The sequence below is a fragment of the Podarcis vaucheri genome (assembly GCF_965113315.1).
Source record: "Podarcis vaucheri genome assembly, chromosome: 1".
Classification (NCBI taxonomy): Eukaryota; Metazoa; Chordata; class Lepidosauria; order Squamata; family Lacertidae; genus Podarcis; species Podarcis vaucheri.
The window spans coordinates 12,208,312-12,280,400 of record NC_138759.1 but is presented as its reverse complement, the minus strand read 5'-3'; the positions used below and the strand labels follow the sequence as shown (position 1 = coordinate 12,280,400).

Below are 72,089 nucleotides of genomic sequence, written 5' to 3'. Positions count from 1 at the left end.
AAAATAAAAAACCCCCGACGCAGCCCTACCTGGGGGGCAGCCTCCGCCTCCGCCGCTCCGCCTCCGCGGGGATCCCCGGGCTCCATCCTGCCGCCCGATCTCCGCAGGGGCGCAGGCAGGCTGCGCGGGGTCTGCGTGGAAGAGCCCCTGCCCGCCCGGCCGCCGCCGCTGCGCTCATTCCATGGCCGGGAGAAGAGCGCTTCAAACAAAACGCCCGGCCCGCCAGGCCACGCTGGGAAACGTAGTTTGCGCACCCCGCGCGGGCGCGGAGCCCAAGGGCGAGGGGACTACGGATCCCGGCAGCCCCCGCGCCGGGGACGGAGGGGGGGAGGCCGGGTGCAGGGATGGAGGGACGGGTGGGCGAGCGAGTGAGTGAGTGGCAGCCGCCAAGCCTTGGCCGAGAGCCAGGAAGGGCCTCCCCGGAGGAGGAGGAGGGAGGCGCAGAGCGGGAGGGAGGGAGGGAACCCCAGGGGTCATCTAGTGACGGCGCCCCAATCGAAAATTTGACTTTAAAAAAAAATCTTTCGAATTTTTTAATTTTTCCCGCGGCACACCAGGCAACATCTCGCGGCACACTAGTGTGCCGCGGAACAGTTGTTGGGAAACACTGTTCTAAAAGTCAGATGGTTGTTTATTTCCTTGACCTCTGATGGGAGGGTGTTCCATAGGGCGGGCGCCACCATCGAGAAGGTCCTCTGCCTGGTTCCCTATAAGGTGGAGTTTAAAAAGAAAATCTAGTAGATATGTTCCGAGAAGCATCTTTTCTACAAAAGGGAGTTGTAATAGGAACTAAAGTGTTACCTGAATTGGGGCATGGAGGGAACAAGTACCAGGGAACACCGGTAGATAATCAAAAACTAGTCAGCAGCCATTTTGAGATCAGCCTTCTATTTCCCATGACATAGATTTATAATGTTTTAGTAATAAAGTGAATGTCACCAGCGGCGTAGCATGGGTTGTCAGCACCCGGGGCAAGGCAAGTAATTTGCGCCCCCTAACCCCTAACCTGCCGTCGCTGCCAGCTTCTTCTTGCTGCTGCCTGGTCTGGTCTGGTGTGGTTCTCTCCCGTGCTCAGCGCTTCGCTTGGCGGCCGCTGCACTGTCCCTCCACCAGATAGTCCCTCGCTCTCTCTCCGCACCGCACGCCTGGCACCCACCCCCTCCACAGTGGGCAGCGACCCAGCGGCTCGGATCGGATTCGCACAGCCAGCACTGCAGTGAGAGAGAGTGAGTGAGCCAGGTAGGGGCAGAGAGCTGCGAGTGCGAGTGCACCCCCCCAGATGTTGCGCCCGGTGCGGCTGGCCCCCCCTGCACCCCCACGCTACGCCACTGAATGTCACTGCCGTGACTTCTCATTTAAGGCCGTTACTGAAACCGTGCACGACCACAGCACAAAAAGACGAAAGATAAGCCTAGGTGAAAACTAAAACAAATACATATCGTGTATTTAAAAAGTAGGCGTGGAAGTCTGTGTCCTCTCCTGCTTATCTGTCCCTCGTTAACTTTCATCAACAAAGAACCTTTACTGTTTCCAGAGATGGGTGCCGCATTGGAAGACGGACATTGACAAACTGGAATCTGTCCAGAGGAGGGAAACCAGGGTGATGTAAGGGATATATTAAAGCAAAATGCTTCATTGAGAAAGAGGAGGATTAGTTTGAGAAGATATTGAATGATTTGGGTAGGTTTGAACAATTTGGGGCAATTAAAATGTTAAAAGTTAAATAAACCTTGTATATGGAGGAGTGTTAACGTATATAAAATTGTACATATGGTTGATTTTAATATGTTATTATTGATTATGTATACCCAATGTATCAGCCACCTGGGGGGTTTCACTGTTTGTGCTTTGGTTATTGGTAAAAAATAAAATTTTAAACATTAAAAAAAAATTAAAGCAAAATGCTGGCACTGTAAATGCAAATGAATGCCACAGACAAGAATGCAAACATTGCACCATCTCAACAGATCCTCTCTTTCATATTTCCTCTGAGACGCTTGAAACCTATCCATGTTCTCTTTCCCCCCTGGGATATCCTTTCCCCAGAAAGAGAGAACACCCCACCCGTTTACTTTTCCTACCCCTCTGAGCCACGCAGAGCTCCCATCTCCATCTGAACATGCTTTCCCTCTGCAATGCGCGCGGAAACAATCCTGAAAGCCCCACCACTTCGAGGTTCAATTTATGTTCTTTCCTCCTCCTCGGTTTGTTGTTGTTGTTTAGTCGTTTAGTCGTGTCCGACTCTTCATGACATCATCCCAACACCCCATGGACCAGAGCACGCCAGGCACTCCTGTCTTCCACTGCCTCCCACAGTTTGGTCAGACTCATGCTGGTAGCTTCGAGAACACTGTCCAACCATCTCGTCCTCTGTCGTCCCCTTCTCCTTGTGCCCTCCATCTTTCCCAACATCAGGGTCTTTTCCAGGGAGTCTTCTCTTCTCATGAGGTGGCCAAAGTAATGGAGCCTCAGCTTTAGGATCTGTCCTTCCAGTAAGCACTCAGGGCTTATTTCCTTAAGAATGGATCATTTTGATCTTCTTGCAGTCCATGGGACTCTCGAGTCTCCTCCAGCACCATAATTCAAAAGCATCAATTCTTTGGCGATCAGCCTCCTCGGTTAGACACCCCCAAAATAAATCACATCACTAGCAGCAAGCAGGTGTTCCCAGACTCCTGCACTATAAGTGTGTCCTTCTTCTGGTAAATCTAAGAAAGTAAAAAAGCTTCTGGGAAATGATATACAATGAGATGAAAAAGATGTTGAAATATACATTTATTTAAAAAAACCCAGAAGCATTTTTACTTGGCATTGTAGGGGAGGATATTAATAGATAGGATTGTAAATTGTTTTTATATGCAACAACGGCAGCAAGAATAGTATTGTCACAAAAATGGAAACAAGAAGAATTACCGATGAAAGAAGAGTGGCAAATGAAATTAACGGACTATGCAGAATTAGACAAACTGACAGGAAGGATTTGAAACCTGCGGGACCAGAGATTCTTAGAGGACTGGAGTAAATATTTGAACTATTTGAAAAGCAATTGTAATAAACAGAGTACACTAGTAGGACTGCAATAAGTTTTGTAAGGAGGATTATGTGAAATATTTCAACTAAGACTATGAAGAGAATTATTAGTTAAGGGCAATTAAAAGTAATAGAGAAATTAAGAAATGCAGATTAAGTGATAAAGAATGGAAAATCTTCAGAGGTAGTTGACGGAAGTCTAAAATATTAATGTATGTTAAATGATTGTTGGAAATGATATGTTAAAAAAATCATAAAAATGTATAATAATAATAAAAAGTGTCCTTCTTCTGAATAAAGGGGAAACAAAAACTCCAAGAACCAGTCAGGCTCCAGACAGGAAGAAAAGTTGAGTCATTTGGACAAAGGTTTATTAGGTACAACTGCAGGTCTTCCGGCGTAATGATATTTTAGATCAGTCTTCTATATTCTATATTCAGATCGTGGGACACGGGTGGCGCTGTGGGTTAAACCCCAGAGCCTAGGACTTGCCAATCAGATGGTCGGCGGTTCGAATCCCCGCGATGGGGTGAGCTCCCGTTGCTTGGTCCCTGCTCCTGCCAACCTAGCAGTTCGAAAGCACGTCAGAGTGCAAGTAGATAAATAGGTATCACTCCGGCGGGAAGGCAAACAGCGTTTCTGTGCGCTGCTCTGGTTCACCAGAAGCGGCTTAGTCATGCTGGCCACATGACCCGGAAGCTGCACGCCGGCTCCCTAGGGCTATAGAGCGAGATGAGCTCCGCAACCCCAGAGTCGGTCACGACTGGACTTAATGGTCAGTAGTCCCTTTACCTTTACCTTTATATTCAGCTCCTAAACCTTACTGTATTCGACGTTTGGCTGTGGTTACTTGGCTGTGTGTGCAACCGGTCAGAATTATACAGCCTCACAAAAGCAGAGAAGGCACAGCTGCTGGATGAGACCTGGGAGGAGTTTTAGTATATTTGATTAGGAAGTTTCAGTTACAGTGAGGGTGTTGCATGCTGCTGTGGTTATATAAAACTAGAGTTGGACATCTGGCTGATCTCTTTATGTTTTTGACCCTTTCTTCTTCCTTGATATATGGGGGAGATTTATTGCTTGTGAATTGGGATACGATGACTCACTCTGACAGAATGAGCTCGCCTGAGGGCACCGAAACCCTTTGTAAACATCCTTTTGTCAGGGACGCCCAGAGGTTTGCTGAGGCCTGGGGCAAAAAACACACGAAGATTGCCTATTTATTACATTTGCATTCTATTCGTACTCTAAGTAACTTGGGGCGGTGTGGATAGAATTGCTTCATTTTAACTTGACACCAGCCCTGTGAGGTGGGCCAGGCCAAGCGACAGGGATTCACCCAAGGTTATCCAGAGAGGTGGGTTTTTTTTTTTTGTTTTACTAACTCAGCAGGGAGTTGAGTCTCAGAGTGCAGAACAGCCTTACACTCTACTATTGATATGTGCAATGACCCAGAATGCAAACCCTGTGCAAACAGGGAGTTGACAGTACTTATCTACAGCTTTTCCATCAGGAGCTGTGCCCAAAGCGGCTTAGAACAAACATTCAAAGTATCAAAATAGAGAACGCTGGAAATTCAAATGTACAAAATACAGAACATGTCAGTAAATTCAAAATAATTTAGCAAACAGACTGAATTCAATACTACAGAAGAAAGAAAACCCAGTCTAGGCTTAAGTACAAAAGTCTCTTTCTCGGCCCAGAGGCGTAGGAAGGTCAGGTGGTACTCGGTGTGGAAAATTTCTTGTCACCCCCCCCATTGATTTTAATTTTTTTTGCCTGCAAAAATAGTTTTACATTATTTCATATTTTCTTACAAAGGAATAATAATATGTAATAATAATAATAATAATTTATTTCCCGCCTATTATTATTATTATTATTATTCCTGAGCTTCCTGGAAATACCAACTGGAAGTAGCTGCTGTTGTGCATCTGACTCACTCGGCTCACTTCGCTATATGGGCAGGATCCTATCGGTGGCAGATCAAGCCTCAGTCTTGCCTGAAGCTGCCTTTGCAGCCCCGGCACAGACCTCACAAGCTCTTCTCCATCTTTGAATTTGCATGAGTAAGACGATGTACCACGAGTCTGTTGCTTGAAGATCTCCTGGTCTGCCCTCCCTACAGCGATTCAGGCAGACTCCTGAAACAGGAAGACGAACCTCAAGGAAGCGTCGGAGAATGCCAGTCTTCAGCTATCTCCAAAGCTTGTCTCGTCTTGCCTCTCTCTTTACTTTGGGAATGGAAGATTCCAAACTCTTCTCCATGGTGGGCCAGGTAGAAAGTTATTTGAGGTCACCATGCCTGTAGAAACCCCTGTTGTTGTTTTCACCAGTTTCGGACACCTTTCCTGTGGTTGGCAGCTACTGAAGTTAGAGGTGATTGAAGAACAAACAAACAAACAAACAAACTGTAAACAGATAAGAACATTGGCAGGATTATTGTAATAACCTGCAGTTTTATAAGAGTATATATTTAAAGCAGATGAATAAAGGAGTAAATTAAGTTAATTTGGATATGCAGAAAATATTAAGAAAGTAAATTTAACGAATTGCAGAAAGGGGGGGAGAAGGAAGTCAAGTTTTGAAATGTTAAAATGACTGTAAAATTATTGAAATGCATAAAATTGAAAATCACAAAAAAGAAGGACTTTCTTTTTATAAAAGGCAACCCTCATTCTATTATCGATATGGGATTGTAAGGAGGCAGCTATTTCCATCAACGCCGTACCCTTTCCTCTGCAGTTCAGTTTCCACTAAAACCTATGTTTTTTGTATCAGTGCCCGCTATGACCAAAGCAAATGTAATTAATTATGTAATTATTCACACAATCAATTTCAGTGTCTTTCAATGCGAGGGGAAACAATAAAAAACAATGCAAAAAACTGAATTATTTGCATAACCTTTGCAGACAAGACGGCAAAAGCTGCCCGTACTCACTTGCATAATTTTCATTCCTGACCTCGGACAAACATGCAAATGGTTGATCTTTCCACTCCTATTTCTGTTTGCAATGGCCCATCCAGCCCAGCGTCCTGTTATCACAGTGGCCAACCAGATGTCTGTGTGAAACCCTCTAGCAAGACCTGAACACAAAAGCCCCCACCTGCCCCGGCAGATGAAGATGATGCACTTTTCGGAGCTAGCTGACCTGACTGGAAGAATCCGCGACCAGAAAGAAGAGGGGTTTCAAGAGGACTGGAGGAAATTTAAGGATTATTTGAATAAATATTGTAATATAAAAAATTAGAAATTACTTGAAAGAAACAAATAGGCCTAGGATTAAACTAAGTTATAATTAAATAAATGGGATTTAGAATGTTAAGAAAAGTGAATAAGATGGACTATAATTGGAAATTGTTTTAGTTTAATAATGATACTGGAAAGCTGTTACTTTTAATTACAAGGAAACTCAGAAGGGAGGGACTTGAGGAAGTCAACCAAGATTTTTAAAAAGTTGGATTTGTGAAGAATTAAGTTTGTTGTTATTATTTAGCTGTTTATTGTTCCCTTTCCCCCCTCCCTTTTTTTCTCTCCTCCCCCCTATGTTTTTGTGTATCATTTTGCTTTGTGGTTTGTGTTATCATTGTGGAATATCTAATAAAAAAAATATTTTAAAAAAGAGCTCCCACCTGCCCCACCCCCATTGGGTTCCAACAGCTGGTATTCAGATGTGTGGCTGCTTCTGACAGCCTTATCCTCCATGAAGTTCTCCAATCCTGAGCCAGCCTGGATAGCGCAGTTGGTTAGAGCATGGTGCTGATAATGTCAAGGTTGCGGGTTCGATCCCCACATGGGACAGCTGCATATTACTTGTACATTGGTACCCTTACATTACATACCCTGCAGGTTACATACGCTTCAGGTTACAGACTCCGCTAACCCAGAAATAGTGCTTCAGGTTAAGAACTTTGCTTCAGGATGAGAACAGAAATTGTGCTCCGGTGGTGCAGCGGCAGCAGGAGGCCCCATTAGCTAAAGTGGTGCTTCAGGTTAAGAACAGTGTCAGGTTAAGAACGGACCTCCAGAACGAATTAAGTACTTAACCTGAGGTACCACTATATTGCAGAGAGGTGATCCTCAGGGTCCCTTCCAACTCTACATATCCATTACTTTATTATTTTATTCTATTTTATTATTATTTTTCAATATTTTTTATTAGCAATTTCAACATAACAAAGTATCAAAACATATCCGATTCATTATTTTTTCACCTCCCCCCCTCCCCATCAAACCCTTCTCCCCCCAGAGACTTCCCTCAGCTCCTCTCTCTGATTTCTCCACATGTATTATTCTCTGCGTATTGTAAAATTGTAGAAATCTTTATATTCTCTGTCTACTATGTTAACAATCAATACATTTGTGTATGTTTCTTCGAAACCTGCCAAAGAGTCCAGTTCATTTTGTTGTCTTTTAAAGTAATTTGTAAAAAGTTCCTGTTCTTCTTTGAAATCACAGTTGTCCTTCTCTCCCGCAGTTTGTATGTCAGTTTAGCCATCATCAATTTCTCTTGCCACTCTTCAGGACAAAAGACTTTATTATTCTATTTTAAATCCATCCAAGTTGTCTCCTGTGGGAGCATGTCCCCTACTTTAACTAGGCACGATGTGAAGAAGGACTTTCTTTTACCTGCCGTGAATCTCTCAACATCCAGCTTCATTGAATGTTCACAAGTTGGCTGGATGCTGAACTAAATGGACCTTCCATCTGATAACTCTTCACATGTTCTTACATATGGACTGTTGTATATATATACCAGTAAACCACGCTTTGCTTCCTCTGTACATCAAACCCACCTCATTTAAACATTTTTGGAGAATATGGTCTCTCGACCCTTTAAATAGCTCTCTCTCCCCCCTCACCACAACCAGTCAGCTGTCCTCCTCATTCCTGCAGGTCAGACCTGTGGCTCTTCCTGATGAGACACATGCAACCCGACCCCCACCTTCCCCCTCTCCCCACCCAGCTGTTCCTCCTTCGTTTCCCTTCCCTGGATCTAGTCAAAGTCACTCTGGCGAATTCTTTACGCCTCTCAACATACAAGAGGAAGGGCAGCGGGGTTAGAGGGCAGGGTATTTTAAACAAGTCTCGGGCGGAGGGAGGGAAAGAAAGAATCTTCTGACACAAAAGAAACGTGGGATTTATTGGGACAGATTGTAAAATGGAATTAATAATTGGTGGATGGTCATCCGGACTGATAAGTGTACAGTTAAGACTTTTGGATAGACAGGCTGGATTTCTAGTCTTACCTGGGTGCTGCCCGCTTAGCACCAAAATCAATATCCATGCAGGGCCAGTTTGGTTTTTGCTTCGTTTTGTTTTGCTTGTTAGCCTTTGGGCGAAAGACTCCCTGCACCTCCTCCAATTTCAGCTGTCTTCATAGGTAAAGGTCCATTAGGTCCAGTCGTGGCCGACTCTCATCTTGCTTTATTGACCGAGGGAGCCGGCGTACAGCTTCTGGCTCATGTATCCAGCATGACTAAGCCACTTCTGGCGAACCAAAGCAGCGCACGGAAACGCCGTTTACCTTCCCGCTGGAGCAGTACCTATTGCACTTTGACGTGCTTTTGAACTGCTAGGTTGGCAGGAGCAGGGACCGAGCAATGGGAGCTCACCCCGTCTCAGGGATTCGAACCGCCGACCTTCTGATCGGCAAGCCCTAGGCTCTGTGGTTTAACCCACAGCGCCAGAAGGACTGAAGCTGAAAGGGAGAGAGCATGGGATGATGTCAGGGAACTGACATCAGAGGAAAGGGAGTTGGTAGGGCTCCCAGAGACTGGGAGAGAGTCAGCAGCTAAAGCAGGGACAAGGAGGGGGAGCGAGGGGTCTCTGGAGGAGGATCTCAGTAATGCTGAGAGAGACGCAGCAGCCCAGGCAGGAAACAGCAGGGGAGAGAAAGGGGTGAGAGACACATCCAGCGAAAATAGCGGGGAGGTGTCAGAAGCAACTGCAGGGAGACCCATGCTTCGCCGGAAGCTGCCACGTCGTGAGTCCAGGAGACGCATTTCCGTTAAGGAACTTCTTTGCTGGAAGCGCTTCCGCAGGCAGCCACTGTCAGACTCTACTAGTGACTAGAGCAGACATGTCTGAGGAGCTCTGTCACACACAGAGGTTTGTGGGGCCGCACAAACTCTGAAGGGGCACAATTTTAAGCACAAGCAGCTAATCATCCCCTGACAGCAGTCTGACAGTCTCTGTACGCTGCCTGTGCAGGAGAAAGCATCATGAGCAACCCAGCCGGAACCGGAGAGGCAGGGGTTGGAGCTGGTCCAAGCTTGGAAGAAAGGTATCAAGCTCTGGAGGTCCAACTTGCGCTGCAGACGGCGAGGCTCGAGGAGAGAAGGGCTCAGGATGCTGACAAGAAGGGGAGAACCACTCAGTTCCCCAGAAAGGTACCAGGATTGGTGCAGAAGTTTGGGGGGGACCCCAAGGATTACCATGCCTTTAGGACAGAGATGCAATATGCCCTGAATGTGCAGTTTGATGAGTTCCCTGATGAGGAATCGCGAGTTGCTTTCGTAATTGGGCATCTTGAGAAGGGGGCGCGGGACTGGGTTCGACCCCTGATGGCAACGCACAACGATATCCTAAAGGACACTATGAAATTCTTTCGTGCAATGGATATCATGTTTTCCAGCGATATTGAGGAAGGGGTGGTGCGCAGACAGCTAATGGCTTGCAAGCAGGGAAGCAGATCTGTCCGTGAGTACTGGACTGAATTTACCATGCTGATTCACAGATTGGGGTGGGATTTATCGGCAGCACCCATTCAGATGCTATTTGAAGAAGGTCTTTCTTCGGCTGTGAAAGACGAGCTGTCCAGGAGCCCCAGGGCGGTGTCTATGGATCAGCTGACCAAATCTGCGCTGACCATTGGAGCGCGCCAGGAGGCAAGAGCCTTGGAGAGGCGGGAAGGGAGAGGGGAACGTTGGAAGGAGTTACGCATTCCAGACATTCCTGAGCCAGCTTTCCCGCCGGCAGAGCCGATGGAAATCGGAACAGCCCGCGCGCGCGCAGTTTCAAAGCCCAGTGAGGGGGCGAAGAAGGAGGGAAAGGGAGCCCGGAAATGCTATCTCTGCCAACAGCCAGGCCACTTTGCCAGAGTCTGCCCCCAGAGGAAGGAATGGCAAGGGATGGTGGGAGCAGTTGAGGGGGGAGAGCAGGGAGAAACGGAGCAGGTAAAAGCCAACGCCTGGTTGCCAACGTCAGGGCACTGCAGCCAGGCCAAAGAGCAGTGAAAGTGCCCGTGCCAGAAGCTCCTCGACCTGCTCTAGTGATTGAAGTGTCGCTAGAGCTGCAAAATGGACACCCCCTAAAAATAAAGGCGCTGTTGGACTCAGGCAGCTCCTGCAATTTTATGAGCAAGGAGTTTGCTGCTGAACATCAGATACAGACTATCCCTTTAAGCAACCCCCTGCAGGTGACCACGATCGATGGCAGGGAACTGTTGGGAGGAGGAGTTAGCTTGCAGACCGTCCCAATGATAATGAGGGTGGCAAGGCACACAGAACTGATAGCGTTTAATGTGGCCACCTTGGGAGGCGCTCCCATTATTTTGGGAATGAGCTGGCTAGCCTTACATGATCCGCTGGTGGGCTGGCATCAAAGAGTGGTTTCCTTCGGTTCAGCACATTGCTTAGAACACTGCAGGGGGGAAAAGGGGTCAGCAGGGGCCCAAGCCACCCTGGCAGGGACTGAAGTAATGGGGAAGGGGAAGGTGCCACCACAGTATGCTGATCTCAGCGACGTGTTCAGCGAGAAGGAAGCTGACCAACTACCCCCGCATAGGCCCTTTGATTGCTAGATCAATTTACTCCCTGGAGCACAGCTTCCTGTAGGCAAGTTGTATGCCATGTCAGACAGGGAAATGCAGGAGTTGCGAGCGTTCATTGACAAGAACCTGAAGAGAGGCTTCATCAGAGAGTCCAAGGCAGCGGGGGGTAGCCCAGTGTTTTTTGTGGATAAAAAAAACACGGACAAGCCGAGGCTGGTATGTGACTTTCGGCGGTTAAATGCAGTGACAGAGCCGGCGGCTTTTCCTATGCCCAGGATTGATGATATTTTGACCAGGGTGCGAAAAGGAAAGATTTTTACAAAGCTGGACCTAAGGGGGGCGTACAACCTGATACGTATAAGGAAAGGGGATGAATGGAAGACCACCATGTTCACCCCTTTGGGGGCATTTGAATACCTCGTTATGCCTTTTGGATTACAAACAGGCTCCGCGTGTTTTCAAGCCTTCATGAACCACGTACTGGGGCCTTTGCTCTACAAGAATTGCGTGGCCTTCTTAGATGACGTGTTGGTGTATTCGGAGAATGAGGAGCAACATGTGAGAGATGTCAGAGAAGTGTTGAGCAGGCTGCAAGCCAACAGACTGTGGGTGAAACTGGAGAAGTGTCAGTTTCATACCAAGGAGGTGGAATTCCTGGGGTACCGCTTGTCAGACAAGGGGTTGGCCATGGACCCCGGCAAGGTTCAAGCGGTGCTGGAATGGAAAACACCCAAGACCAAGAAGGATGTGCAGAGGTTCCTAGGGTTTGGAAACTTTTATCGTAAGTTCATCCGAAACTTCGCCCACCTGACGGCGCCCATCACGGACTGTCTCAGCAGTAAAAAGAAGTTTGTTTGGACGGGGGAGGCGGAGCGAGCGTTTGAGGAACTGAAAAGGGCCTTCGCCTCTGATGAACAACTTCTACATGTGGATTTACAAAAAAAGCTGAGGGTCGAAACAGACGCTTCTGACAGAGCCATAGGGGCGGTGCTTCTTCTGCAGCCGGGGAAGGAGGGGTCAGAGTGGCGACCGTGTGCCTTCTTTTCGCGAAAGCTGAACAAATCTGAGAGGAACTACACGGTGTACGACCGGGAACTTCTTGCGATTCATGAGGCCTTCCGGAGATGGAGGCACCTGCTAATTGGTGCACAACAGAAGGTGCAAGTGTGCACGGACCATAAGAATCTAGAGTATTGGAGAACTGCGCGAGTGCTCAACCAACGGCAGTTGAGATGGGCCCAGGAGTTCTCCAAATTTAACTTTGAGATTTGTTACGTACCAGGCCCGGAGAACGTTAGGGCGGACGCTCTCTCACGCAAACCTGAATATTTGGAGGGAGAGGGTGCACCCGAAGAGACCCATGTCATTCCCGAGGACCGCTGGGTGTGTGGGGCGGCATTGGTGGGGCAAAGGGAACTGGTAGAGGGAACGGTGCAGGATGAATACGCCCAGGACAAACTCAGGGGTCTCAGGAGGGAGGGAGACAAACCCGGGGGTTTTGAGGAGAGAAACGGGGCGTTGTACTACAAGGGAGCGTTATACATACCTGAGGGGGAATTGAGGGAAAAGGTACTCAAGCAACTGCACGATAGCCCCACAGCAGGGCATTTTGGGCAACACAAAACCATGTGGCTGGTTACCAGGGAATTCTGGTGGCCCAAGGTCAGGGAAGATGTGCGGGAATATGTGAGAGGGTGTGACCAATGCCAACGAGCCAAGGGGGAGAGGCGGGCACCGGCAGGTTTATTAGAACCACTACCCACGCCGGAAAGGCCATGGGAGGCAGTGGCAATAGATTTCATGACTGATCTGCCCAGGTCCAAAGGGAAAACAGCCATCATGGTTGTGGTAGACCTGTTAACCAAGATGGCCCACTTTATAGCCTGCTCACATGCGGTCACAGCGGAAGAAACCGCTAAATTGTTTGTGGAAAATGTGTTTAGGCTGCATGGCGCCCCCTTGAGGGTGGTTTCTGACCGAGGGAAACAATTTACTTCCAGGTTCTGGAGGAAGCTCATGAGCTTATTGCATGTAGAGGTGAATTTCTCTACTGCCCGTCATCCAGAAACCAACGGGCAGGCGGAAAGAGCTAATGGTGTCCTCCAGCAATATTTGAGGTGTTATGTGAATGACAGAGAGAATGTTTGGGTGGAGAAGCTGGCGTTGGCAGAATTTGCCTACAACAATGCAGAGAACGTGTCCACGGGGATGAGCCCTTTTTTGGCTAATCACGGGTGTCATCCCCGAGCCTTCCCAGGGGGGGAAGGGGAGAACTGGAGCGTTCCAGCCGCAGAACAGTTCGTTGAAGAAATGGAAGCGATCCATCGCCAGCTCCAACTTAATTTAAACAGGGCGAAGGAGGAATATAAGAGGCAGGCAGACAAAACCAGAAGGGAAGGGGAAAACATTAGGGTGGGGGACCAGGTGTGGCTGTCCACCCAAGGGTTACCATTCAAAGGAGGTTGTAAGAAGTTAAGACCCAAAAGGCTGGGCCCATTTGAAGTCACGCAACAGGTCAACCCAGTGGCTTTCAGACTCCGGTTACCGAACCACATGAAGTTGCACCCAGTGTTCCACAGGTCGTTGCTGTCACCGTATATAGGGGACAGAGAGGGGAGGGTCAATAGGGGACCAGCTATGGAGGAAAAAGAACACAGCTACCATGTAGCGGAGATTCTCGATTCCAGGTGGAAGGGAGAGCAAGTAGAGTATTTGGTAATGTGGGAAGGGGAGCCGGAGTCGGAAAACACCTGGGTCAGGGCAGAGGATGTAGATGACGAGGTTTTGATTGAAACTTTTCATCAGAGATTCCCTCGTAAACCCCAGCCAGTGGCGAGGTTCCGGAGGGAATACTTCGCCACCACCGACGAAGAAGAAGAGTTGGAGGGGTTCTCTGATTCCGAGGTGGAGGAGGATTCAGCGAGTCGGAACGAAGACCGATGGAGGGAAATGTTCGAGACGTCTGAAGATGAAGAGGATTCTTTTCGGGGTTTCAGCTCCTCACCGCCCAGAGGAGAGAGTAGGGGCGGGGGAGAAGGGGGCCCTGGAGGGGAGGTGGATGTCAGGGAACTGACATCAGAGGAAAGGGAGTTGGTAGGGCTCCCAGAGACTGGGAGAGAGTCAGCAGCTAAAGCAGGGACAAGGAGGGGGAGCGAGGGGTCTCTGGAGGAGGATCTCAGTAATGCTGAGAGAGACGCAGCAGCCCAGGCAGGAAACAGCAGGGGAGAGAAAGGGGTGAGAGACACATCCAGCGAAAATAGCGGGGAGGTGTCAGAAGCAACTGCAGGGAGACCCATGCTTCGCCGGAAGCTGCCACGTCGTGAGTCCAGGAGACGCATTTCCGTTAAGGAACTTCTTTGCTGGAAGCGCTTCCGCAGGCAGCCACTGTCAGACTCTACTAGTGACTAGAGCAGACATGTCTGAGGAGCTCTGTCACACACAGAGGTTTGTGGGGCCGCACAAACTCTGAAGGGGCACAATTTTAAGCACAAGCAGCTAATCATCCCCTGACAGATGAGAATGTCCCTTGCCTGAAATTGGAGAGCCACCACTAGTCCATGGGCTTAGTTTGACCTAACAGGCCTCCTCATTTGGCCTACGAGGCTATTCCAGCCCAGCTATGCCCACTGCCTTATACTCGATGTTGTATATAATGCCAGATGTGGGAAGGTACAGCCAAAAGGGGCTTTGCTGGAACCACCAATCAGTGCTTGTGAAGCCCCTTTCAAGGTGCAAGATAAGATGCTGCACATCGCTTTGGACAGGGCTTCTGAAAGCCAACGATGAGCTGGCTGATGGTGTTTGGAGAGGTGCTTCTGAAGACCCCTGTGGACAAAAATAAATAAATCCCTTGATGTCATTGAGATGTCAGGTGACAGACAAGTGGAGGCCTCCTCCTACCTGTCCTATTTGGCCTGGCAGGTGTGGGGAAGATAACAGTCTGGCCCACTTCCCCATCCTTATATAGACACTATCGAGCTGCATGAACCAGTGGTCTGACTCAGTATGAGACAGCTTCCTTTGTCCCTCTGTTGGAGGAAGTGGACCATGACTCTTTCTCCTTCTTCTTAGCTTTGTTGGTACCAGCAGCGCTGAAACGAGGACAAATGAGTTGTCCTATGCCTTCTCCAAGGTTCTTCTGACTGGGAAATGGGGGGTTCACGCCACACCTCTGTGATAGTGCAGGAGTTTGGGGTGTTCTCTGGGCAGTGGTGGACCTGCATTTTTTGGACCCTAAAGCTTGAACTCTCAGGAGGAGCCCTTCACAACCAGCAACAAGGCCTGGACAACCACTGTTACCTTCTTCAATAAAGTTGTTCCATGACAGATCACCACACCTTCACAACATCTCAGTCTTTGAAAGTGTTGAAATATATACAATGAAAAATTAATCAATTTGGCTCACGTCAATGTAACTCAAATTACATCTACTAGACCCATTTTTTTTAAAGCAATGTGAACTAAAGTCGCTCCTGGGGCTGTTCTGGCATGAAGGCCTCTGAAGCTTAAGCTTGATCATTTTCATAGTAGATCCTTCCTTGTCTCTGGGCAAGGCAGGGGGCATGATGGCTCTCTTGTGCTCTGCTTCCTCCTTTGCCACCAAGCACTGCTCCAGTTAGTGGAGTGGAGTGGAATACTCAAGGGTAGAGTCTATCGTTATAGGATTGAGGGATGGGCATGGATGCCATTTTGGGCCCCCCTCAAGGCTGTGTTTTCCTATTGGTTTGGTGGGATTTTGTAGGAATAGCGACATTTAACTTAACAGGGTCTAGCCAAATCTTCTTTGCAAAACTAGAAAGACCTATTTTGGCTACCAATACGTTTCCGAGCACAATTCAAAGTGTTGGTGTTGACCTTAAAAGCCCTAAGCTGCCTCAGCCCAGTATATCTGAAGGAGCGTCTCAACCCCCATCGTTCAGCCCGGACGCTGAGGTCCAGCTCTGAGGTCCTTCTGGCAGTTCCCTCCCTGCGAGAAGTGAGCTTACAGGGAACCAGGCAGAGGGCCTTCTCGGTGGTGGTGCCCTCCCTGTGGAACACCCTCCGATCAGAGGTCAAGGAAATAAACAACTATGTGACTTTTAGAAGACATCTGAAGGCAGACCTGTTTAGGGAAGTTTTTAATGTTTGACCTTTTATTCTGTTTTTAGAGTTCTGTTGGGAGCCGCCCAGAGTGGGGTTCCCCAGACAGATGGGTGGGATTAATAATAATAATAATAATAATAATAATAATAATAATAATACAGTGGTACCTCAGGTTAAGAACTTAATTTGTTCTGGAGGTCTGTTCTTAACCTGAAGCTGTTCTTAACCTGAGGTACCACTTTAGCTAATGGGGCCTCCCACTGCTGCCGCCATGCTGCTGCTGCGCGATTTCTGTTCTCATCCTGAGGTAGTTCTTAACCCAAGGTACTATTTCTGGGTTAGCAGAGTCTGTAACCTGAAGCATCTATAATCCGAGGTACCACCATAATAGCATATAGGTACCACAAAAGGTTGCTTTTGGAGTTCTGGAGTTGCTTCTAAAAAGTGGGCTAAAGGGGGGGGGCATACTTTCCCTCATCCCTGGTTGAAGGTGACGTTATTCGTGAGTGTGAGAGACCTTGTCTTGAACTGCGAAGAGACACAGAGATATGGCTATCTCTCTGTGCTGCACCCAAAGTTATTGTTTTGGAGATCTCCATAGAAACCTAATTGGGGGGCAAGATCGGTTGTAGTATTAAGGTGGGGGGCCTTTGCAACTTATGCTCAACCTGTAAATGTGTGTATGTTAAAACATATATACAGTCATACCTCATGTTATGTTTGCTTCATGTTACATTTTTTCAGGTTGCGTCCTGCAGCAACCCAGAAGTATCAGAAAGGGTTACTTCCAGGTTTCACTGCTTGTGCATGCGCAGTGGCGCTAAATTGCGCTTTGTGCATGCTCACAAGCGCCAAATCACACTGTGCACCTGCACAGATATGGCGCTTCAGGTTGCGGGCTTTTCATGTTGCGAACAGGCCTCTAGAACGGATCCCGTTTGCAACAAGGTACAGTGGTACCTTGGATTAAGAACTTCATTCCGGAGGTCTGTTCTTAACCTGAAACTCTTCTTAACCTGAAGCACCACTTTAGCTTATTGGGCCTCCCGCTGCCGCCACCGTGCTGCTGCTGCGCGATTTCTGTTCTCATCCTGAAGCAAAGTTCTTAACCCGAGGTACTATTTCTGGGTTAGCGGGGTCTGTAACCTGAAGCGTATGTAACCCGAGGTACCACTGTATTTATAAAGGCACCACCTTGTCCAGTGACTTTCATTCCAAGGAAACACAAACCAAGGTATGTGTTGGCACTCCTGGAACAGAAGGTAGGAGTGTCTTTGTTTAGAGGATTCCACCAATAACCTTGATATAAATGCAATGGTTAAATGAATTAATTCAATGTGCTTAAGACCCACTTTTCAAATCTGGGGTGGATGGGCAGGGACTTCCTTTGATGCTCCTCTGCTCTCCCCCAACTAAATTTTAAGAATATCTGAAGAGGGCTTATCTGTATGCCCTAGCAGGGGCAGACTTTTGTTTTCTAAAAAAATAAATAAGAAGCCTGCATGTACTAAACACAAGGTTTAGTAGAGACCTTTTTCTGAATAGATGAAAAAAAAAGCACAATTTTTCATTACAGAAGATGAGTCAAAAAAAAGAATGTGTGGCTAATTCAGATGAGAGGGGACCCCGGGGCGGGATTTGGAGACATGTTAATGCAAACACTTGGGAAGTTATCAAAGTGATATTATCATCTCTTGAACATGTTTCGCAGCTTGAAAACAGCCTTGCATAATTGCATCTGAAATATAAAGGGAAAACGACCAGAGATATTATGTCTCTTCGCAAGGCTGTGCCTAATTTTCTCCTCTCTGGTGATTCTTTTTTCCAGGCTCTCCACAGTTTTCGACAAAACCCTTCAACAGCATCCGGCTAATATTGCTTTCTGAAATGCTACATTGGAGACAAAGGTTAAATTTAAAGAGACTTCCCTGTGGCTTCCTTCCAATGTAACAGTTTGCTGGATGGTTGTACAATCGATGATGCTGAGTCACCTGTTTGTCTTGTTCCAGGTAGGTTGTCCAATTTCTTTCAATAATTATCATATATACTGAGCTGCTTGTATGTTTACATCCCTTTTTTAAAAAAAGAAGCAGCAGAAGCACTTTTTTGGGGGTGGGAGAGCAATTGCAAAACAGCCCTGGGGGTTGACCTGGAAGGGGTGTTGGTGACGGCATGGGTACTATGCAACTGGCACTGTGCACTGTTAATGCCTACTGTTAATATTGCCTGCAGCTGATTCTCCACACTCCAGAGCTCAGTCTGGGAGATTTCAATGTGCATTTTCAAAGTTTGTTTTGGAAAATAGCAGGTATGCAATATCCAGAACAGATCCACGTCTTGCAGCATAAGATTCTAGAATTCCCAGGTTATCTTAGTTTGTCAACATCTGCATTATTTCTCTTGCAGGTGCTCCGGAGTCGACGCTTCTGATCCATGAATCAAAAATGTAGCAGAATGTTCAAGGTATGTTTGCACCGAATCCAAAAATACTGCTTCCAAACTATCCCTAGTGCCATACCAAAATTATTAGAACATAGCTCAGTTGGTTAGAGTGTGGTGCTGATAATGGCAAGGTTGCAGGTTCGATCCCTGCATGGGGCAGCTGCATATTCCTGCATTGCAGCGAGTTGGACTAGAACAGCCTTTCTCAACCTGTGGGTCCCCAGATGTTGTTGGACTACAACTCCCATCACCCCTAGCTAGCAAGGCCAGAGCTCAGGGATGATGGGAGTTGTAGTCCAACAACATCTGGGGACCCACAGGTTGAGAACCGCTGGACTAGAGGATCCTCAATGTCCCCTCCAACTCTACAGATCTATGATTCTATAATTCTATAAAAAGAGCCTGTCTGCTGGGTGAGACCAGTGGCCCATCGACTCCAGCTTCTGGTTCTCATAATGGCCAACCAGATGCTATGGGAAGCCAGAAAGCAGGAGCTGAATGCAACAGTTCTCTCCCCATCTGTGGTTCCCAGCACATGGCATTCAGAGGCACACTGCCTCCAATGGTGGACATGGAACATAGCTATCATGGCAAATAGCCACCTATAGCCTTACCCTCCACAAATTTGTCTAATCCACTTTTCAAGCCATCACAGTTGGCACCCAAGTCTCCATCTTGTAGAGTAAATTCCATAATTTAACTACAGCCATGCCTCGGGTTGAATGCGCTTCAGGTTGAGCGCTTTCGGGTTGTGCTCCACGGCAACCTGGAAGTAACGAAGCGTGTGACTTCCGGGTTTTGCCGCTCGCGCAGGCACTCAAAATGGCATCACGCGCATGCGCGGAACCAGCAAAACACAACCCGCACACACACAGACGCGCCGTCGCGTCTTACGTTCCATTCAGGATGCGAACGGGGCTCCGAAATGGATCCCGTTCACATCCCGAGGTACCACTGTATGTGGAGAAGTCCTTTCTCTCATCTGCCCCAAACCTTTCAACATCCATCTTGATTGGATGAGTTCTAGTATTATGGCAGAAGGAGCCAGCCTTCCTTCTAAGAGTCTGTGACGTTACTTTTCCTTGGTGCCCAAAATCTTTCCAAATGCATTTGATTAGCTGGGCATCTTGCTTCGTTGCCCCCACACGACGTCCTCTGGCTCCATCTCGGTTTTCCTGTGTGATTATGTCCAAGAAACACCCTGTCTCCTTGTGCCTTGGTTCCTCCATTTGTTACCTGTCATTTATAGAAACCTGCCATTATTAGTGTAAAGGTCAGAGGAAAAAATGACTAACGGCTGAAGTGCGAAACAATATTCAGCCCAGAACTGTTTTCTGGGGTGTAATGTATGTGTCTCTCCTGTTTCTTGGAGCGATGGCTGGGCCAAATACAATGTAAAGGAAATGTCCTTTCATCTAATATTAACAATCAGAGTCCGGGAGAGGGGAGGGGGAGGCGGATTGACCTTAACGTGAACATAATTCAAATGAGTAATAATTTCCTGCTATTTTAGGGCAGCCTTCAATAAATTTATTGTTCTGCAGTTTCATAAGGTTAGGCTGGGTTGCTGGGAAAGCTGATATTGCTTATCAGGCTTGCGCCCAGGCATTATGGTCTCATGAATAGCGCCCTCAGGCTTGTCACTGCTGGCGATTGAATTGATACTGGCTCCGGGGGAACCTGGGGAGGACCCCGGTTTCTCAAGGATTGCAATGAGATAATAAGGCTGGTTCACACAGTCGGGAATGGAGGAAAGCTGTAAACAGAGTACACAGGCTTAAACCATCTCCACACATTGCAATTTGTAACGTGTACATCAGCTATAGGGACATATAGGTGTACACACATAGGGATGTGGGAATCTGCCAGTTTCGGTTTATCTGTTTCTCATTTCTCCTGGCCTTAAGTCCAGCTCTCCTCATCTCCACACCCACTTGCAATTAAAAAGCAACAAGACGTCATCGCGCAAATTCATCAGCGTTTGCATGCAATTTTCTCCTAACGTACACATTCGTATAGAGTTTTGCTTAATAGACACGTTTTCTGATTTCCTCTGATGTAATGAATTTCTAGAATGTTATTTTCATGAATGTATGCATTTCTGTGCACTTTGCTTGACCAGAGAACTCTGCTAGAAACTTGCAGAAGGTTGATTTTTGAAAGATGGCTGCATTTCAGCTGGCGTATTGTTTTTAAAATGTGAACCTGCTAGATTCACCTTTGGATGTGCACAGAATGAAATCTGTGCCTTGTCTTTTAGATTCTAGGACTGCAGGCAGAGGCTGGCTTGCTTGCTATTGATCTTATGGCGGCTATGATCTACCTCTACAGTTGGAGGCAGTTGCTGGGAATCAGAAGAGTGTGTGTGTGTGTACGTGCATGCGTGCACGTGCAGGCGCGCAGAGGGTGAGGAGTTCTGTTGAACTTATTCAGCTACAGGGCTCTTATGTACATGCAGGTCCCACTTAACAAACACAATGCGTTTCCTGGAAAGTGTTCATTAGGCAAGTGTTCACATAAAGTCCACAATTTCCATTGATTCCTATGGGAAAGCGTGTTCTCCTTCATGGAGAGCACATGTTGCGATGGGGTCTAACAAGACACCTCACTGTTGACGGGCGGGGGAAAGTAGTTGACCACCTTTGCGATTGGGCTCCTCTTGTCGTTGGGGAGAATTTGATGTTGCCATTTTTTGATTGACAGCCAAGAAGTCTTTTATTCCCTGCGTGCAGTGTTGAGCTTCCTCTTTTCGCTGCGTGCATTGGACCACCTGCCCACCCTCCCTATATTTAGGGTTGTTGGCATTGACCTTGCTATGGCTGTCATGGGGCCGTCTGCTTTTGGGGCAGGGGCCCGGTAGGAATTTTGTCCATTTGGCTGATTGGCTGGTGCCATTTGGGCTTTGCCTACTGCGTAGCAAATCGTCACAACTTGTAAGGTTGTGGTTAGGCATTGGTTTTATGAATTGGTAGGTGGAGGGGCATGGATTGACTGTGCCTTCCCCTCCAATGCTGCTGCAAGGATATTCCGTTAAAGGAATACAGGGCTCGCCATGCTTTTGTCCGAACCCCTGTCAAGGGGCTAGGGCCACGCAAGAGCCCCTGGGAGCATTTGGGGAGAGGTGAGGGCATGGCACCCAGCTCCATCTTTCCCCCCAAAGTGTTTCCCCCTTTCTGACTTTCGTGGTCGTGTGAATGTCAGTCTGTCCCTGTGCGGGGTCAGATAGTCACAACCAATGCCTAAGCAACCACTCACATTTTTTGTATTTTAATAAAGTTGTGGCCAAAATTATGCCAAAAACCTTAAACAAAAATTCTGTGTGAATTGTGTTTTATTGGGGTGGCTTGGGGACCTCGACACGCAGCTTTTCTAACTTGTCCTTTGTCTGATCTCTCGCTTCGCTTCCTCCATGGCTTCTTCCTGAAATGGCTTCAGCCACCCAGCAAAAGAGAGGCAATGGGAAAACATTTTTTTTAAAAAAAAATATATAAAAAACTCTCCTACTCTCTGATTTGTCCAATTTCCCTTCCTCACCTCCCCGCATAGTTTCTGCCTGAAAATGGCTGCCACCAATTAGCAAAGCACAAGCAAGGAAGGAAGTGGGAAAATTCTGCCTGTTCAGATATCTGAATATGCAAAGTGTAAAGCGAAGTTTGGGCATCACTCTTTATGTTTGGATAACTGAATTTTTGCACAACGAGCAGGTGAATAGCAGGACCTGCATTTACAGTACCTATGATAGCAAAGGAAGTGCTTATAACACCCTAAGGAACTACGTTAGTCTGCTTACTTTAAACAGTCAGGCAGCATTGTGGCTTGGCCACGGCCCCGTGCCAACAATCTGGAGCCTTCTTGGGGAGGCCTGCAGGGCTGCCTGCAGACTGGTCAGTGGCTGGCAGACCTGGGTACAGGGATTCCCCAGGGCGCAGGGCCAACTGGGTGATGAGACCATAATGGAGCCTTCCTGGATCAGACCACAGGACTGTCTTCTCTAACATCCTGTTTCTTACACTGGCCAGTAATATCCAAGGCAACACCATGACCAAGTGCAACAATGCGATGTCAATATAAACTCTTTATATAATCTATACAGAACACTGAACAGTATGAAATATATAAATTATGCACCATCTGCAAAACCAAATAAACAAATCTTGTAAATCTTTGAAAATCACAAAATATGCACTCTTGATGGATTCTCTTGAAAACATAGAACATATTTGGTTCTATGTTTATTTGGTTCTATGTTGTCAAGAGAATCCATCAAGAGTGCATTTTTTGTGATTTTCAGAGATTTACAAGATTTCTGTTTATTTGGTTTTGCAGAGAGTGCATAATTTATATATTTCAAACTGTTCAGGGTTCTGTACAGATTATATAAAGAGTTTATATTGACATCACATTGTTGTACTTGGTCATCGTGTTGCCTTGGATATTACTGTTTGCAACACAGGGGTTTAATTGTTTGGTTACTTATTGTCTTACACTGGCCAGCCAGATACTTATGAGAAGCTCATAATAAACAGCAGCTTTATCCTGCTTGTCATTCCCAGCGACAGATATCAGAGACATGCTGCCTTTGACAAGGGAGGTAATAAATAGCCACCAGGAATAGCAGCCACTGATTGCCTTAGCCTCCACAAATTTTCTATTCCCCTTTTAAAACCATCCGCGTTTGCCATCACCAACTTGTGGGAGCAAATCCCATTGTTGAAGAAGTGTGCAAGATGGTTTGGGAAATGGTCCAGTTTTCAGGACAGTGTAGCTGCTGCATTTTCAAGCACCCACACTCCGTTATCAGTAGAGATGGATGACTCCATTTTGGTTTCTCTCTGCTTCCTATTTTCCGATCTTCAGTTCCATTCTCCACACCATTTTGCGAATATTGTTTTCAAGTCCTCGTGAAAATTCACCTGTGTTTTAATGTGAATTGTCACACTATGTACAAATTTGTAAACAATGTTGCCTAGGATACATTCCCTCCCACCCCCCCAAAAATTGTTGTTGTTTAGTCGTTTAGTCGTGTCCGACTCTTCATGACCCCATGGACCAGAGCATGCCAGGCACTCCTGTCTTCCACTGCCTCCTGCAGTTTGGTCAAACTCATGCTGGTAACTTCGAGAACACTGTCCAACCATCTCGTCCTCTGTCGTCCCCTTCTCCTTGTGCCTCAATCTTTCCCAACATCAGGGTCTTTTCCAGGGAGTCTTCTCTTCTCATGAGGTGGCCAAAGTATTGGAGCCTCAGCTTCACAATCTGTCCTTCCAGTGAGCATTCAGGGCTGATTTCCTTAAGAATGGATAGGTTTGATCTTCTTGCAGTCCATGGGACTCTCGAGAGTCTCCTCCAGCACCATAATTCAAAAGCATCAATTCTTCGGTGATCAGCCTTCTTTATGGTCCAGCTCTCACTTCCATACATCACTACTGGGAAAACCATGGCTTTAACTATATGGACCTTTGTCGGCAAGGCGATGTCTCTGCTTTTTAAGATGGTGTCTAGGTTTGTCATTGCTTTCCTCCCAAGAAGCAGGCGTCTCTTAATTTCGTGGCTGCTGTCACCATCTGCAGTGATCATGGAGCCCAAGAAAGTAAAATCTCTCACTGCCTCCATTTCTTCCCCTTCTATTTGCCGGAAGGTGATGGGACCAGTGGCCATGATCTTCGTTTTTTTGATGTTGAGCTTCAGACCATATTTTGCGCTCTCCTCTTTCACCATCATTAAAAGGATCTTTAGTTCCTCCTCACTTTCTGCCATCAAGGTTGTGTCATCTGCATATCTGAGGTTGTTGCTATTTCAAAAAAAAATTATGAACCCTTAAAATAAAACATGTTTGTATGTTATTTTCACTAAATGTGCCTTTTTAAATGCATACTTTACCCCCATTCAACACAGCTTTCTACACAATACTTGGCTGAAGAAGCTGCACTGCAAAATCTGGGGTAGTATGAATTTAGGAAGATGGCTGTGTTTTGGTTTGTGCGTATAGTTTCAGGAATTCTGAAGTTGGTAGATTCACATTTAAATGCCAATGGAACTGAATTTCTCCCCCATCCATCTTCGCCAGCCGTGCAGTGCAATTCCACTTTAAAAAGCAAGAGAGGAAACCTTTTCTTGTTTCAGATCAGAGCCATTGTTTAAGCTTCCTGTTGTTATTATTCCGACACAAAGAATTTTAGGTCTTGGCTGCCGACATTCCAAAGCGACCCTCGGGTTCTAAACAATGTTTCACCCTAGGAATGTTTTCCATCTTGGAATCACATCATCTGCATTTTTTGTAATAATAATTAAAAAAATAACAATCTGGATATCTTTCATGTGGGTATATTTTATTGAAATATCGACGCCCGACCCCAATTAAGAAGCTGTTCTTTTCATCATCATTAAATTAGTTCGATAACAATGTGAGTTTATTTTTATTTTTAAGTAGGAATTATTTCACCCTTGCAACTAAATGTCCTTTTCTTTAGCTGTAGCATGTTTTGGCTGTATCCTCCGCCAGAAATAGAACCCAAAATAGCACCCAGAAATGAATCAATAAAATGCTATTTTCCTTTGCATTTTATGAATTGCGTGTCACTTGCATGCTGTTATTTTTTTGAAAAAGAAACACAGAAATGACACATTTTCTATAAAGAAAATAAGGAAATCATCTGTAGACTGTGAGCTTTCTGATAGACTTGAGATTGTTAATTTTTTTAGAAGTAGAAGCTGCAATCCTAAACATACTCACTTGTGAAGAAGACCCAATGGGGCTTCCTTTTGAGTAAATATGCACAGGGTTTTGCTGTAAGGGGTCGGATCTTAGTTTGAAAACTTTGAAAAGATCAGCCTAGTAGGTGTATAATTAACCCGGAGAGGAACTAGGACAGGCATAGGCAAACTCGGCCCTCCAGATGTTTTGGGACTACAACTCCCATCACCCCTGACCACTGGTCCTGTTAGCTAGGGATGATGGGAGTTGTAGTCCCAAAACATCCGGAGGGCAGAGTTTGCCTATGCCTGAACTAGGAGGAGAAATGGATATTAGGCCAGAGAAAGTTCCAGAGAGACAGAAAGAAAAAGGAAGGTGGGAAACCGATTCATTACCTCCAGGACATGAAAAGTTTGGACAACTAAATCAATGTCTGTTTGGGTTTCCCAGAAGACTTTCTAACTAGAATGTGCTGTCAAGTATTGTTTTGGGGAAAGTGAATTTAAATAGGTTTGCATTAGAAGGAGAACAGAACCAAGTTTCTCCCTGCCCCTAAAACGGGTCAACGCTCAGTAGGACAGTAGAACTGAGACTCCAAGTGTCTGGACAATATTTGATTTCAGGCAATGAGATTGCGAGAGGATGAATCCCTCAGCTTTTAGTCATCTCCTTGACTTCTCTGCACACGGTTCACAGAATGCCAATTCCCACAAGTTAACTGAGATCATTTTTATTCCTTTGGAACAGGGGTCAGCAAACTTTTTAAGCAGGAGGCTGGTCCACTTTCCCTCAGACCTTGGGGGGGGGGGGCTGGACTATATTTTGAAGAGAAAAAAATATGAATGAATTCCTACGCTCCACAAATAACCCAGAGATGCATTTTAAATAAAAGCACACATTCTACTCATGTAAAAACACCAGGCAGGCCCCACAAATAACCCAGAGATGCGTTTTACATAAAAGGACACATTCTACTCATGTAAAAACATGTTGATTGCTGGACCGTCAGCAGGCTGGATTTAGAAGGCAATTGGGCCGGATCTGGCCCCCAGGCCTTAGTTTGCCTACCCATGGGGAAGAGTAACCTTCTTGGGCTATGCAGAAATAGCAACAGTTGAAAATATATATAAATTAAAACTTAGTCACTAAAATATAACCTAAATTTATCATTTAAGGCCTTAATCATTATGGATAGCACAACTTGTTCCCTACGTTTTATGGCAATCGCACAGAATTTTGAAGTTTGGATTCATTTGGAGATTTTTGCATAGCAGGGGTAATACATACCGAGCGTATAACCCCATAGAGACGGCAGCGTAACAAGGCATGAGAGACAGTTTCTACCTCCAACAAGCCACAGGGGCAGACTCGTTCCACGTATGGTTTATCCTCGAATCTGCCCTGCAATAGACTCTATTGATGGAGGATCTTTCTCATAGTCTGAAGAGGGTGCCTGGGACTCAGCTTCCGTGTCTGGCTGGCTCGTTGCATTGCAAATTTATTTATTTTAAAAATGCACACATCACAGCGACACAGAACTATTCCAGTGTTAAATGGTGTGCAAATGAATGTCCAGAATGCGCCTATTCCTGTGTCTTCAGAGTCTTGTTTCCTCAATAGTCTTCTGCAGTTTGGCACCTACCCAGATTAGGCAGAGAGTGTCCTGGTTGGAGGGTCTAAGAAAGCCGATAGGGTGCTCAGGGATGCAAAGCCTCTGTAGTAAAACCGTGAGACGTATTTTGTGCACACACAGTAAGCGGAGAAGGGTCTGGCCGCCGGCTTGGAATCTGAACGCTGGCAAATCCGACTGGGAAGCAAGAACGCCAACAATGTGGACGCTTGAAGTTTCTCACAGCGGCACATGCCATTCATTCGAGCCGGCTGATCAAATGTGGGAAACGGCGGAAGGTTTTCTCAGCTGTACAGGAGCAAGTGCCTCGCTGTGTTTGCATGGCCATGAGAACACTGTGCATGCACCCTGCTGCGGTCGTTGCTGTGGGGCCCCATTGCCAAGCATAAAGGGAGGCCTTGGCCAGGGGTGGGCAGTGGGGAGAGGCCTCCCTGGACCCCGGGCTTCCCATCCGCTGCATTGCTGTGCTAACTGGGAGGGAGAAGGGTGCTGTGGTACGATACAATACAATACGATATCTTTATTGTCCTTGTCCCATACAGAACAATGAAATTGAAAATTGGATTTGATATCCCACTTTCTCACTACCCTAAGGAGTCTCAAAGCAGCTAACAATCTCCTTTCCCTTCCTCCCCCACAACAAACACTCTGTGAGGTGAGTGGGGCTGAGAGACTTCAGAGAAGTGTGACTAGCCCAAGGTCACCCAGCAGCTACATGTGGAGGAGCAGGGAATCGAACCCGGTTCACCAGATTACGAGTCTACCGCTCTTAACCACTACACCACACTGGCTCTCTACAAAATCTACATAAGACATAAGACATTCAAAAACCCCTAAAAACTCTAAAACCCCATTTTAAAATACAATATACTATAGAGACTCCTTATGCTGCATTTAGAACCAGAATTGCATTTGCGTAGAAACTGTTTCTCAGGTGGCTAGTGCTAGTTTTTATAACCCTGTACCTTCTTTCAGAAGGCAGAAGCTGAAAGTGATCATTTCCGGGGTGCGTATTATCCTGCGCTATCTCTGCAGCTTTCTTATGGCACCTGGAAGCATAGATTTGATCTAAGGTGGGAAGAGTGCACCCAATTATTCTCTCTGCAGTCTTTACAACCCTGGACAGCATTGTTTTTCCCCTGACCGCAGTGGCGTAGCATGGGGAGTGCAGGGGGGGCCAGCCGCACCGGGCGCAACATCGGGGGGTTAGGGTTAGGGGGCGCAAATCCACGGGTTAGGGGCGCAAATCCACGGGTTAGGGGGCGCAAATCCACGGGTTAGGGGGCGCAAATTACTTGCCTTGCCCCAGGTGCTGACAACCCACGCTACGCCACTGCCTGACCGTGCAGCTCCCAAACCACACACACAGACCAAAGGTCAGTGCAGTGCACCACCACCACTGCTGTCACGTCCTGCTGGCCTTCCCACCACCAGAGCCCTCCTCTCTCTCTCCCGGCAAGGGCAGTGATGTGGTTGACAGCAGGCCAGCACCCCTCCCTGCCCACCACCCCTGAGGCCCACTATATAAAAAAGCATGCATTGTGGCTGCGAGAAGACAGTGGCAGGAGGTGCACATAAAAGGTGGAGTTCGGAGGGTGACAACATGAGAACAGGCTTTTTGTGTGATGGCTCCCCGACTATAGAATGCTCTCCCCAGAGAGGCTCGCCTGATGCCATCATGACGGGCAAAAACATTCCTTTTTACTCAGACCTTTGGCCATGGAATAATCTATGGCGTCTTAAAGGTGTGAGGGCAGGGACTGTTCTCATGATTAATTGTATTATAATGCTATTACAAGGGAAGCAGGTGGCGCTGTGGGTTAAAACCACAGAGCCTAGGACTTGCCAATCAGAAGGTCGGCGGTTCGAATCCCTGTGACGGGGTGAGCTCCCATTGCTCGGTCCCTGCTCCTGCCAACCTAGCAGTTCGAAAGCACCACAAAGTTCAAGTAGATAAATAGGTACCGCTCCAGCGGAAAGGTAAACTGCGTTTCTGTGTGCTGCTCTGGTTCGCCAGAAGCAGCTTAGTCATGCTGGCCACATGACCAGCTCCCTCGGCCAGTAAAGCGAGATGAGTGCCGCAACCCCAGAGTCGGTCACGACTGGACCTAATGGTCAGGGGTCCCTTTACCTTTTACCTAATGCTATTACAATGGTATATACAACGTTTGTTTGGTCTATCTCTAACCCAGTCTTGTCTACACTGAGTGGCAGCGGCTCCCCAGTGGTTCAGTCAGGAGATACTCCCAGACTTAATTGAAGATGCTGTGGAATTACGACATCAGGGAACGATGTTTACATCATGGCATTTTAAAAAACCTCAGCCGTCACGTATTCGAAGGTGCGGCTTTCCTGATCGTTCTTAACATTTGCCTGAAGAGTAACTGAAAAGTCTTGTTTATGGGATTTGAGGCCCTCCCCTTGTTGCAAGCGATCCTGTACCAAGTTGCAAAAGTGTTAAATGGAACACAACCGTTCAGCCGTCCTGCAGGAGACAAATAGCCCAGGAACAGAAAGAGAGCCTACCCAAGTGATGCTGACACAAAAACCCCCACGCATACACTAAGTAAAAGAACTTCAGCTTTACCACCCCACCGCCACCTCCCATCTCCCCCCTCTTTTCTTCCCCACCCTATGCTGCAAATAGCACTAGTATCTCACAACAAATATAACTGATCTGTAGAAAACACAGCCTTCGAAAGAGACAACGCACGTGCTTTTGTAAATGAGGAAAACCTTTGATAAAAATCATTAAAAACCAAAATAATAATAATCAAATAGCCCATGAGATCGGGGGCAGATAAATGCGCAACACACTGTTACCTACAGACTTCCACAGTCCACAAGGGGCCACGGCAGACCCTTGGCAGACATCAGTACAAAAAGGGATCCCCAAGCCGTCATCTTGGAAAACTACTGACCTAGTTAGCCTATTCTTCTCCATTTCCTTAACTTTGCTGCCCTCTTCTGTTTGTAATGTTCTTGCAAACAGAGTAGGCACTATTGAGAAGAAGAGATCTGCAAAGTCAGGCCAATGGCGGCACATTGAGTCCAGCATCCTAGAATCATAGAATCATAGAATCATAGAGTTGGAAGAGACCACAAGGGCCATCGAGTCCAACCCCCTGCCAAGCAGGAAACACCATCAGAGCACTCCTGACATATGGTTGTCAAGCCTCTGCTTAAAGACCTCCAAAGGAGGAGACTCCACCACACTCCTTGGCAGCAAATTCCACTGTCAAACAGCTCTTACTGTCAGGAAGTTCTTCCTAATGTTTAGGTGGAATCTTCTTTCTTGTAGTTTGGATCCATTGCTCCGTGTCCGCTTCTCTGGAGCAGCAGAAAACAACCTTTCTCCCTCCTCTATGTGACATCCTTTTATATATTTGAACATGGCTATCATATCACCCCTTAACCTCCTCTTCTCCAGGCTAAACATGCCCAGCTCCCTTAGCCGTTCCTCATAAGGCATCGTTTCCAGGCCTTTGACCATTTTGGTTGCCCTCCTCTGGACACGTTCCAGTTTGTCAGTGTCCTTCTTGAATTGTGGTGCCCAGAACTGGACACAGTACTCCAGGTGAGGTCTGACCAGAGCAGAATACAGTGGCACTATTACTTCCCTTGATCTAGATGCTATACTCCTATTGATGCAGCCCAGAATTGCATTGGCTTTTTTAGCTGCCGCGTCACACTGTTGGCTCATGTCAAGTTTGTGGTCAACCAAGACTCCTAGATCCTTTTCACATGTACTGCTCTCAAGCCAGGTGTCACCCATCTTGTATTTGTGCCTCTCATTTTTTTTGCCCAAGTGCAATACCCTGTTAAAATTCATCTTGTTTGTTTTTGCCCAGTTCTCTAATCTGTCATGGTTGTTTTGAAGTGTGATCCTGTCCTCTGGGGTGTTAGCCACCCCTCCCAGTTTGGTGTCATCTGCAAATTTGATCAGGATGCCCTTGAGTCCATCATCCAAGTCATCGATAAAGATGTTGAATAAGACTGGGCCCAAGACAGAACCCTGTGGCACCCCACTAGTCACTCTTCTCCAGGATGAAGAGGAACCATTGATGAGCACCCTTTGGGTTCGGTCAGTCAGCCAGTTACAAATCCACTGAGTGGTAGCATAGTCAAGACCGCATTTTACCAGCTTCTTTACAAGAATATCATGGGGCACCTTGTCAAATGCATTGCTGAAATCAAGGTAGGCTACATCTACTGCGTTCCCTTCATCTACCAGGCTTGTAATTCTGTCAAAAAATGAGATCAGGTTAGTCTGACATGACTTATTTTTCAGAAATCCATGCTGACTATTGGTGATCACAGCATTCCTTTCTAGGTGCTCACAGACTGTTTGCTTAATGATTCTCACAGTGGCCGACCAGGTGCCTGGGGGAAAACCAGGGAGCAGGATTCGAGAACAAGAGCCCTCGCACCACTGGTGATTCCCAGCAGCTGGTGTTCAGAAGCATGGCTGCCTTTGAATGTGGAGGCAGAGGACAGGCATCGTGGACAGGAGCCGTTGCTAGCCTCTACCTCCATGAACCAGGTTGAGAAAGGCTCAACTTCAGCGTAGCTGCAGCACTTCCTCATTCATTTCACTGGGAATGTTCAGCTGGATCAGTATTCAGGGATCCTTAAGAAAACCCACTTAAATCTTAATTGAAATTAAGGAACAATTATCCACAATATTTTTAATAATATGATATTAATGTTCGTAAATACCAACCAGCTCTTCCCAGGATCTTTTTTAGAAACCAAAAAAAAAAAAAAAGAAGAAAAGTTTTTGGTTTTTTTAACTGATAAAGCAATTTGTGAGTTTGGTCCCATGACGCCAAAGTCATGTATTGGTCTGCCATCTTGATTCAAAATGGGGCGCGGTGTAAAGGTGGTGTCTCCCCTTCATATTAACACCCTGGCACAGTCAGCTCGGTATTTACAGTCTTTATTATATATGTACAGTGGACGCTCGGGTTGCAAACGTGATCCGTGCGGGAGGCAAGTTCGCAACCCGCAGCGTTTGCAACCCATAGCGCTATGTCTGCACACGTGCGGTTTGTGATTCGGCGCTTCTGCGCATACGCAAAGCACGATTTAGTGTTTCTGCACATATGCGTGAGTGCCGAAACACAGAAGTAACCCGTTCTGGTACTTCTGTGTTCCGGCGCTTCTGTAACCCGAAAACACACACCTTGAAGTGCCTGTAAACTGAGGTATGACTGTACAAGAAACAGGTACAATTCAGGATTATACGTCCGAACCTGTCGAGTCAGATTCGGGGAGTGGCTTCCTTCGATTCGCGCACCAACAAAGTAGGCGTGGGAATCGCGTGAGACATCTTTGATCCTTATGTTTCATTTCCCTCCTTGTCTGTGCTGTTTTGAAAGCCCCCTTCCTTCCAGAGTCTTGAGCTCCCTTCCTCTGGACGCTTGCAGGGCTCTGCAGCACCCCTGAGCCCTTCCTCCTCCTGGCTAGTCTCCGCCCTCTCTTCCGCTTCCACAGCACTCCTGAGCCCTTCTTCCTCCTGGCTAATCTCCGCCCTCTCTTCCGCTTCCACAGCATCCCTGAGCCCTTCCTCCTCCTGGCTAATCTCCGCCCTCTCTTCCGCTTCCACAGCATCCCTGAGCCCTTCCTCCTCCTGGCTAATCTCCGCCCTATCTTCCGCTTCCACAGCATCCCTGGGCCCCTGCTCTGCCTCTTCTGTCACTTGCTCCTCTGAAGTCTCCCTGACACCCGGCATCCAAACATCAAAAGGAAGCCCTCATGCCAAGTTTGGTGACAGCTGAACCTCTGCAAAAGAAAAAGGAAAGAAAAAAAGAGTGAAGCCATGCCCAAGTCACATTTCAGTCTTCCATCTTGATTCAAAATGGTGCCTGGTGTCTAAATGGCAATGAAGACTTTTGAGAGGCATCCAAAAACAGAAGTACTGTTTTGAGGGGATAGGAGGCACGCAGATGTGGAGGACTCCCTGGTCCTGAATGGGGTAACTGTGCCACTGAAGGACTAGGTGCACAGCCTGGGAGTCATTTTGGACTCACAGCTGTCCATGGAGGTGCAGGTTTATTCTGTGTCCAGGGCAGCTGTCTACCAGCTCCATCTGGTACCCTACCTGCCCACAGACTCTCGCCAGAGGGGTGCATGCTCTGGTTATCTCCTGCTTGGACTACTGCAATGCTCTCTGCATGGGGCTGCCTTTGAAGGTGACTTGGAAACTGCAATTAATCCAGAATGCGGCAGCCAGACTGGTGACTGGGAGTGGCTGCAGGGACCATGTAACACCAGTCCTGAGAGATCTGCATTGGCTCCCAGTACGTTTCCGAGCACAATTCAAAGTGTTGGTGCTGACCTTTAAAGCCGTAAACGGCCTCGGTCCAGTATATCTGAAGGAGCGTCTCCAACCCCATCATTAAGCCCAGACACTGAGGTCCAGCTCCGAGGGCCTTCTGGTGGTTCCCTCCCTGCGAGAAGCCAAGTTACAGGGAACCAGGCAGAGGGTCTTCTTGTTATTGGCGCCCTCCCTTCAGATGTCAAGGAAGTAAACAACTATCTGACTTTTAGAAGACATCTGAAGGCAGCTCTATTTAGGGAAGTTTTTAATGTTTGATGTTTTATCGTGTTTTTAATATATTCTGTTGGGAGCTGCCCAGAGTGCCTAGGAAAACCAGCCAGATGGGTGGGGTATAAATAAATTATTATTATTATTATTATTATTATTATTATTATTATATTGAGAACAAGCATCAAACCAGCAGACAAACTGCTTTCTGAAATATGTTGTAGATGTATATTTGCCTTAAGAACTCCTGATACATGATTTTATTGAATTTCCCCTCAATATCCTCTCATTAAAAGTCACAGATTCCTACTCCTTTGACCCCCAGACAGGCTATTATTTATTGGTCCTCTAGTCTTAAAACCTCTTCAAGTCTGCCCCCAGGAACGTTCTCATTTCCCCAGTAAAAATCAGGTCTCTCTTTCTCCCCCTGCTTGATTTAAAAGAGTGCTTGCTTTGACATGTGGTGTTGACAATTTGCATTTTAACAGTTTATAATCATTTTAATCATTTTAAATCGCAGTCTCGGCTGCCACAACTGTCAGTGTTTAAGAGTGAATAACAGGGACGTGAGGCCGATGCAGAGAGCCTGCCGCAAATATTGTCTTCCGAAATAAAATTGAGCCCTGCTAGGCCCTTTTGGGGGCTTCTCTGAAACACCTGAAATCCTTACCTGCAGAACAATTATTATGTATTCATTTGCGTGAAAGGCAAGTTGCATTTTTAAGGCAGACGGGGGGAGGAAATAGTTTCGACAAGGTTTCATCTCACTTTACTGGAGATAGATTTCAAGGCAAATTTGGAGCTTCGGGGACAGCTACCATATTTTTTGCTCTATAAGACGCACCAGACCATAAGACGCACCCAATTTTTGCAGGAGGAAAACAAGAAAAAATAATATTCTGAATCTCAGAAGCCAGAGCAACAAGAGGGATCGCTGCGCAGCGAAAGCAGTGATCCCTCTTGCTGTTCTGGCTTCTGGGATAGCTGTGCAGCCTGCATTCACTCCATAAGATGCACACACATTTCCCCTTACTTTTTAGGAGGGAAAAAGTGAGTCTTATAGAGCAAAAAATATGGTATATGTAAGGCAAACAGCATCAGGAGCTGCGGGGAGAGAGTACAGCCCCATTGCCCCCTTTGTATTTAATAATAATAATAATAATAATAATAATAATAATAATAATAATAATAATATTTTATTTATACCCCCCTTCCTGGTTCAGAAAACTGGACTCAGGGTGGCTAACAACAAATTTAAAACACTTAATTGTATTACAACACAGAAGCAGCATAAAATACAGTATAAAAACATGAATAACAATAAAATTCAAAGTTCAAAAATCAATTTGGGGAAAATCCATCCAATAAGCATTAGATCATCACCAGGGCTAGCTGGAAGAATTAGTCCTACTTGGGCCAGTAAGGAGACCAGGAGAGAATTAGCTGTGGGGTCTCAGAGCGGGTAATCGTCATAAAAGGGGAGGGGGAGGGAAGAGAAGGGAAATAAAAGATCAGGCTGAATTCAAATTAAAGGCCAGGGAGAGAATAGCTTTGTCTTACAGGCCTTGCGAAAGGAGGTTAAATCCTGAAGGGCCCTGGTCTCATAGGACAAAGCATTCCACTAGGTTGGAGCCATCACTAAAAAGGCCCTGGCCCTGGCGGAGGATAGTCTGACTTCCTTAGGGCCCGGGACCTCTAAACTATGGTTATTCATGGACCTTAAGGTCCTCTGAGGGGCATACTAGGAGAGGCGGTCCTGTAGATATGAGGGTCCTTAGCCACAAAGGGCTTTAAAGGTCAAAACCAGCACCTTGAACCTGACCCTATACTCCACGGGAGCCAGTGCAACTGGTAAAGCACTGGGTGAATATGCTCCCATGGCAGGGACCCTGTGAGGAGCCTCGCTGCAGCACTCTGCACCCGCTGGAGTTTCTGGGACATTTTCAAGGGCAGTGCGTAGAGCAAATTACAGTAGTCAAGCCTGGAGGTGGATGCATGGATCACTGTGGCCAGGTCGGGGCGGGAAAGGTAAGGGACCAACTGCTTAATGCGGCGAAGATAGAAGAATGTCGCCTTAGCTGTTGCTGTAACCTGCGCCTCCTTGGAAAGGGAGGCGTCAGGGATTACACCCAAACTCTTAACGGAAGGCACTGGCACTAATTGGGCCCTAGCAAGAGAAGGGAGTTGGTCCCTCATCCCCATGCCATCCCGACCCAGCCAGAGGACCTCTGTCTTTGAAGGATTTAGTTTCAATCGGCTCCCACGAAACCATCCAGCCACAGCTTCCAAGCATCTGGTCAGTGTGTCCGGGGCTGAGTCGGTATGGCCATCCATCAGCAGATAGAGCTGAGTGTCATCAGCATATTGGTGACAACCCAGCTCAAAGCTCCAGACAATCTGGGCAAGGGGGTGCATAAAGATGTTAAAAAGCATCGGGGGGAGGATTGCGCCCTGCGGCACCAAGGAATGGGGTGGTGATATCTCCCTCCCTAGTGCCACCATATGTCCCTGACCAGAGATAAAAGAGCACAGCCATTGATGGGCTGTGCCCTGTATCCCCACATTGGCGAGGCGGTGGTCCAGAAGATCATGATCGACCATATCAAAGGCTTCTGACAGATCTAAGAGAATCAGCAGTCCCAACCCACCTCAATCCAGTTGTCTATGGAGATCATCTGTTAGGGTAACCAGAGCCGTCCCAAAACCAGGATGGAAACTGGACTGAAATGGATCTAAAGCCGATGTTTCCTCCAGAAACCTGCCAAGCTGTTCAGCAACTCAATTACCTTACCCAGAAACAGAAGATTTGAAACTGGGCGGTAATTGGATAGGTCTAAAGGATCTAATGAAGTTTTCTTTAAGAGCGGACAAACCACTGTTTCCTTCAGCTCCCCTGGGAATGTCCCCGTGCCAAGGGACAAATTGATAATTTCAACCAGGGGAATCCGCGCGACGTCTGGGCATGCCCTAATCAGCCAAGATGGGCACGGATCAAGGGGGCAAGTGGTGGGCCTGCCAGCTCGGAGGAATCTATCCACATCAGCAGGGAGTATTTGATCGAAATGGTCCAACACTGGACCTGAAGACAGTCAAGGGGCCTCCAGTTCTACTACTGTATCTAAATTGGCAGGGAGGTCACGGCGGAGCAACAGGACTTTCTCTGCAAAAAAGCTCGCAAATGCCTCACAGCTATGAGTCGAATTTATGCTTAAATTTGGTTGTCCTCCTAAGGATGTTATTGACCTAATTATTCTAAAAAGTTGTGCCGGGCAAGAGCTAGCAGATGCAATGGAAGCTGCGAAGTAAGATTTCTTAGCAGGTTTCATAGCCATCTCATAGGCTTTCATAAGCGTCCTCTAAGATGTTCTTGAAGCTCCGTCGCGAGTCCGTCGCCATACTCATTCTAGCCATCTGAGGTCCCACTTCATTTTCCAGAGCTCCTTGGTAAACCAAGGGGCCCGGTTTCAGCAGGATCGCAGAGGGCGCTTAGGCGTGATCTCATCAATGGCTGCCAAGAACTGCTTATTCCAGTCCCCGACAAGGTCATCTAATGAGTCACCAGGGGGAGCAGGGTCCTGCAAGGCCTGACAGAATCTATCAGGATCCATCAGCCTTCGCGGGAGAGTCCAAATAGGCTCGCCACCTGAGCAGGGGAGTAGCGGGAAGTCAATCTTGGCTTTCAGAGCATAGTGATCAGACCATGGCACTTCCATAGGGGGGGAGCATGATCACATCTATGCCAGCACCAAAGATCAAATCCAGCGTGTGGCCTGCTTGATGAATGGGGCCCAAAACAAACTGGGAGAGCCCTAGTGTTACCATGGAAGTCACTAGGTCCAGAGCCCATGAGGAGGGGGGCGGCATCGGCATGGACGTTGAAGTCTCCCCAGGAGATTTAGGTTTGGGAACTCCAAGGCCCAGCCCGCCGCCACCTCCAGAAGATCTATCTAGACCAGCACTCTGTTCTTACAGGGGCCAACAATGGCCCTATGGGAAACCTGAAAGCAGAACCTGGGCACAAAATCACTCTGGCCTCCCGTGGTTTCAAGCAAATGGCATTGAGAAGCATTAATACTGATGGTGGAGGCAGAGCGTGGCCCTCCTGGCTAGTAGCCACGAATTAGTCCCACCCCTTTTTAAAGCAATCAAAGTTGGTGGACATCGCTGCCTCCTGTCACATTTTAACGATGTGGAATTGCAAATGGAATGGGACTTCTCCTCCATTCCTAGATGCCAGGCACTGAAGCTGGAGGTATGAGCCTTTGGCACTTCATTGTATCCTTAAACCTTTCTTTTTGAATCCAGTGGAAGCTGAAAAGTGCTTAGCTTTAGCTAGACTGCATCCCAATATTGCTCTCTCTCTCTATAAACATCTCCATAGGTCGCAGATGCAACTTTTTACCCTGGCATTTGACCCTTGAGGTGTATATTCTGTAACATTAAGTTGTTTTTAATATTGTGCTTTAATACTAATGCTGTGTTTTTACTGTTGGGCACTAGGGTGGATAATAATCTGTAATCATATCAATGTCCAGATATTATTATTATTATTATTATTATTATTATTATTATTATTATGACAAATTATATACCACCCTTTATCAAAAGATCCCAGGGCGGTGTACATTTAAAACACATTACAAAACATCAATAACATCACGTTACAAAACATAATAAAAGGAGGTTAATAAGAATAGGTAAATATAGATAGTTATAAGGATGAAAATGTATAGTTATAATAGGTTAAGTATAGAGCAAAGTTAAATGAAAGAGGGTAAGGATTTGCTGAAAAGACTTGGAAAACGGGAATACAAAAGGGGAGGTGTGAGGAGGTCAAGGAAATAAGCAAATGAGATCAAAGATGCTGAAAAATGGATTTATTCTTTTTAAAAATATCTTTCCCCCCCTCTTTTTTCTATTTCTTTTCCTTCTTTCTAGGTTGCCTTTTTGTCAACTTTCTTGTTAGCTTGTGTTTGTTAGTTTTTGTTTGTTTTTTCTTTATGTGTAATTTTTTGTATAATCTCAATAAATATTCTACAAATAAAAAAAACAAAAACAAAACATAATAAAAGGATATAGATATGCAATACTGCAATCTAGCTTGCAATACTACAATCAGGCACCAAGTGGCAGCCCCTGATCAGCTTTCCCATGCATTGCTGAAACTCAAGTGCAAATGATAAGAGCTAGATGGTGCTATTTAAACAAAATAATAATCACACATCACAGTTAGAACTGGCTGCTCAACTGGAGATATTTGGAGAGGCTCCCCCCCTCCTTATAATCTCTTTGCAGTTCATGTGCTCCCTTCGAGTCTCTCAAGGTTCTCATACCTTAGCCTTAGTCCAAGGACCGTGGTGAAGTGTTAGAGCATTTCTCTTGCATACAGATGGTTCCAAGTTCAATCCCCGGCATCTCCAGGTAGGGGTGGGATTGTCTATAATCCTGGAGAATCCCTGCCAGTCCATGCAGACATTACTGAGCTAGGTGGGATAGCAGACTGACTTAGTGTAAGGCAGTTTCCTAGGCTCCTTATTTAAAAGACCCTTAAACCTGTGCGCCATCTCCATGCCTGTAGGAGCTGGACACACAGTCCAGCTTTCTTGTGGACAAAGATCATTGTCATGGGAACATTGCACAAGCAGAGGCCAGTAAATGGGTTAAGAAGATTTTATTAGCTCTCGAAACCTCTACGTAATTTTTCAGTTTTTTGAGCTTTCATGGTGCTTTATCATTGCAAGAAAGATCAAGCAAAAAAATAATAATTAAAACACAGAATAAGCTAACATAGTGGAACAGCTTACAGTGTTTTGTTATTTTTAAAGCTAACCGTGGCAGACAGGAGCATCGAATACAAGCTTTAAAGACCTGGGCATATGAAAAAGTCTAAAAGTCACTAATGGCCAAGCTAGGCATATCATTAATTACGTGATTGCAATTAATGGGTACAGTGTCTAAATTTCAAATAGCAGGCACAGGGGGTGGGCAATCAAGTGGGGTGTGTGTGTGTGTGTGTGTGTGTGTGTGTGTGTGTGACATGAGTGGGAGGGGTTGCTACTCCCTTTCCCCCATGCTGTGGCCCGAATGGAAATAGCTCCTTGCTCAAAATTGCTATTAGCTGCAAGATGAACATTTCCGTTGGAGCAGGAGTTGGGGGGAGATTTCCACCTTCCCTTGACCCATAGTACTTCTTGAGGACAAGAACAATTCAACAACGAAAGCAATTATATATGTTGTTGGGCTGCAACCTCCATCACCCCGCTCCAACATTAGCTATGTTGGCTTACGGACCATGGAATCCACCAACTTGTGGAGGGCACAACGATTAAAGCTATCCCACATTAAAGCATCTACAGAGGACTTGGTGCATAGTTAAACTATGGAACTCACTCCCACAGGGGGCAGTGATTGTGGGGATTTATGCAGTCAAATATAACTGTGCACAATTGGCAGTAAGAAAGGGGTTAAGGATCACAGAGTTTTTAATTGCTAGAGAAGACTCAGATCCGTCATGAGCCCTCACCTTTGAGGAGGGAAGAAGTAAGGGTTGTTTCCTGTTCCTTTCTATCTCTTATCTTCTCTTTGAAGCATGTAACCAAGCAGATGTCTGAGGCTGTGACTGCAGACTCAGACCATGTGTTCGAGACCAACTTCTGTATTTTGTAACAAACAAAAAAAATCTTACCTGTGTTGTTTCTGCTGTAAGACTGAACGATGCATGAGTGAGACCTCTGATTACTGTAAGTAAAGCATTTAAACTTACTTCAGATAGTTGATACATTTTGTGCTCGCCAAAGGCTGTGGCAAAAGCAGAAATGCAAACAATTTCAGATACAAAATATCAATCAAAGCAACAACTAAAACAGATTGTAACCAGGGGGCCTCCACTACTATACAAAGTGGCTTTCAGATTCCTCAACTTATTTCCCAACAGTGATGGCCATCAACTCTTCGTCTTCTTCTTGTTGTTGTTTAGTCGTTTAGTCGTGTCCGCCTCTTCGTGACCCCATGGACCAGAGCACGCCAGGCACTCCTGTCTCCCATTGCCTCCCACAGTTTGGTCAAACTCATGCTGGTAGCTTCGAGAACACTGTCCAACCATCTCATCCTCTGTCGTCCCCTTCTCCTTGTGCCCTCAATCTTTCCCAACACCAGGGTCTTTTCCAAGGAGTCTTCTCGTCTCATGAGGTGGCCAAAGTATTGGAGCCTCAGCTTCAGGATCTGTCCTTCCAGTGAGCACTCAGGGCTGATTTCCTTAAGAATGGAGAGGTTTGATCTTCTTGCAGTCCATGGGACTCTCAAGAGTCTCCTCCAGCACCATAATTCAAAAGCATCAATTCTTCAGCGATCAGCCTTCTTGATGGTCTAGCTCTGACTTTAAAAGAGGATTGGACAAATTTATAGAGGAGAAGGCTGTCAATGGCTACTAGCCATGAGGACTATGCTCTGCCTGCACTGTCAGAGGCAGTGATGCTTCTGAATACCATTTGCTGGAAACCACAGAGGGAGGGGAGAGTGTTCTTGTGCCCATGTCCTGCTTGCAGGTTTCCCATAGGCATCTGGTTGACCACAGAATCATCTTGAAAGGACCCCAACCCCCATACAATGCAGCAATCACAACTGAAGCATCCATGGCAGATGGCCATCCAACCTCTGCTTGAAAACCTCCAAGGATGGAGAGTCCACATCTTCCTGAGGGAGACCGTTCCATGGTCAAATAGCTCTTGCTGTCAGAAAGTTCTTCCTGATGTTTAGGCAAAATCTCTTTCTTGTATCTTAAAGCCATTGGATCGGGTCCTACCCTCCGGCGCGGGAGAAAACAAGCTTGCTCTATCTTCCACGTGACAACCCTTGAGATATTCAAAGATAGCTATCACATCTCCTCTTTTCCAGGCAAAACATACCCAGCTCCTTCAACCATTCCTCATAAGGCTTGGTTTCCAGACCCTTGATCATCTTGGTCGCCCTCCTCTGCACACATTCCAGCTTGCCAGTATATCCTTCTTAAATTGTGGCGCCCAGAACTGGGCACAGGATGCTGTTCTGATCTAAATTGTAGCCCTGCCCATTGCCTTGTCGCTTTAAAATTAAAAAAAGGGGGGGAGATCTCATCACAGATTTCCTGCCTATTGTGAAGTTTGGGCTGAAAAGTCCCTGCCTTTAAAGAGTGGCTTGAACAGATAGGTTGGCAGTATGTCTGTTCCAGAACACAGGCTAGACCACAGAGCACAGCATGCGCCTTTTGGTATTCATTTGATGCGCCGTGGACACGGAACCACGACAACGGTGCTTCCATGCGCTACAGATCTGCCGTCTTAATTACGCACTGCACCAATTTGAATCTTTTTATAGGATTTACTTTTCGTCAAGTGCAAGAAATATTCCAACGTAATGTGCTTGAGATTTCAAGTGTACACAGATAATTGGTGCTCCCCGTGGCTTCCAGATGGTTTTCAAGAAAGCCCCCTAAAAAAAAAAATCTTCTGATTATGACAAGTGCAGAAAAAAAGGAGAGTGGGGATGCAAACAAATTTTAGGGAGGAAAAAGAAGCAATTCAAGCTGATATACGTGAGCTTCCATTCCAGGTGGGAAAGATGCTCAGAGTCTGTGATGGAGTCCAAGAAATCAGGACATCAGAGCATAGCTGTCAAGTGTCCCTTATTTGATGGGACAGTCGCTTATTCCAGCGCCATGTCCCGCTGCTGTCCCTTATTGATAGATGTCCTTTAAATGTCCCTTAAATGATGTCCCTTAAATTTCAAAGGAAGCAGCTCCTCTCCCTCCCTCCCTGCCAGCCAGGGAGGAGGGAGGCTCCAACTGTGTTGCTTGGCTGTGTTGCTCACCCAATAAGAAGTCTAAGAACGAGTGGGGGTGGGGGTGGAGCCTGCATGCCTTGTGTGTGGCTAGTTAATTGAAGCTGAGTTGGTTTTTGAATGCTGGACGCCATTTTGTTGCACGTGCTGCTGCAAACTTTGCAGTGCAAAGCCAGGCCGGGGAGCCATCTTAAGTTGAGGCTGCATAGGCCTTGTGGTGCATGTGATTCAGATTCTATTCAGTTGAACCTCTGGTTACAAAGTTGGTTGGACAGTGTTCTCGAAGCTACCGGCATGAGTTTGACCAGACTGTAGGAGGCAGTGGAAGACAGGAGTGCCTGGAACAGGTGAGGCTGCAGGTCCCTTATTTTGGCTGCTGGTCCCTTATTTTCAAGGCTGCTGGTCCCTTATTTTCAAATCTGTAAGTTGACAGCTATGCATCAGAGGTAGAGAAGGCTGGATTGCACATGAGATCATTATGCACAAATGCAAACAGTTTCTGATGCTCTTAGGATAGGAGTGACCATCATCACGAGAATGAGCGACTGGGACTCCTCTTGCTCTGCTGACACCTTACAGAATATTTGGCTTCCTTTTGGAGTCTGAGCCGCAGACTGGCCGTTCCTTTCAAAGTTAAAGCCATTATGCCATGAAAAGAGCTGGAGGTTTTCCTTGTTGTATCTCTGCGGCACACGCGACGGGTGCACATCTCAGGTCAACTCCCTTTTGCTGAGGAAACCCAAAGAGATCGGCTGCTCTGGACTGCTAGCCCTCACACGGTAGCCTTGGCGTGTCAAGCGAGAGGGAGGGAGGAACGCCAGCAGTCAGAGATAGCGAGCTTTTCTCCCTGTCTGCGAACTTGTAAGATGTGCTTTCAGATCACACAAAGAGACATCCCCATTGTGAGGCACTGCAGCTCCTTGCTTCCCTGACAAGTTCTGATATTTTCCCATTGATAACAGCTGGGTTTTATAACTGCAAAGAGCAGCTATTGCTTCCCTGTACCTGTAGGCTTTAGCAATATAAGGAGAGCCTGTCGGTTGGATCAGGCGAAAGGCCTGCTTACTGCATCATGTGTGTGTGTATTCAAACATTTTCACAATAACCTTCAAATTAAATACACTGTTTCATAAGTTGGCTTCCCACCCTCACTATTATTATTATTATTATTATTATTATTATTATTATTAGGGACGTGGGTGGCGCTATGGGTTAAACCCCAGAGCCTAGGACTTGCTGATCAGAAGGTCGGCGGTTCGAATCCCCGCAACGGGGTGAGCTCCTGTTGCTCGGTCCCTGCTCCTGCCAACCTAGCCGTTCGAAAGCACCTCAAAGTGCAAGTAGATAAATAGGTACCACTCCAGCGGGAAGGTAAACGGCGTTTCTGTGCGCTGCTCTGGTTCGCCAGAAGTGGCTTAGTCATGCTGGTCACATGACCCGGAAGCTGTATGCCGGCTCCCTTGGCCAATGAAGCGAGATGAGCGTCGCAACCCCAGAGTCGTTCACGACTGGACCTAATGGTCAGGGGGCCCTTTACCTTCTACCTCGGGTTACAGATACTTCAGGTAACAGATGCTTCAGGTTACAGACTCCGTTAACCCAGAAATAGTACCTTGGGTTAAAAACTTTGCTTCAGGATGAGCACAGAAATCGCATGGCGGCGGCAGCAGGAGGCCCATTAGCTAAAGTGGTACCTCAGGTTAAGAACAGTTTCAGGTTAAGAACGGACCTCCAGAACGAATTCAGTTCTTAAGCCGAGGTACTACATCATCATCTTCATCATTATTATAGTTTATATACCGCCTGTCAGGAACGTGGCTCCCCAGGAGCCAGCAGAAGGGTTAGCCCCGGAGAGTGAACAAGTCTGAGTTCCTGAGGAGGCAGAAGGGTTCAGCTTCAGAGCTAGCAGTTCAAAGGCCAACGGTTCTGATGAGGGAGAAGGACTGGTTTCCAAAACTGACACTGGCAGATGCAACTAATAGACTATATGGAGTTGGCAGAAATGACTGGCAGAATCCGAGACCAGGGAGAAGAGTCGGTGGAAGAAGATTGGAGGAAATTTAAAATTTATTTGCAGAAACACTGTAAAATTTTTGAATGCTGATGACATTGAGATGAATTGAAGGGGTTCTAGCAACAAGGTAAAATGTAAGAGGGGATTAATAATAGATAAACTAACAGGACATGAATTTGCTGAACAAATTTTAAAAAGGGATACAAAAACGGGAGATGTGAGGAAGTCAGGAAAATAAGTTAACTAAAGATGAGAAATCAAGAAAGAGGGAAATTTTGCTTTTCTTTTATATGTGTTTTTTCTTTTTTTCTTTTTTGTGTTTAATGTCTGTATTTTTTGTATTTTGTATTTTTGTATTTTTGTGTTTTGTATCTTTTTTGCTTTTGTATTTTCTGGACCTTTTTACTGATAAAACCTAATAAAATATTATATAAAAAAACTAAAAAAAACAAAACAAAACTGACACTCCTCAGCCCTCCCTTCACACTCCTAGCTCAGATGAAGAGGGAGATGGCCAAGGAGAGGCCAGACTGCCAGCAGATAAGGGAGAGACTCTATCCCATGGGTAGGCAAACTAAGGCCCTGGGGCCAGATCTGGCCCAATCGCCTTCTCAATCCGGCCTGTGGATGGTCTGGGAATCAGCATGTTTTTACATTACATGAGTAATAATAATAATAATAATTTATTATTTGTACCCCGCCCATCTGGCTGGGTTTCCCCAGCCACTCTGGGCGGCTTCCAACAAAGATTAAAAATACATTAAAATGTCACACATTAAAAACTTCCCTGAACAGGATTGCCTTCAGATGTATTCTAAATGTCAGGTAGTTGTTTATCTATTTGACATCTGATGGGAGGGCGTTCCACAGGGCGGGTGCCACTACCAAGAAGGCCCTCTGCCTGGTTCCCTGTAGCTTTGCTTCCCACAGTGAGGGAACCACCAGAAGGCCCTCGGCGCTGGACCTCCGTGTCTGGGCAGAATGATGGGGGTGGAGATGTTCCTTCAGGTATAAAGGAGAAAAAAAAGAAAAAATATATAAATAGAAAAAAAGCACTGGGGCTTGAACTAGGCAGCCCTTCCAATAGTGGGCTTCTGATAGCACTTCTAGTAGAGAACTGTCTTCTGTAAAACAGGACACCTGGTCACCCTCGCCCTAAAGAACACATGCCGCTAAGTTGCAGAACAGCAAAATACCGGATTCCCAACCTCCCCGTTATTTCCAACCTGCCCATCATGCATCTCTCTTCCTTTTTGTTATCTGCACCTGACAGCCCACTCCTCACAAAAAATAGTCACAGCGTAAGTCCCAGGGTACACTTATCTTTCATCTCAACCAGCAGTCCTTTGAGAACTCGGCAGAAAGGCTTTAGAAAAAGATGTCACTTGTTGTGACTGTCAAAGGAATTCTCTCCTGCTTCTTCAAGTGCTAGGGAACGATACGATACATATATAAAATATTATTTAGGTCATGCCGACGAGTGGCTTGGAAAACTTCCATGCTTTGTTCGGTGGCAATTCTGAGGCTTGTTATTGTTTTCCAGCGTTGAGGGCTTTAGCACGCAGATCGGTCTCTGTACAGCTCGCTGTTGCTGAGAGATACGAGATGAATGTGCTTTTAAAGAAGTTTAAGGTGCAGGCCCACCTTTCAGCCTCAGCGAGTTCTTTGGATCATCTCTGTGAAAGTTGCGAGGCCTTTCAACGTAAGTAGGCCATGTGTCGGAGAAGGCTTTTAGCGCAGAGCACCGACTACAGGAAACATCATTAGGCTTTAAAAAACAGTGGCAGAAGGAAACATGTATCATTAAGAGTCTGGGGAGACAGAGTTGTCAAAGGATTTAAACTCCTTCCTTGATTGACAGCTTGCTCTACAATTGCTGCTGGTGCGGCAGGGAGCATTGACTGCTTGGTGGAGACAGGGAGGAGGAGGAGAAGGGCCAAACCTTGTGATTTGTTCAAGTGGGAAGGCCATTAGTGAGCAACAAAGACTTGGCAGGTGTGGGGCACATGTGCTAGAGTGATGGAATGACACCAGGATGAGCGTACACCCATATACAGCACATGTCTTCAGCGCCTACATGGGATGGGTGTCGAGAGCACCTTCTCTTACTTTCCGATCACAGGAACGCAGGAGGAGCAGAGCAGCATTCCCAAGGAATAGGTCCTGGTGCAGTGGACCCACATTTGCTATTGTGGGCACCTCAAAAGCAGCAGAGTAACGGAAGCAAAACTGTGGAGGTTTTGTTGCATACAATCTATTTCTACTGATTAATCAAATAAAAGAACATAACAAGCATGTACGAGACACAGAGAAGAGTTTGGATTCGATATCTCACTTTAGCACTACCCTAAGTAGTCTCAAGGGATGCGGGTGGCACTGTGGGTTAAACCACAGAGACTAGGACTCGCCAATCAGAAGGTCAGCGGTTCGAATCCCCGTGACGGGGTGAGCTTCCGTCGCTCTGTCCCAGCTCCTGCCAACCTAGCAGTTTGAAAGCACATCAAAGTGCAAGTAGATAAATAGGTACCACTCCGGCGGGAAGGTAAACGGCGTTTCCGTGCACTGCTCCGGAAGCTGTACGCTGGCTCCCTCGGCCAATAAAGCGAGATAAGCGCAGCAACCACAGAGTCAGTCACGACTGGACCTAATGGTCAGGGGTCCCTTTACCTTTACCTTTACCTTTATTTATTATGACTTTTGTTATGTTGGTAATTATGTAAACCTTGTCATGTTGTAAGCCACGTTGAGCATTGTTTTAACTATGGAAAGGCGGCATACAAATAAAATGATGATGGTGGGTGTCTCCCCCTCCTGCTGAGACAAGCTCCCATCCCCTCTGGTCTCCCAGTACCAGAGGAGGCATGAACAGGGTGGAAGAGAAGTTAGCTTCACACAGGCCCAGTCTCTGATTGGGGAAAACCCTGGAGAGGGAGGAGGAGACATAGACAGTTGTGGATCCATGGGGATCCATGGGGAACCATGGGGCAAGACCTACCAGGGATGAACTGCTGTGCTCATTAGGCCTGACACTCCGCCAAGTCTATGCAGATTGTGTTAATAAAGAGTGAAGTCCAATTTGCTGGCTTGCTCCAGACACTCAACTGTGGAGAGTGCTGTTGCACCCGTCCTGCGTAACATTGTGTTTAATGGTTGCATCCCACCCTGGCACTTTAGGGAGAAGGGTTGGGAATAAATTATAATCATCCTCATCCTCAGCCCTGAGTGGCCCTGGTACCCTGGACCCACCGTGCTTCTGAAGCTGGCACCTGTGAGCAATTTCCTCTTCTGACTCAGAGATCGTCGTTTCACCTGTTGTAGAAGGAGGATCTCCTCCAGGGGTCATGACACCCTCTCCCAGGAAAATCTGGCCCCTGCTCTCCTTTCACGCTGGTGGGAATGCCTTGGGAGTACAGTACAGAGAATAAAGAGAAAGTTGCAGAGAGTCCCAGACTTAAAAGAAAAAGCCAGCGATTCCTCTGGGTCCATAATGCAGAAAATGCAGCTTGCGCTATATCTGGGTCACAGAGCTGCCAAGCACACCCCCCCCCCCATATGGCTGATGCAGCTATTGAATCTGCTGCTGGAAGGGAGTGGAGGGGGGGGAACACAGCCCAAACTGAGAGTGACACTAATTGTTAGGCAGCCTCCAGAAAGTCTCCTGTACATTGGCAAATTAGCCAGGTACCATTTTCTCCTCTGCGCACTGTTGCATAACGTTTCCAGGAAGAGGTTTGTGGGGAGGGATGCCTAATTTAGGAAAATCTCCAACCAGAGCTCTTGTTAGAGAACTTCCCTCGCACATGGCAACAGTCAAGGGAGAGAATGTTCATTCTTCAGCAGCCTGAACTGCAGGATCCGAGCTATAGCAGAGTCTGCAAACTTTATTTTGCCCCATATAATGAGTAATTATTTTGCGGGATTCAGTGGCACAAATTACGACATCGTCACTGAGAGAAATGGGAAATCAAGAAAGATAGGAATTCACGGAGGATTGAACACGATTGATGACTATGATGATTAAATGGACCATCCATGTACAGAGGGGGTTATAGCTTAGCTCGCCATTTTCTGGGGATAAACAAGAAGGGAGTGTCGGATGTCTTAACACGCTGCTAATGAGCTCCCAGCAGATTCAGGACAGACCAAAGAAATGTATTTTACAGTTAAATTATGGAGTTTTTTTCCTGCAAGAAGCAGTGATGGCCACCAACTTGGATGGCTTTAAAAAAGGATTAGACAAATTCACGCATGAGAGCCATTAAGCCAGTGTTCCACCTCCACTGTCAGAGGCTGGGAATCTCAAGTGCGGAGAGTTCTGTTGCCATAGGCATCTGCTTGGCCACTGTGAGAATAGGATGCTGGACAAGAACCATAGCATTGTCAAGTTGGAAGGGACCCAAGGGCCATCTAGTCCAGCCCCCTGCAATGCAGGAATCTCAACTAAAGCATCCATGACAGATGGCCATCCAACCTCTGCTAAAAAGTCCCCAAGGAAGGAAAATCCACCAGCTCCATTAGTCTGTTCTGCTGTGACTCTCAGAAAGTTCTTCCTGATGTTTCGTCGGAATCTCCTATGGCTTGAAGCAATAGGTTTGAGTCCTACCTCCAGAACAAGAAAGGAGATATAGTCGTACCTTGGAAGTCGAACAGAATCCGTTCCGGAAGTCCATTCGACTTCCAAAACATTTGGAAACCAAGGCGCGGCTTCCGATTGGCTGCAGGAAGCTCCTGCAGCCAATCGGAAGCCGTGGAAGCTGTGTCGGACATTCAGGTTCCAAAGAATGTTCGCAAAGTGGAACAGTCACTCCTGGGTTTGCGGTGTTCAGGAGCCAAAATGTTTGGCTGGCAAGGCATTTGACTTCCGAGGTACTACTGTATACATCAGTTTGCTTCAACTTTGCATTTTGACACCTAATGAGTGTCCAAAATCTGCAAGGCCAAAATGCATTGGGCTTGTTTATAAATAAAATCCTATACAGCATTTTGAGATTTTTCGCCTTCCCTTTTGGGGAGTAGATGAGCCACTGGCCTGATCCAGACGTCTCTTCTTACGTCTTTATGTCCAGCAGCATGTGTATGGAAGCAATGCTGGGCAATTTGCTCTATCTTCCACGTGACAACCCTATTCTCGTAGTCTGCATGTATCCCTTTTGCCGGGCTATTGTTAAGGCATTGCTGTCCTGTCTGCACAGGATGATTTCTCCATTTGCACCCGTATGTTCCATCGAGAGACAAAGGCTGAAGTTGCAGAAAGCATCTGGAGATGTTGCACAGAGAAGTTACGGCTGCTTGCATTTACAGCTCATTTCGCCTCCGTCTTCCATGGTATGCCTTGGATGATGTGTGTTGTAAATTAGGAGCCTTCTTATGCATGGAGAAGGAGCTCAGAGACCCGCAAAGAGACATCGCTCATGCGGCAGTTACATGAAGAAGACGCGCCACAGGTACCTCCAGACTTCCCTAATTAGCTTTTCGGCAAGGACTGCTGCTTCTGTAGCTCCAAAGCAAGGAAACTGTAGAAGCAAATTCCTGAGAAAGATGCAGATGCAGAACTGAAGGATAGCTTATTTATTATATTTTAATTGCCTCATTCCCCCATGGGGCTCATATACTGCTGTCTTCCCCTTAGGATGAGCCCAAGGTTATCCAGCACGGTGAATGGGAAGAGATCTGAACCCCTGTCTCCCCAGTCCTAGACAAATGCTCTGGCCACTGAACCACATCTAGACATGTACAACTGTGTTCGTAATTAAGCTTTGTGATATTAAGGATGCGCTTCATGGGTCTGCCAACAACTGAGAAGAGGAGGAGGAGGAGGAGGGTGGATGTGATGGCCTGGGATTCAGACTCAGAGGCTGAACCTGAGGGATCCCAACCTGCACAGGATTCCCCGCCTCCAGAGCCAGCTGGGCTGGGGCATGAGCCTGAAGGGTCCTCACCTGTGCTGGATCCTCAGGTGCAGGCACCAGCTGAGTCTGGAGGACCCATTGCCTGCAGGTGCTCCACTCTCAGCCCCGTCAGGGGAAGCTGAGGTTGCCTCTGGGTCTGATAACCCTCCAGCCTCTCCTGAGCTGCAGAGGCTCAGGGCAGAGAGACAGAGGGAACTAAGTTCCCGCAGGAGGACTGCTCGCCTCCAGGCCAGGAGAGGTGACTCACCAGAGGGTTGGGGCCGCCCAATGCCTCGGGGCAGATAAAAGCTGGCCAGCCCCAAGTTGTGGGAGCAACATTGTTGGTTGTTAGTTCCTGCCTGAACCCTGTCCTGCTTCCCGACCTGAGCTCCTGACTCGCCCTGGCTCCCTGGTTGCGTGCCTGTCCCTGACTTCACCCGACTCCCTGCCCTGCACCTTGAGAAGGAAGAGGATGGATAAGAAGGGGGGAGGGGTGAGATGTCAGAAGAGGGCCTGGCTGGCAGGACTGCCCCCCTGCTCTGATTTAAGTTCTTGCACCTCTAGGGTGTACCATTTGGTCAGTTTTCAGAGACGGTGTGCTTTTACGTAGCAGTGGGTACACTGAGCCAACTGTGGCTGTCATATGCACGGGCCTCCGAAAACAAGGGGTCTAGGTTATCACACTGGTTCTCCCACCCTCCAAAGGGCTGCTGGAGGAGTTATGACCCACGATTATGCTGTGATGTTTCTCATTTATGACAACGAAATCAGAAAAGTCGGCAAAATCAAATGAAAATGATTTGTCGGCATGTTTTATTGTAACGGCTCGCTTGTTTATTTATGCAGGCAATTATGCTTGCCTCCTATAAAAGATGAAAATAAAAGAACATGTAAAACTGAAATGGCAGAAGCACAGCCAAGAGCACAATCCCGACACCTTCTTTGTGCCCAACTGGAGGACGGTTGGATTGGGTGCAGGCAGACTCCCGCTCAATGACAGCAACAGTATTGGCAGCCTAACCACATATCCTCCAACATTCCTCTGATGAAAATAGAGACATCCCATTCCATTGTTGTTGTTGTTGTTGCTGCCTATCTGACTGGGTTCCCCAAGCACTCTGGGTAACTTCCAACATATATAAAAACATAACAAAACATGAAACATTAAAAACTTTCCTATACAGAGCTCCCTTCAGATATCCTTTAAAGGTTGTATAGTTACCATATTTTTTGCTCTATAAGACTCACTTTTTCCCTCCTGAAAAGTAAGGGGAAATGTGTGTGCGTCTTATGGAGTGAATGCAGGCTGTGCAGCTATCCCAGAAGCCAGAACAGCAAGAGGGATTGCTGCTTTCACTGCACAGTGATCCCTCTTGCTGTTCTGGCTTCTGAGATTCAGAATATATTTTTTCTTGTTTTCCTCCTCCAAAAACTAGGTGAGTCTTCTGGTCTGGTGCGTCTTATAGAGCGAAAAATATGGTACTTATCTCCTTGACTCAGGGGTTGCATAACTCTGATGAAATAGGGACATCCTAAGGAAAAGTAGACAGATTGTGAAGCTGAGGCGCCAATACTTTAGCCACCTCATGAGAAGAGAAGACTCCCTGGAAAAGACCCTGATGTTGGGAAAGATGGAGGGCACAAGGAGAAGGGGACGACAGAGGACGAGATGGTTGGATAGTGTTCTCGAAGCTACCAGCATGAGTTTGATCAAACTGCGGGAGGCAGTGGAAGACAGGAGTGCCTGGCGTGCTCTGGTCCATGGGGTCATGAAGAGTCGGACACGACTAAACGACTAAGGGTGAGGGCTTAGTATCATTCCAGGGCAAAGCAGGTGTTCCACCACTGAATTATGGCCCTTATTGTTGATGTTATTCTTGTGAAATTGCTTTGAGATATGGCATGGAAAGTTGTATCCATGAATGGAATCAAACCAGCAAACGCATCCCATCTGCTCTGGTAGGACGGTGCAGAATGCGTTTGTCATCTCCCCGCGCGTTGTTCCAGCTGTGAACTTCTGAGGGCCCCACAGAGCTGCGTTGGTCCACCATCTTCCACTCTAGGGCAACCTTGGAAGAATCTTTTCGTGCAAGATTCCTGTCCCCTCGTTCTCCCCGGGCCATCTCTCTCGATTCTGCTTGGAAGCAGCATGCGGAGAATGCAGATTAGATCATAACGCCATTGCCTTGAGCGCAGAGGAAGGGGTGTGATGAAAGATTCAGGAGTAATTTCAGTCAAATTAATATTTCGGCGGCACACTCTGCTCTGCACAATGAGAAGTGACTGTGTGAGAAATGGCCAATGGAGCAGCTTCTGTTCCATAACCAAAGCCAAAATTGTATAGCGTGGAGTGGGGAAGAAAAAGACATTGGTCTTTTGTTCTTCTTTGTTCTATAAAACAGAACCCATTCTTTCTGGGTATCGTTGGTGAGCTTTAGTGTGATGTGCAGTGCTATAACTCAGCTGTTGCCAACCCGGTGCCCTCTGGATATTTGACTACAATGTCTCTGCCAGCAAAAATGTGAGAAGGGAGACTTTGTGCTGGACACCAGCCCTAGGAGCCATTCCCAGACCATGACTTTAAGAACAGCAGCAGCCACAGCTGGGAAGAGCTTAGATAATTTTATAAGTTGTGTCTCTTTGTGTTTCATTTGTCTCAACTGTAAAACCTTTTACAGTTTTATATGTGGCATTTTATGCATTGAGACTTGATGTTGTTTTTATTGATCATAGCCTTGCAATTATTTATCGTAATGGTTAAGAGTGAATTTTTGTATAATTATTACCTGCTGATATTTCATTTTATCGTGTACTATGAGAGCCTAGTGGATTGTTGAAAATTACTTTATTTGATACAAGTTGTTTTTATTATTACTTTTTTTTAATTGGAGCCGATTGTTACAAGGGTGTGAGAGCTTTGTCGTTTCTTCACCCCTTGCGTATAGAAATATAGAAAGGCTGTATACAAATGAAAAACGGAATTAATTGAAATGAAAAATGTTGTTGCCCCAAACTTATGGAGAAGACCTGGTTGGAAAAGGCTGGTCGACACCAACTGATAGCAGCTCTCCAGGAATTTCAGACGGGAGTTTTTCCCAGCCCAGCCTGGAGATACTGGGGATAGAACCTGCGACTCCTGCTTGCAAAGCAGATTCATCATTTTGTATGCATCCAACTCAGGGGTCAGCAAATCTTTTCAGCAGGTGGCCAGTCCACTGTCCCTCAGACCTTGTGAGGGGCTGGACTATACATTTTTTTTTTGGGGGGGGGTGAATGAATGAATTCCTATGCCCCACAAATAACCCAGAGATTCATTTTAAATAAAAGCACACCTTCTACTCATGTAAAAACACCAGGCAGGCCCCACAAATAACACAGAGATGCATGTCAAATAAAAGGACACATTCTACTCACGTAAAAACACTGATACCTGGACTGTCTGTGGGCCGGATTTAGAAGGCGATTGGGCCTGATCCGGCCCCCGGGCCTTAGTTTGCTTACTCATGATCCAACTGATGCATGGCTGCTGATATGAGCATCATTTTCAGCCCCAGAAGCGGGCAGAACAGGGGCAAAATGGTGGTGGCAGGGAGGGGAGGACGTAGTAGGGGTGGTGGAACGGGCTTCTGTGCAACTGCTGACATGTGCAATGACCCACAGTTGCCTGTATACAATTGCTGCTTCTCATGCCGCCCCACCCTGATGCACTGATCCTCGCCCACACTTCCTTCCTGACGCTGACCTCCCTTGGTGAATATCAGACATGAAGGGAATGAAGATCAGTATTGGAAATGAAGAAACACAGTGACTGTGAACCAACCTGCTTGAGTAAGGGGGTTATTTTGGGTTCACATCAGCTGCATCTCCCACGCTCGGCAAAGAGAGAGATGCAGCGACAAGGGAGGCTGACTGCTTTGAGCACTTTTTTCCACCAGCTGACTCTCTCGTCGCTGTGTCCCGCTCTTCCCAGAGGGGAGCAGGCAGCAGCAGCACACAGGGGGTGGAGGCGGTTGCAGATCTGCTGCCCTCCCCAACTCTCCAGGGCCTCTTCACCTTGCCTGGGTGGGCTACCCCTGCTGTAGGGGACAGGTGTGGCGCTGTGGTCTAAACCACTGAGCCTCTTGGGCTTGCCAATCGGAAGACCGGCAGTTCGAATCCCCGCGATGGGTTGAGCTCCCGTTGCTCTGTCCCAGCTCCTGCCAACCTAGCAGTTCGAAAGCACACCAGTGCAAGTAGATAAATAGGCACCACTGCTGCGGGAAGGTCAATGGTGTTTCCTGCACTGTGTTTTCCGTCACAGTGTTCCGTTGCACCAGAAGCGGTTTAGTCATGCAGGCCACATGAACCGGAAAGCTGTCTGTGGACAAACACCGGCTCCCTCGGCCTGAAAGCGAGATGAACACCACAACCCATAGTCGCCTTTGACTGGACTTAACTTTCCAGGGGTCCTTTACCTTAATGGGATCTAGACAGTGCTGGCATACAACAGAGAGAAGGAGAAATGTTTCTGACCTCTCTCTCTCTCTTTTTTTTGCCACATAGGGTCTCACATTTTGCTTCAACCAGGAAGGCGATGCTGTACTCCGAGCAATAATAACTCTCCGTAACTGCATCTATTCACAGAGTCTAAATTCACTCATCTTTCCAACACTCTTGAAAAACTGGGGGTGGTTGACCATTCTTATCCAGAACCTGCCATTGCCAATTTTAATCCCCCTCACAGCCATCATTACTGTTTCGAATCACTTCACATCAATCCTTATGAAATATGAATGCGAAAACAAATCTATCTGTGTGTCTGAGAGAGGATAAAACCCAGGGAATGAGTCTTCTGTAATGTCTGCCCAGCGATGAAAAATGTCAACTACAAAATCATTCCTTTGCACATTTAAAAGAAGAAGAAGAAGGAAGGACCCTAAAGTGTGATCAATTTATTTGCATTAAGGTGACATCGGTTCCTAATATATAATGTGGCAGGAGCGCTGGGGCTGTCTTTCGAACGAGAACATGAATAATGAGTTCTTTGCTCCACAATCTCTCCCAGAAGTGATGCTGGAGGTATCGCTCCAAGGCTGGTAAGCAGTGCCAAGTCTCCCCCCTAGGGCAGAATATTTTAACAGCTACCCTAATATAGGTCTTTTTCTATCAGGGAATGCCCTACAGATCTCCAACACGCCCCCCACCCCCAATGATTTATTTATTAACAGAGAAGTGGTTTTGCCCCAAGGTACAATTTTTGGTGTCTGTATGTTTTTTGAGGTGGAAATTCTCTTCTCCTGGCAGTTCACTGCTCTGTACCAACACTTTGTGACTTTATAGTTCTAGGGTGTGTGGTGTTTTTAGCCTTTCTTAACAGTGGGATAGGGTTGATGTGAAGTTCTGTTTCACTGACAATTCGACAGGCAACTTCTAGGGCCTAGGCACTTTCAGATGCTTACCAGAGACCTTTCTTTTTAATCAGGCTTTTGTTAACTGAACAGTTCCTGGTTTTGCCAGCATTGTTTTTAAGCTGGTTTGAATGTACTTGTTATGTATTTGCATATTTTGTTCGCCAGGAATATTTTGATGGACAAAGTGGCCTATAAATTCTCACATGAATATTGTGCATCTCTCCCTGGTTGGAAGATCCCTAAGTGCTCATCTGGAGTTCAAGAACAGGAAGTGTGGGTCACTCACACTTCCTGTTCTGCCATGAGCGCTCATCTGAAGCAGCCCCCATTTAAGCTGTAAGCTATTTCCCATGGCTAATACTCTCATCCCTGAAATGAATCTGAATGTCAGTGTGAGAAAGAAAAAAGGCTGTTTCTTCATGTGTGATGCAGTCAACGTCTTCAAATGCAAATATTATACATAAATACTTTTCTTTCTTCCTTTTTTTTTTTGCAACAGTGGGGAAAATCACGGTGGAGAGAGTCTTTCATGTCTGCATGTTTGCAAAGGCAGGATATCATTTGCTTGTCACTCTGCAATGATTTTTTAAACTATTAAAAGAAAGGGAGAGATTCACCGCTCAGTATTTAGGGGATCTGAAAAAGCAACAGCATTCCCACATGTGCATCAGCTAAAAAAGAATTTGCTCTTGTACGGAAGCTTGAAGGATGATTAAGTAGGCCAATCACATCCATCAAAGAATTGCTAGGAATGGTCACAATCCTCCAGAACCTTAATCTGTGTTGAAATAATGGACAGTGCTACAAATGTACAGCATCCATAACCTGCATTCATATCAACGAAGTTCTCTTCATGCAGATGTTTCCCCCCCCACACACATACACACCATTAACACCACATGGATGAATTATCATGCTCACCCCTCCTCCTCTGTTTGGTTGCTTCCTTGAACTTTGATGATGGCTCTTTGCTTAAGCAGATTAAAAGATGGCTGGGGCATGAGGTGCATAGAAATCTCTGGCCTTTGCAGAGGTGGATTACAGCCTACTGTGCAAAGATCAGAGTCACATTGGCTGCTCACTTTCCCTCTGCTCAGGGAGAAAAGATGGCAGTCTGTTAAATGCAGCAAGCTGGAGCAGCAGGACAGAGGGCACCCAAGACTGTGGCCATGGGAGAAGCAAGAACCTCTTGCAGTGTAATGCTGTGAGCCCCTTCAACATAGGCTCAGGTTGTATATATGTGTAAATGAACCATATATCATAAAGACACTACAGTCTCTGCTGAGCCTCATTTGCAAAGGAAACATGAACCCTGGGTAAGTGCCCAGACCTCTGGAATTTCACACCACTTGGTGATTGGGGCAGCATGTAACAATATCAATGCAAAGCAGGCCTTGTTCCCAGGGCAATTAGCCTTTCTGCTAGGGTTAGGGATGCAACTCTAAGAAAGGGATATCTGAAGATTGTCTCAACAGCACCAGAGGGGTGAGTGAGCAACTAATGTCCAAATCAAAATACTTAAGGAAGGGTTTATGAGTGGATAACAATCATATTTCTTTGCATCCTTTAATTAACTAATAAAAATAATAAAAATAATGCTACTAACATGAGTTTGACCAAACTACAGGAGGCTGTGGAAGACAGGTGTGCCTGGCATGTTCTGGTCCATGGGATCATGAAGATTCGGACACGACTTATCAGCTAAACAACAACAACAACAACAATTTATTTATACCCCACCCATCTGGCTCTGGGTGGCTCCCAACAGAATATTAAAAACATGATAAAACATCAAACATTCAAAAACTTCCCTAAACAGGGCTGCCTTCAGATGTCTTCTAAAAGTCAGATAGTTGTTTATTTCCTTGACATCTGAAGGGAGGGCATTCCACAGGGCGGGCGCCACTACCAAGAAGGCCCTTTAAAAACTTTATAAGCTGTTACAAAAATGCTTCAGGCATACGGATGACAACTGGTGTTGTCCCCTGTCATGATTATGACCCCAAAACAGGCCACGACAGTCACAGCAAAATGTGGCTCCAAATGTATTGAAGAAATCTGTTGGGATCTGCATTTGTAGACTCACACAGAGATGCTCATGCAAGGCCCATTAAACTGGCAAGCTGTGCCTTTTGATGAGCACCCATGGCCTGCAACACAGGCGATAGCTTCATTCAGCTGCTGCTGCAGACTCAGATCTTGGCCGTAGACAGCCAAGGGAATGTGTTGTTGTTGTTGTTTTGTTGTAAAAAATAAATAAAATGAGGGTTCATGAACGGGCATTGTTGTTTCTTCCAGGAACTCTGCAGTTTAAAGCCTCGCTTGCCGCTTTCTAGAAGCAAACAGCGAAACCCACTCAAAATGTCTCCAAAAAGCCAGAAGGAAATTATGCCCAGATAAATTATTCAAATATTTGTTTCTATTTTGAGGGCTTTTAATGGACATTTGGGTTAAATAAAAGATGAAAACGGCACACTAATTACTTGCAGCGGATCAATGTGGCCAACATCAGAAGCGAGAGAGAGCTCTCATTCCTCCTTCCCAGGCATGAGCATTTTTAGGGGGTGGCCTGATATTCAGGGACACTGCTGCCTCCTCCATCAGTAGAGATAGAACATAACCACCAGGGTTAATAGCCACGGATAGCCTTCTCCTTCACGAATTTGTCCTCTCCTCTTTTAAGCCATCCAACTCACTGACCATCACTGGTCCCTTACAGTGTGGTTTTGCAAGGTGTTGTCCTGGACTGGCTGGATGTAGAGGAGTGGTGGGAGGCACCAGTTGGGGAACCCCCCAGGGAACTCCCTGGGAAAGAAGGCTCAGAGCCAGGGGATTGGTGGTGGGATGATGAGGAGTGGTCAGAGGGAGAAGAGGAAGCACAATGGAAGGAGAAGGTGAACAAATATTGGCGAACAGATTGAAAGGAATTTCGAAAGAAGTGATCCATGAGGATCAAGCAGGCTTTCTTCCTGGTCGACAGATGAAAGATAATGTGAGGAACATACAGTGATACCTCGCAAGACGAATGCCTCGCAAGACGGAAAACCCGCAAGACGAAAGGGTTTTCTGTTTTGGAGGCGCTTCGCAAGACGAATTTCCCTATGGGCTTGCTTCGCAGGACGAAAGCCCATAGGGAAATCTCCGGGGACCTCTTTTAAATGCTGGTGGTGGGGAGCAAAGCCTTCCCCCCCCTCCGGCCTTCAGAAGAGGTCCAGGAAGGCCGGCGGGGGCCGAAAGGCTTTGCTCCCCACCGCCAGCATTTTAAAAGCAGTCTGGCATAGCAGGGAAGCGCTTCCCGCTATCGCGGACGGCTTTTGAAGGCAGGCGGGGGGAGCAAAGACTTTCGCCCCCTGCCGGCCTTCAGAAGAGGTCCTGGACCTCTTCTGAAGGCCGGCGGGGGGCGAAAGTCTTTGCTCCCCCCTGCCTGCCTTCCCGGGAGAGCGGAGAAAGGCAGCGTCTTTCTCCGCTGTCCCAGACGGCTTTTGAAGGCAGGCGGGGGGGGGGGGGAAGCCTTTCGCCCCGACTTCCGGGGTTGGCGCGATCTGGAAATGGCGGATACCCTCCGAGCTCCGGAAGGAATCGGCTCAGCGGAGGATGGGTCTTTGCCGTGCCGGCGACGCGGGGACCCTTAAAAACCGCAGGCGCGGAAGCCTGCGGACTGAAGACTCGGTGGGTGCCTTAAACGCCCCCCCTGATTCACGAAGAGCCTTTTTAAAGGCTGCGGAGAGGATACGGGGGGCGGCGTGGCGCTGAGAGTCAATCGCTACCTCCGCCGAGTGAAGCCGCGAGCCATGACTGGAGAGCGCTGACTTCCTTCCTTGAAATTCGGACTGAAAAATAACCCGTGAGTAAAACGGAATTGGACTTTTAGAAACTTTTCCTGTGAATTTGAGACGACCGGGGGGGTGCTAAAAGGAAGTCCGCACCCCCCCTTTGCAGACGATTTAGAGCAACGACATAAGAACTAAGCTGGAGAGCCCACCCTATAAGGGGTGAGTTAAAAAAGACAGTAACTTCCAAGATTTCGTAAAAAAGAAATTTGGAGCAGGAGAGTGGAGTTTCGGAAGTCTCCTTTTTTTGTTGTAAACACCCCCCCCCCTCCCGGGCCCGGGAGCGTCCTGTTTCGGAGCTTGTGTAAGAGGAGCAGAGTTTGACAGCTGTCAAACGGGCAATTTAGAGTGGAAAAACCCTTATTTAAGATTCCTCTGGATTAAAATGAGTTACAATTGAATAAAATTGTTGGAAACAAAGTAATAACAATAAGTTTGAGGATTGTTGGAGAAAAGAACACTAAGTAACCAGATTCCCTCTAGGGGGAATTCTGTGAAACTACAATGGCTGTGGATGGAAAAATACTAGTGGAAATCGAAAGAATGTTTCAGCTGGTGGGAATCCTACAAGAGCAGACTTCAGCTATAAGTAAACAACTTATGACCTTGACTCCTGGAACAAGCAGTTCTGCTGAATGTAGTGAGGACCTGAATGAGAAAGAATCCACAGCTGAATCTGAAATGATATCTAAGGAAGTGGAAGAGACTAAACAAGAAAAAGAGAAAGTAAAGTTGGAAAGTACCAACCAGGAACTGACATCTGTGGAATATAAGCAAGGAGACTTTTGGATTAAGCCTACTACAAATCTGCGAAAGATGCAAAAGACGAAAGTGGAGGCCCCGGGAATTTATGAAGTGCAGGATTTTAAAATAAAGAAATATAATTGGGGCCTCCACACTGACTTTGACTTTGACCTTGACTATGATTTTGAAGATCCAGGCCTTGTGGAAATTCTTCAGCAGCTGTTTCTAAAAATACGTATGGGAAGAGATTATGGGTTGATTCTGACAGAACTTTTTCGAGACTTGATGACCGACATAAAAGACTACCAACAAGACCGGCGGAGAGGGACTGAAAGAGACTTGAGAGCCTCGGACGTGTGGGACCCAGGCTAAGAACTGACATTTTGGACATGTATTGGGAAGGGGCGCAAATCGGGGATGGGAGGGAGGGAAGGATGTAATTAACAACACTCAAGACTATGGGGTTTAGTTAATATGACTTTTATCTAAGACAAATTGGGAAATCGATGGAAGGGAACTGGGGTCCAACTTAGAAAAATTTATTTTGTTTTCTTTTTACAAAAGGACTAAAATTATGATGCATAAGAGGAGAAATGCCAATTTGCTGACATAATTTTGGGAATAGGGATGCAAGGGAGGGGGTGGGGGGAAGTCAGGGAGTAAGGTTAGGAAAATAAGATTTTCTGAAACTATACATGTTTTTTGTCTTTTTTGTCTGTCTTTGTGTTTGTATTTGTCTGTATAAAATGTGAAAAACCAATAAAAATTCTTATAAAAAAAGAAGAAAGCCTTTCGCCCCCCCCGCCCGCCTTCAAAAGAGGTCCTGGACCTCTTCTGAAGGCCGGCGGGGGGGGGGGGGGCGAAAGGCTTTGCTCCCCCCTGCCTGCCTTCCTGGGAGAGCGGAGAAAGGCAGCATCTTTCTCCGCTGTCCCAGATGGCTTTTGAAGGCAGGCGGGGGGGGAAGACATTCGCCCCCCGCCCGCCTTCCCGGGGCAGCGGAGACTTCTCTGCTGTCCCGGACGATCTTAAAATGCTGGCGGGCGGCAGCGAAGCTTTCACTGCCACCCACCAGCATTTTAAAATCGCCCCGGGACAGCGGGGGCTTTTAAAATGCTGGCGGTCGGCAGCAAAGCCCTCCTGTCCCCGGAGCTTGCTGGGCGGGAGGTGGGGAGAAGGGCTTTTCTTCCCACCCCCAGCCTTCAGAACATCCTTCTGAAGGCTGGTGGTGGGAAGAAAAGCCCTTCTCTCCCCCCCCCCCAGCCTTCAGAAGAGGTCGGGGGACAGACTGTCCCCGGACCTGGTCTGAAGGCGGTTTCCCTAGGAACGCATTAATTGATTTTCAATGCATTCCTATGGGAAACCATGCATCACAAGACGAAAAACTCGCAAGAAGAAAAAACTTGCGGAACGAATTAATTTCGTCTTGTGAGGCACCACTGTATTAAATATAATAGAATATCTAGAGACCAGGAACAATAAGCAAGCAGTGTTAATGTTTATTGACACAGAGAAGGCCTTTGATAATATATCATGGAATTTTATGATAAGGGTCCCTGCAATATTTCATTCCAGTTGGCACCCCTGCTGGAATCAGAGGCAGGAGAAGAGGGGGGCCAGAAGACGGAGGTGAGGCAGGCCGCTGAAGAATCCAGAAAGTCTCTCTCTCCTGCTGCGAACAGCTCAGAGCCCCTGCCCCGCCTCCCAGAACATGGAGAGGAATGAAGAGGGAGGAGCAAAGAGAGACAAGACGACAGAGCCTTAGGCTGCTGGGGAAGGAACCGAGGGAGGAAGAGACATAGCAGGTGATGGGAAGGCGGGGACCTCCAGTCTTCACAACTGCTTCACTGGGGCAAAACCTACCAGGAAGAGTTGCTGGGATCAGTGGGTCTGTGCTGCTTTTGGTTTCTTCAAGTAAAGAGTTGACTTCATTGACACTGGATAATTTGGCAAAAATGTATATATCAAAATCAAATAAGTGTTTGAAATGTAAAGAGAAAGAAGGTTCTTTTTATCATATGTGGTGGTCTTGTAGTAAGGTTTAAGGTTACTGGGAAATGATATATAATGAATTGAAAAAGATATTTAAAATAACATTTGGCCAGAAGCTTTCCTTTTAGGAATTATACCGAACTACCCAAACTGTGGGGACGCAGGTGGCGCTGTGGGTTAAAACACAGAGCCTAGGACTTGCCGATCAGAAGGTCGGCGGTTCGAATCCCTGTGACGGAGTGAGCTCCCGTTGCTCGGTCCCTGCTCCTGCCAACCTAGCAGTTTGAAAGCACGTCAAAGTGCAAGTAGATAAATAAGTACCGCTCCAGCGGGAAGGTAAACGGCGTTTCTGTGTGCTGCTCTGGTTCACCAGAAGCGGCTTAGTCATGCTGGCCACATGACCTGGAAGCTGTCTGCGGACAAACGCCGGCTCCCTTGGCCCATAGAGCGAGATGAGCGCCGCAACCCCAGAGTCGGTCACGACTGGACCTAATGGTCAGGGGTCCCTTTACCTTTTTACCCAAACTGTATAGAAATTTATTCATGTATGCAGCTACAGCGGCAAGAATGTTATTTGCCCAAAAATGGAAAGAAGAAGTCCCGATGAAAGAAGAATGGATACAAAAACTTATAGAATACACAGAAATGGCGAAACTTACCCGAAAAATAAGAAATCAAGATAACAAATCAAAAGAATGGAAATGGTTTATTGGATATTTACTAACAAACTGTAAACAGATAATAACACTGGCAGGATTATTGTAGTAGTAGATAGGTAGCCGTGTTGGTCTGCCATAGTCAAAATAAAAAAATTCCTTCCAGTAGCACCTTAAAGACCAACTAAGTTAGTTCTTGGTATGAGCTTTCGTGTGCATGCACACGAAAGCTCATACCAAGAACTAACTTAGTTGGTCTTTAAGGTGCTACTGGAAGGAATTTTTTTATTAGGATTATTGTAATAACTGGCAGTTTTATAAGAGTATACATTTAAAGTAGAGGAATAAATGCTTAAGTTAAGTTAATGTGGAATATGCAGAAAACATAAAAAAATTATTTAAGGAACTGCAGAAAGAGGGGGAAGGAAGTTGAGTTTCGAAATGTTAAAATGATTGTAAAAGTATTGAAATGTATAAAATTGAAAATCATAAATAAAAATGGGGAGGAAACCACTTCACTGACACCGGTATTTTTTATTGCTGACCTGCTCCTCCCTCTGGCTCCTGACAGGTGTCCTCAGAACGCACACCGAGAGGCAGCCATGTGAATCTAATAATAACGAATAAGTACATCGTAGAAAAGCGAACCCAGTCACAGTTGGAACAACAAATGATGCTTTCTGAGGGCTGTTGTCATGCCTACATGCTCATCCCTCCATGTCTAGTCATTCCTGGATTCTCAGCTGAATAGGTGAACTGCCTTTATCTGCGGAGTTCTTAGGTGACATGTGGTGATTAATCTGTGACAGGTGATTTGCACATGCAGATCATCAGAGTTTTAGGTGTCAAGTGATTTCCTTTGTAACTCTTAATGGGTTTCTTCCAAGACTGATTAAATCCTTCCTTTCTCTTTCATATTTTTTAGCTGTCGGCCATAGACTACCGTTACTCACTGCATTTACCCCCTACTCCCTAAGGTAGGTTGGGCTGAGGGCAGGGACTGGCCCGGGGTCACCCAGTGAGCTACATGGCTGAGTGGTAAACTGAACTCTAGTCTCCCAAGTCCTGGTCTGGGACTCTAACCACTACACCACGCTGTCTTGTTGTTGTTTAGTCATTTAGTTGTGTCCGACTCTTCGTGACCCCATGGACCAGAGAACGCCAGGCACTCCTGTCTTCCACTGCCTCCTGCAGTTTGGTCTAACTCATGCTGGTAGCTTCGAGAACACTCTCCAACCATCTCATCCTCTGTCATCCCCTTCTCCTTGTGCCCTCAGCCTTTCCCAACATCAGGGTCTTTTCCAGGGAGTCTTCTCTTCTCATGAGGTGGCCAAAGTCTTGGAGCCTCAGCTTCAGGATCTGTCCTTCCAGTGAGCACTCAGGGCTGATTTCCTTCAGAATGGAGAGGTTGGATCTTCTTGCAGTCCATGGGACTCTCAAGAGTCTCCTCCAGAACCATAATTCAGAAGCATCAATTCTTCGGCGATCAGCCTTCTTGATGGTCCAGCTCTCACTTCCATACATCACTACTGGAAAAACCATAGCTTTAACTATACGGGCCCCACGCTGTCTTAGATCCAGGCAAATCAACATCTCTGTCTAGAGCAGGGATGGGAAGCCTGTGGCTCTCACAGTGTTCTAGGACTTCCAACTCTCCTCAGCATGGAATATAGTCACAGATGATGGGAGGGGCAGTTGCAACAATGTCTGGAGGAACCCAGGTTGCGGGTATTAGATAATATTCTTTATTATTAGTTATTATATGTGAATGCTAACTAATTTTAGCAATTTTATGTTGTCTCATTTTTCAACTTCTTTTTTTTTAAAAAAACCACTCTGAGCATCTGTGGTCCCCCCTGCCCCAATAATAGTGTGGCGGTGGCACTATAAAAGTTGTAAAAGTAATTACATAAAAAATGGAAACGCAGTTGCTTTTATTTTGTACCAAAGATACATTTCAGGGTGACCCCATCCAAATAGACTTACTCTTAAGGAAGGCTGTTTTTCTATGAAAAGAGGTGCCAGAACTCACCAGGAGCTTTCTGAGGGCTGTACAGTGGTACCTCGGGTTAAGTACTTAATTCGTTCTGGAGATCCGTTCTTAACCTGAAACTGTTCTTAACCTGAAGCACCACTTTAGCTAATGGGGCCTCCTGCTGCTGCTGCACAATTTCTGTTCTCAACCTGAAGCAAAGTTCTTAACCCGAGGTACTATTTCTGGGTTAGCAGAGTCTGTAACCTGAAGCATCTGTAACCTAAAGCGTCTGTAACCTGAAGTACCACTGTACTCTTTGAAGTCCCTGGTTCTCTTTGAAGGGGAATGGCGCCCACTGAGAGGCGCTGTAACTGAGAGAGACTACATTGCAAAACTGCTTTCTTAAACAAACATAGGCCAACTTCAAACCATACATTTAACAGACCCTCCAAGTGTCCCTATTTCCCAGGGACGTCCCTGATTTAGAGAAGTTATCCCAGTTTCTGATCTGATCCCGGAATGTCCCGCTTTTCCTTAGGATGTCCCTATTTTCATTGGAGAAATGTTGGAGGGTATGGAGTTATCTCCCCCCCCCCCCCAAGCTGCCTGAAGACAATCCTGTAAAGGAAAGGGTTTAAAAAATAATAATTTTATTTTGTTTTTATATATGTTGGAAGCTGCTCAGAGTGGCTGGGGCAACCCAATAAGATGTGTGGAGTATAAAGAAATAATTATCCTTATGGAATGAGGCATCCCTGTTTCCATCAGATAAATGTTGGAGGGTATGCATTTAAAGCACTACAGTACAGGGGTACCTTGGTTTTCGGACGTCTCAGAAGTCGAACATTTTGGTTTTCAAATGCCAAAAACCCGGAAGTACAGTGGTGCCTTGCAAGACGAAATTAATCCGTTCCGCGAGTCTCTTCGTCTTGCGGTTTTTTCGTCTTGCGAAGCACGGCTATTAGCGGCTTAGCGGCTATTAACGGCTTAGTGGCTTAGCGGCTTTAAGAAAAAGGAAACAAACTCGCAAGAACTCGCAAGATGTTTCGTCTTGCAAAGCAAGCCCATAGGGAAATTCGTCTTGCGGAACGACTCAAAAAACGGAAAACTCTTTCGTCTTGTGCGTTTTTCGTCTTGCGAGGCATTTGTCTTGCGAGGTACCACTGTAATTGCTTCTGTTTTCGAATGCGTCTTGGAAGTCGAATGGCTTCTGCGGTGTGTTTTTCAATTTTCACCATTGAAATTTACATTCTCCCTTTGCACCCCAGTTGTCGAACTCTTTGGCAGTTGAATGGTCTTCTGGAATGGATTACATTCGACAACCAAGGTACCACTGTACTACTTTGAAAAATCATGGCTCTCTCCATATGAATTCTGGGAGGTGTAGTTTGTTTGGGGGGCTCTGGGGGTTGTTAGGTGACTGACCTCTAGTCTCCTCACAGAACCAACCATTCCCAGCGTTTCCTGTGAAGAGAGATTGGTGGTTATGCTACTTTGGGAATTGTAGCTCTGGGAGAGGACCAGGGAGTCTCCATACTCGCAACTCTCTGCACCCTTTTTGTTGTTGTTTAGTCGTTTAGTCGTGTCCGACTCTCTGTGACCCCCTGGACCAGAGCACGCCGGGCACTCCTGCCTCCCACTGCCTCCCGCAGTTTGGTCAAACTCATGCTGGTAGCTTTAACAACACTGTCCAACCATCTCGTCCTCTGTCGTCCCCTTCTCCTTGTGCCCTCCATCTTTCCCCACATCAGGGTCTTTTCCATGGAGTCTTCTCTTCTCATGAGGTGGCCAAAGTATTGGAGCCTCAGCTTCACGATCTGTCCTTCCAGTGAGCACTCAGGGCTGATTTCCTTCAGAATAGATAGGCTTGATCTTCTTGCAGTCCATGGGACTCTCAAGAGTCTCCTCCAGCACGACAATTCAAAAGCATCAATTCTTCAGCGATCAGCCTTCTTTATGGTCCAGCTCTCACTTCCATACATCACTACTGGGAAAACCATAGCTTTTACTATACAGACCTTTGTTGGCAAGGTTTAGCAAATTAGAATTTCCAGAATTTTGGGGGGGAGCCAGGACTTCCTAAAGTGGTATTGCAGTGCTTTAAATTTGTGACACAGATGTGTTGCCATCCCATGACACAGGCCCCAATGAAAACAGTTGGACTGGGTAAATTTGCATAGGATCGCACTATGAATCTCTAACAATGGCATTCCTCGCAGGTGAGCGTAGGCTGTTTGTAGTATTTTGTATTACAGGCAAAGGAGCTGTCAATCACGGAAGGAAAAAGAGATTGAGAGAGAGAACGATGAGGCCATCTTAATGAGTTATTCTTAACACACCACTTAGAAACTTGAACGTCTGCCTTGCAGCAATAGGAAAAATAACATATGTATTCCAGATGTACCTGGAGACATAATTAATGAATCTGCTCAGTGCTCAGCAGCCCCCCTCCCCACTCCCCGCCATAGATACCTAATTAAAATGAAGTGGGAGAATGTAGAAAGGGAAGAGCAAAATACAGATCATGGGAACTTGAAAAGAACAGAAGAGCTGAACAGAAGTTGCATGAGATAATGGGTACCATTAGCAACACCAGAGGGATCCATACCCAGTTAGACTTTAAAAAGAAATGGCATTGTTTAGAGGGTCCTGTTGTTTTTAAAAAGAGGTGGAGGGAGGGAGAGAGAGAAAGAGCTTATAGCCATCATTTTACCACGGCAAAAAAGCAACTAATTGAATCAATAATAATCAATGTGTTTCAATACGATTAGGAGCATTCTGCACAGTCCTAAAATTCCACAAAGAAACCCATGCTTGGGCCAAAGCAATAAATTACCCTGCGTGTTCTACCATTTTTTGGTAGTGGCCGCCATATTCCTCCATCCCTCAAAAACATGGAGGCCGGGCTACCAAAATTGTTCTGCTGTTGCTGCTGGTGGAAAGAAAGTTGCGTCGCTGCCACCACTACTGTGATGGTGAGTCCCACCCCTGAGAAAATGTTGGAGAATTTCTCCTCCCCCTGGAGAAATTTGGTGAAATGGTCACCCCAATATTCCTACCCACAAGCAAGGTGAAGAATTTTGAGAGTCCCTTTCCTCTCAGCTCTCCTTCCAGAGGTTTCATAATACACACCTTCCTTCAAAGAGACAGTGACGGATAGCTTTTCGATATTGCGGGCCAGCTGCTTCCATATAGGAAATCAATTAAAGTTGTATCTTATTGACTTGAAGCGATACCACCATATTAGCTTTAAATATGCATGTCTAGGCATACAGACTTTTGAATTTCCTGTGGACATCGCCTAGATAGTCTGTTCTCTGACATGGCTGGGTTGAAAATCATTTCAAATCAGATGAAAGAAAAGGAAATGTTAACTCAGCAGCTGCCTCCTTCCCTTTTCCCAAATCGGCACTTTCTCTTTCATGTAGATAAGGAATGATTACAACCAGCAGCTATGTGGAGAGGGAGCCGTAAAGCTGGGGATGGATGTAATTTTATGCACAGAGTACAAGACCTAGAGGGGTTAAAAAGAGAGATAAGAGGCAGCTCTGATGAAGGGAAAGAACAAGGGCAAGCTGTTTTCAGAGCCAGGCTGCAATAATCTGGTTTAATAGTCATTCCACACTTCCACCCTGGGAATTTGGGGTCTATGAGACAAACTAGGGATCCTATTTATTAGTAATAGTAGGATGAGCAGCAGACCTGGAGAGCCATTCTGGTCTGATAACAATGATGATGATGATTTTTTACTCACCATTCACCAGCAGGTCATAGAATCCTAGAATCCTAGAGGTGGAGGCACTGCCAGTTGGAATCTCCTTCCTAAGGTCCCAGAGGGAGGTCCCAGCAGTGTAAAAAAAGTCAAAACAAAATACAAGTATAACTAGGGTACTGAAAACAGGCATCTTAAGTGTCACAGGCCAGGGTAAAGAGGTACGTCTTCAGCCTACGAATAAAGGCAATGAAGACAGGATGGGAGAAAATGGTGAGGATATGTGGGGGCAGATACACTCCTTGGGCTTGCTTTGTTCAGGGGTTAAGCCAAAGATATAATAGACTCATCATTATAGTGTAAAAACCTCAAAACAAATACATTTCAATAGAGAAAGAAGGGACAAAGGAACTTGTAAAGATTTGGATATCCCATGGGAATATTGGTTGGGGAAGAGATAAATGCCTTTTCAGCTGAAAGGAAAGGTTCTCATTTTGCTATTTTTGTCACGTCACGTTAAATAATATGATTTGCACTTCCAGTTAATCTGTTTAACCAGATGAGAAGCCGAAAGAGTTGGGCATTGACGGAGCCTTGCCAAAGAGCTTAAAACTGGAAGCGGCAAAGGCTATTTTCTTTCTCTCACTTTGCTGAGAGCGGAGCGTCGTGTCTCGGGTCTTTAGCTTAACATCGCCATCATTATCGTGTTTCCAAATATCCCCAAATAGCAGAACCTAAGATCCCCATGATGGAGACGAATGCTTTGCTTGTCATTGTGCAGGCTAATCTTACTATTATGGAACAGTTTGTATTGATTTCTGGATATTGCTAGAGCTTGGAGGTGATGATTTAAAGGGCAGGTGGGAGAAAGGGAGGTTGAATTCTCTCGGGCATCCTCCAGAGATGATCACTGCACATGAGCTCGCATGCGCATGCCCCCGTGTTAAGCATTCCACTCTTTGGTGATCCTCTCCGCCTCTCTAAACACATGCATATTAACCAAGCATTGTTAGTCCTTGCTGAGAAGTGTTGTAGGGAAGGGAGAAACTGTGATGCTATCAGCCAGCATGTTGCCTCCTTAACAACTTCTCTCATCCATAATGAATGAGGGATCGGAAGAACAGAAACATGCGACGTGCATATTCTTCCAGCATTTGGCAGCTGACGAGCATCTCCAGGAAAGTGAGACTCTCTCTCCCCTTTCTTGCTCACAACAATAGGAGCAGGCACAAGATCAGAATGAACAAACATGGTGCACAAAAGAGCAAAAACAAAACCAAACCAGGTATGCCTTGCAGATACCGTTGAGTTTTTTTAGTGGAGACAGGGGGAAGGCAGTTGTAAGAGAGATCAATAGGGTGGCAAGTTTCATAGCAAAGTTCTTCCATTTAGGCCCTACTTGTGATTAGGAACATTAGGAAACTGCCTTATGCCAAGTCAGAGCATTGGTCCATCTAGCCTAGTATTCCCCACACTGATTGGCAGCAGCTCTCCTGCCTTGGAGGTTTTAAAGCAAAGGTTGGATGGCCATCTGTCATGGATGCTTTAGCTGAGATTCCTGCATTGCAGAGCTAGATGACCACCGCTGTCCCTTCCAACTCTGCAATGCTAGGATTCAGCCAAGAATCCTTCTCAGCCCTGGAGACGCTGGGCATTGAAACTGGGAAACTTCTGCATGCAAAGCGAATGTTATACCACTGAGCTACATAACACTGGTCTTGAAAGACCTACATTGGCTCCCAGTGCATTTCCCAGCACAATTCAAAGTGTTGGTGTTGACCTTTAAAGCCCTAAACGGCCTCGGCCCAGTATACCTGAAGGAGCATCTCCACCCCCATCGTTCTACGTGGACACTGAAGTCCAGTTCTGAGGACCTTCTGGTGGTTCCCTCACTGCGAGAAGCAAAGCTACAGGGAACCAGGCAGAGGGCCTTCTTGGTAGTGGCGCCCACCCTGTGGAACGCTCTCCCACCAGATGTCAAAGAGAAGAACAACCTGACATTTAGAAGACATCTGTTCACGGAAGTTTTTAATGTGTGACATTTTGATGAATTTTTAAACTTTGTTGGAAGCTTCCCAGAGTGGCTGGGGAAGCCGAGCCAGATGGGTGGGATACAAATAAATTATTATTATTATTATTATTACTACTACTACAGTCCCTGGTTGTAGATTTGGCAAGGGTTCTTGAGAGTGGTGTACACAGCGAGAGAGAGAGAAAGAGAGAGAGAGATTTTTTAATGTATATATTGCTTTTCTATTCACAACATCCCAAACTGTAAAAATTCATTGGATAAATAAATTTCCTGGATGGTTGTGCTTCCTTTAAAGCCCAGGGGAGGACAGCCTGAGCTAAAATTCTTCCATGGGGCTTTCTCACCTCAAGAAGAAAGGGAAGCCAGGGGTGCTACAGAGAGCTGGAGAAGTGTTTACTGGAAAGAAATATGGAACGTGTCACCCCTGACCACCTCGTAACAATAAAGGACGCTTAAAACCCAAGCAAAATATTTTGGGAGAGTTTCGGGTGCCCTGAGAATGAGGCATGAAAACTGAAGTCTCTTCCACAGGGGAATAAAAAGTTTGAGAAACTGTGGCAGTGGGGAACAGATTTCGGCGCAGCACAAATTGACATAAAACGTGGGGAAAGGAGAGATTGATACCTCCATTAAGCACTACAAACACACGGACCAAGTAGTCCCTGGAAAAGTCAACCAAATTCAAATTGCCCCACGGGCAAACCTGCTATTATCTTCTTTTTTTTAAAAAAAAAATTATTTATAAAATTTCAAATTTAACAGTAAAAGACAACAACAACAAACAAAAATATTCCATTTGAATTATACATCCAATTCTAATCTTTCCACTTTCGGACTTCCTTCAGTCTATCTGGAAATTTTCATGTTATCACAGTTACTGTATTCACATTTCTTGGATCTATATTGTTTTGGTTTTTTTTAACCAAATTGATCTTAACAATTATTATAAAACAATGTTTCTTTCCATTATTATCACAGAGCTTCTTGAAAACCTACAAACGTTAATTGACCTTCACATATATTCTTAATATACTCTGTAAATTTATTCCAGTCCTCGGTAAATCTCTGGTCTCGCCGGTTCCGAATTCTCAAACCTGCTATTATTTTCTAATCCTCTGCTGACAATAATGAGAGGCATTTAAGAGAGATCACTCTAGGCATGGAAAGGGAGCGGAGAAGTTAGGCCATAAGCCGCCAAGAAGCACCACTATCAGAAACGGGTTTTGAATTCCACCTGCGTGCATGTCGGTGCAGATCATGGTTGGAACAATTGCTAATTTCCTGACATGCCAAGGGCATTATCATTTTCCACCTTAGTTGGTCACCTGGAGAGCCCTTCTGCATACAAATGAGCTCTTTTTCTTTGCTCTTTTGCTTTCTAAATGGGAAGAGTCTTCACCAACCGAAAGTGAAACAGCCAGGAGTTCATTTCCTCAAACCAAAGAGGTGCGAGGACTCAACCTTTCTCAAAATCAGGTTGTGTGCCCCAGAAGTTCTTTCCCCAAATCTGCAAACACATGGCAGCTACCTGAGGTCCCTTAGGGCAGCTTCTGCCATATTTAGTAGAAGAGTCAACCCAAGATGACTGTTTCCGCCTTTGATATTTATTTTGAGGTCTTGCCTCAGTATCCCTGAAGTCGTAACACTGCCAGAAATTGCTTTAAATCCCTGAATGGTTTACATCCTCAAAAAGAGAAGGAGCTAAGAACTGAAACAGAATGGATATAGCCTCTGGCAAAACCAGGGGCTCTTCACACACTTTCCCCTTTATTCATCGAGCACCAGCAAATAAGCTAATGGATGCAAGAAACAGGATACAACAGAGGTACATTCACTAGGGCT

At 46.3% G+C, this 72,089-nt stretch overlaps 1 long non-coding RNA gene across 2 annotated transcripts; it reads left to right on the top strand.

Moving 5' to 3' along the window:
• The first annotated feature begins 17,594 nt into the window (after positions 1-17,594).
• Positions 17,595-63,041, top strand: LOC309531093. 2 transcript variants are annotated; one of them, XR_014219065.1, is made up of 4 exons: positions 17,595-17,896; positions 18,294-18,350; positions 61,456-62,647; positions 62,842-63,041. It is a non-coding gene; the product is annotated as an uncharacterized lncRNA (long non-coding RNA). The 2 variants fall into 2 exon arrangements; XR_014219066.1 differs by lacking the exons at positions 61,456-62,647; positions 62,842-63,041 and adding an exon at positions 32,321-33,527.
• The last annotated feature ends 9,048 nt before the right edge of the window (positions 63,042-72,089 follow it).